The sequence below is a fragment of the Callionymus lyra genome, chromosome 4 (assembly GCF_982586985.1).
Source record: "Callionymus lyra chromosome 4, fCalLyr1.hap1.1, whole genome shotgun sequence".
Lineage (NCBI taxonomy): Eukaryota > Metazoa > Chordata > Actinopteri > Syngnathiformes > Callionymidae > Callionymus > Callionymus lyra.
This window is the reverse complement of record NC_141821.1, coordinates 3,080,776-3,152,864: the sequence shown is the minus strand read 5'-3', so window position 1 is coordinate 3,152,864 and position 72,089 is coordinate 3,080,776. Positions and strand designations below refer to the sequence as shown.

Below are 72,089 nucleotides of genomic sequence, written 5' to 3'. Positions count from 1 at the left end.
CTTAAATCTTTAAATTCCCACAATGCATTTCTCTCAATAAAGAGCCGATTGATCGTGTGAGTAAAAGTCACTTGAAGACGACTAGAGTTTCTTCTCACAGAAGTGAGTCTGAAGTTTGAATGTCACCTCGTCGTGAGGCAGATGGAGTCGGAGCGAGAGGCCAGAAGGTCCTGCAGACCTGAGGAGATGTTGGAATACATTTGGTACGACAGCGACAGCGAGGAGGAGAAACTCGTGAATACTCATTAACCCTTCAACGACCTTCCTGGGGTGACTTTCTAATCCGCTTTAGTGAAGGAAAGTCACCTGCGACATATTTTTCACCGGAAAACTTTGAAGGAAAAGATTCTGTGACGAAGAAACACATTTTAAAACTGTGTAAATACCGTTTAATGACGTCTTTTTGATCAACAGTTGTTGGAGTTCAGAGAAGGATCATCGTACTTTAAGTAAAATATGATAACCATCTCACTTTAAGTCATAAATGTTTATAGCAACTTGTTTTCTTCAATGTCTTGACCAGTTGAACGTCTGGAGAAACTAAACAAGGTTCATTTCTTTACATACATAAGTTCATGATATGTAAAATAACTTAAAGGTTTCATTTAATAACAACAAAAACGGGTTTTTCTTCTCTCTTTTAGACACGTGACGCACACAGAAGCTAGTACTTCATATATAACTAGGGCTGCATGATATTGGAAATAAGTGCAAGATTCAATATTGGTGTCTTGAAGTGCGATATCGAAAATAATGCGATATTTCCCTTTCGTTTATTTCCGCGCTTCAGTGTCAACATGATGGTATTAAAATATCTCTTCTAACGCTCAGTCTCGCGGGACTTGCATCGGTTTCCCATGAAACTGAGTGACATCAGAGAGGAGCCGCCGGCACATCACTAAATCAATAATAAATCCTTGTACACGCACACATAACACTTTATAAATGACGCTAACAACTTAGCTCGTTAGCATACGGTGAAGACGGACAGGTTTACAATCTTATAAGAAAACAACTGAGACGAGATGAAAAGTTCTTACAATATGTTGCTTTAACAAAGGAGGTTGAAAGAGACGAGTGACTGGATCACTAGTGTTTGACTAGATCATAAGTTAGTATTACTTCACTGGATCACTAGTGTTTGACTAGATCAGAAGTTAGTGTTACTTCACTGGATCACTAGTGTTTGACTAGATCATAAGTTAGTATTACTTCACTGGATCACTAGTGTTTGACTAGATCAGAAGTTAGTATTACTTCACTGGATCACTAGTGTTTGACTAGATCATAAGTTAGTATTACTTCACTGGATCACTAGTGTTTGACTAGATCATAAGTTAGTATTACTTCACTGGATCACTAGTGTTTGACTAGATCATAAGTTAGTATTACTTCACTGGATCACTAGTGTTTGACTAGATCATAAGTTAGTATTACTTCACTGGATCACTAGTATTTGACTAGATCATAAGTTAGTATTACTTCACTGGATCACTAGTGTTTGACTAGATCATAAGTTAGTATTACTTCACTGGATCACTAGTGTTTGACTAGATCATAAGTTAGTATTACTTCACTGGATATACTGAGCCAAGATGCGTCGCCATAGCAACCGAGCCCAACAAGCTGCACAGTTCACAGACGGACGGAGACGTAAACAACAACGAGACATAGAAGTACAAATTGACAACTTTACAGAACGTGACACCGATTGGTCGAAGTGAACATTTAAGAAATACTTGATTTATACAATAAAACATTATAAATTATCATGTTTTCGATGTATATCGCACGTGCCAATATATTGATAATTTTACGATATATTGTGCAGCCGAACCATTATGCATATTCTGCACACAGAAGCTAGTACTTCATATACAACCGTTTAAATAACAGCCTAATGACATCATTGATGACAGTGAGACGTACGGATATGTTGTACGTCATGTATGTTTTTCTACACGTGTAACCGTAGAGACGGTGTCTCCACATAAACACCCTATAAAGATAAATCCCTTCCAGTAGTCATCAGACAAAAAATCTGTCGTTGTAGACCCACTTCAAATACTACATTATAGAAAACAACAGATGAATCACTGAACCAAGTTTACCATATTTGCTGCACGATGATGTTAATGTGAGAAAAGTACTGAAAAAAAGTGCGACTAATGGTCTGAAAACACTAAAAAGTTAAACCTGATGGAAATTTAGGCGTTTTCCACGAAGAAGTATTTATCAGGATATTAAGGAAGTCATTTTCAGCAACGCTGGTGTCAGCAGCCGACAGGAAACACAAAGACACAGAGATACACAACAGTAACCCTGATGTCATAGAGTCAGACTCAGAGACACACACACACTCTCACACACACAGAAAAAGACTGAACACACACACAGACACACAGAGAAAAAGACTAAACACACACACAGACGGCCATACAGACACACACACAAAAAGACTGAAAACACACACACAGAAAAAGACTGAACACACACACACACAAACAAAAAGACTTAATACACACACAGACACACACACACGCGCACACACACACGCACGAGTGAACAGAGTTTCAGTTCAGCTGCTTTCATCTTCTTCCTGACAAACTTCACATTCACGACAGAGAGAATGTGGGACTGGAGAAGAACTGCTGCATGCTGGGACATGTTGTGTGTTTGAATCCTTCAGTGTGTGTTTGTGTCGGAGGAACCTCCAGCGAACTGAGCTTCACACAAGTATGACACTTACAGCTGACATTAACATGTCAATGTTCATAGCGTTCCTTCATTTTTGTGTCGCAATTAAACCTCTGGCCTCTAGATGGCAGCAGTCGTTAAGTCCTCTGCAGCTAAAGGAAGAATGATGACTGAGGACGAGAGGATACAGTGAGTCCAGCAGCTTTTAAAGCTGATGTTTGGACATATTTTGGTTTGAAATGAAATGAAAGTAGTTACGACTTTGTCAAGAGTCATGTGGTCTGTAAATACTACAACACCAGAGTCAAGTACTGGACAATACTACACATATATACTTGTTAGTACACTATCACAACACCAGAGTCAAGTACTGGACAATACTACACATATATACTTGTTACTACACTATCACAACACCAGGGTCAAGTACTGGACAATACTACACATATATACTTGTTACTACATTATCACAACACCAGAGTCAAGTACTGGACAATACTACACATATACTGTATACTTGTTACTACATTATCACAACACCAGGGTCAAGTACTGGACAATACTACACATATATACTTGTTAATACAGTATCACAACACCAGAGTCAAGTACTGGACAATACAACCATTTATACTTGTTACTACACTATCACTATATGTGATACTATGTATATCATGATACAGGGGCAACAATATACTATATAACGTAATCAAACAACACAAGATCAGTACAAAGGATGAAACTAACTTTAAATCAGTACTACATAACATTTTGACACAATTTTCTAAAATATTTTCTGTACTGAGTCCAGTGTATCCTCTTGTTCTCAGTCGTCAGAGATCTTCATTCTTCAACTCGGAGGTTTAATCGCAACACAACGATGGAGAAAAATAAACCAATGACATGGACTTTACTGGACAAACGTGACGCGTCATCTTGAGTCCGTGACTGACAGACGCGTCACATGTGACTCAGCGCCGGCTCTGATCCAGAACCACATCAAAGCGTCACATTTGAACAGGAGAGCCTGGGATACCAGTCCTGCCAGACTTCTGACAAAAAAGACACCATCCCAGAAATCGGGCGGTTTGAAGGCCCGGCGGCGCTGGCGTGGGCGAGCGCTGGCACGAGTCCGACCCGGAGCGGTTGCCGGTTCTGGTGAGGATGACACAGAAATTACAGGGGAGTCCGGTGTGACCACAGCTGGAGGGGGAACCGCCCTCGACGCCCTTTCTCACGGAGCCGACTCCCAGGCAGGACCAGAACTTTAGTGACGGCGCTGAACGTAAAACAACATCTTTATGACTGTTGTCGCTTCATCACAGAAGTGGATCTGATACACTTGAAGGATCCTAAAGAACTGGATCTACTGTCAAGAGAGTCTGAAAGTTTGTCGATATTTGGACACAAACCTGACGTTAACAACGTTAACAAGACAAAACAAAACAGAAATGTTAATTTTAAGCTTATGTTTCAGACAATTTGTCCTAAAAACGGAGATAAAACTAAATCTAAAAGGATATTGGGAACTTGATGGGGGAACTGGACAAGCCAGTCTTCATGTGAATAAGTCAATACAAAAGAAGAAAAAAGTATAACCAATATATATGCTAAAGAAGGATCTACTACTACTTCAACTACTTTCCCATTAACGAAAACTATTTATCTATTACTAACTTCAACTGTACAGGAAGTGTAAAGAGATGACGAACGAATAAAGTTTCCAAAATAAAGGATCATTAATCTGAAACAGAGAAATACAAGAGAACGCACAATACTACAATACTTTTCTTTGAAAGTGTACACTGAAGTAAAAAAAATACATTTTCATGCATTTATTTTTTCATTTTGTATTTATATCTGATCTTCTTTATCATGGATTCTTACTTCATTTCTAGAACAAAACCATTTAAAATTAATTCACAATTTAAACATTGAAAACACTGGTTTACAGGTAAATATACTACAATATTTACTTTTTTGCACCGGTATATATAGTAAGATATACAGTAATTCTGTGTATATAAAATAGATAGACACAAGGTGAAGTAGATGTTTCAGGTGTAGTGAATATAAAAGATTGTTGAGAAACATAGGAATTATATTGTATATTAAACTACAAATAAATGTTTAAACATTTGTTTATATTTCAGTTTTTAAATGCAGTTTATTGGCGTTCATCTAAACCTATAATTGAATAGACATAAAATAATGTTTAAATGAATAAAAAACAAGATCATTTACCTTTATTTACACGTTTTTCTCGACAGATACTTAACTTTAATTTATTTTATATTGACTAAGAGAAGTGATGTCAAACCATTTATTCGTCAAACATCCTTGAGCAAGACACGTTGAACCAACATATAGAAATCTCCCAATTCATTAGTAAAATCGCAGAAATACATTTAAAAACGGAAACAATGATATTTTTGATTGAATTTTTTAACGAGAAAATCTGAACAAAACCAGCGAGAAACAGCTGAGGTGCGTTCAAAGACACTGCGTAAAACCCAACTTCTAAGCAGCACTTTGACAAAAGTAGACACACCCTGCGTGTAAACAGCGGGTCCGGGGGTCAAAGGTCGAAGAGGACACTTTTTCAAATGTGTCTCGTCTACAACCAGGCAGAGTTGCGGCCGCTTTCGGTCGCGGGTTCGAATCCCAGTTGAGTTTCTTCCCAGATTTTGTGTCTTGGCGACAAAAGCAAGACGCCGTGCTGCGTTCAGGGACTGACCTGGACATAGTTGTTCTCGCAGTAGTCGGCGACCTTCGTCAGGTTCTGGTAGCTCTCCACCAGCGCCCTCTTCCCGGCCGGGATCTCGTCCTCCAGCAGCATCTGTAGCTCTGCCATCTTACATGTCCGCTCCAGAGCCGCGTCGCTCCGAGTCTGACCCACTTCCTCTCAGCCCGCCGCGCTCGGCCCCTCCTTCCGCTCTGCCTGCCCCTCCTTCCGCTCTTCCAGCTCCTCCCCCCGCTCTTCCCGCCGGCGGTTCCTCCTCCCTCCGCTGCTGCTTCAAGTTAAAGAGAAAGGTTGTATTAGTTTCTTGTTAATAATTTAATTTAAACGTTTAATTTTCTTTTTGACACATAGAATGTTTCATATAAAAATCAAAAATACATTTCCTAAATGCAATATATTTTTTAAATTCGATATAAAAGATTGTAAAAGTAAGTAAGTAAGTAATTAGTATTTATATAGCGCTTTTCCAGACCAGGGTCACAAAGCGCTTAAACAATCAAAACAATACTTAATAAAATATTATATATATAAATATAAATATAAATATAAATATAAATATAAATATAAATATAAATATAAATATAAATATAAATATAAATATAAATAAATAAGGTCACCAGACATTACCAACAGAGCACAGAGCTACTGGATCAAACTCTCACTTTAAAACTTTTTTTTAATGAAAATTTAGTTGTTGTTGTTTTTACAAGCATTTAATTGTTTGTTTTTTATTTTAAATAATATAATTGGAAACTATTTTCTAAATTTACGTTTTTTTTAGACGAGGTTTGATTTTCCAATTATCACGAAACAAAAGGCTTGACTTGACAAAAACTTTGTTGAATAAATAAAACAAGATGAATCTTTTTTATTACAAATTAAATAACGTTTTCACTTGTATTATCGCTCAGGAAGTACACACAGTATTAAATATATTTTCAAGAAAAATAAATTAATGAACAAATAAAATATAGAACTTAAAGATGAAGGTAAATCAATTTTACATTTCAATTATATCTTCTTTGTTTTTCATTTGTAATCATTAATTAACATAACATAACTACCAATTCAATGTTTGATATGATTTGCTTCTGAAAATATAGTCAGAGTGCGCCATCTTCATGTGTCTGTGCGTCATCGCTGAGGCATGATGGGAAATAGAGTTCATTGTTTAAAGAATATTTATATATAAAATTCCATTTTAACATTGGCGTTAACATCAGTAGTAGATTAAAAAACAAAACTGATAAAATTGAAACTATATTCTGATGAAATTCAATGTCAAAATGATCCGCCAGTGCGCATGCGCAGTGAGAAGTTTAGCTGCCCACGATGACTTCAACGTTTAGTTTACTTGTTGACTTGAAAAAAATACACAATCATTACTACATTATTAAACATAATTTGATATTGTATACGTGGGACTTTTCAGGTTTCATTTGGTTTGGAATTCACCATCTTGGATCCACTTTCATCTTCATGCGACTCTTTTATGGAAGAAAGTTAAGTTAGTTTATTGTTCTGGTGATTTAAGAAAGGAGAAAGAAATTTTAAAAGGAAATAATATAATACATAAACCCAATAATAAATACCAAAACGAAATAAACAATAATAAATGACAAATGATGATAAACATAAAAAAAAACAATAGACATTAGTACAAGTATGTATTTCAGTTCACACTGTTTCCAAAAAGTGAAAATGTACAAAACATATCTCACTTTTCACCTTCATTGCTATGTTGCTTAAAAACATACAGAAATAATGTTCATTTGTGTAAAGGACTCAATGTTTGTTTGATAATTTTTTTTAAGGAATATGTAATTATTTGAAAGACTAGTCGAACGAGTACATTCCGGGCTGGACTGAGGTTTGTCAAAACTTCTGTGCCTTATGTTTGTTGTTTCAGCAGTTTTTGCATCGTGTACACTGCTACTTTCTTACTTGCAATACTCAAAACAAAACAAATACACAATGAAATTCAGAAAAATAGGTGAACTATCAAAATCATAAGTATATAGTAGAATAGGAAAAAGTAATTGATTGCAACCAAATAACATTAAATACAAATGAAACAAATACTTTATTATTTTTTCATTGTGCAAAAGGTTTAGATATTTTTTCCCATTCATTGTTGGACGACAGCGAGGACGAGTACAGGAGTCTGATACGTGACTTTGTGGACTGGAGTGAGAGGAACCACTTGCAGCTGAACACCTCAAAGACCAAGGAGCTGGTCTTGGACTTCGGGAGGTCCAGGACGAAGTGTCCATCAGAGGTGACGAGGTGTTGACAGCTATAAGTACCTCGGTGTGTGGCTGGACCTGGTCCTGCAACACAGACCAGGTGTATAAGTTCAGAGTAGACTGTAGTTTCTGAGGAGGATCATTGAACATCTGCAGGTCCATGTTCTACCAGCGTGTGGTGGTTTGATGCTGTGGTGTGTTTTGAATGTGTCAACAGGTGTCAACAGGTGTGACAGTTGCAGAGATCACTGGACAGACTACTGTCCATCATGGCTCATCATCCTCTGAACACTGTCATCAGTGAACAAATGCTCCTCCCATGATGCAACACTAATAGACTCAGGGACTCATTCATTCCTCGTGTTATTAGATTGTTTAATTCTGAGTTTGAAGTGAAAAGATGATATTCTATGTTAATCTTTGTTATTTTTCTATGTTCTTTATCTTTAGACTTAGATTGTGTCATTTTGTTCTTTCTTTTGACTGCCCTTTGCTCTTGTTTTAAAAATCTATCGTCTGTGTTGTTGTTGTCAGCTGGAGAAACTATTTCCCGAGAGAGAGAATCCAGAAGATCAGTATGGACGATCAATCTATTTTATTTTATATTGTAATTCAACAACAACATATACAAAAAAAAAAGATTTGTTCTTTTACAAAAACTGTCAATAAATCTTTTCCGAATCTGACTCTGATTCTTCTGCGTGATCCGCGTCATCCAGTGGAACCGGTCGGGAGAGTCGCGTCGTTGATGACGTCACGGCGCTGCTGTGGTTTGTGTACAGTTGAATGTCGTCTGAGCTCGGAGCAGGTTCTTCTCTGATCCAGGATCTCCACTGTAAGTACCAGACCTCGAACTGCCTTAAAGACGTTTTTAATCATGATCTCGACAGCATTGGTGTTGACAGCGATAGAGTTAGCTTCCTAGCAAGTGTTTAACAGTTAGCTTAGCTTCATAACAAGTGTTTAACAGTTATCTCAGCTTCATAACAAGTGTTAACAGAGTTAGCTTAGCTTCATAACAATTTTAAACAGAGTTAGCTTAGCTTCATAACAAGTGTTTAACAGAGTTAGCTTATTCTCATAACAAGTGTTAACAGTTAGCTTAGCTTCATAACAATTTTAAACAGAGTTAGCTTAGCTTCATAACAATTGTAAACAGAGTTAGCTTAGCTTCAGAAAAACTATTAACAGAGTTAGCTTAGCTTCATAACAAGTGTTTAACAGTTAGTTTAGCTTCATAACAAGTGTTTAACAGAGTTAGCCAAACTTCATAACAAGTGCTTAAAAGAGTTAGCTTAGCTTCATAACAAGTGTTTAACAGAGTTAGCTAAGCTTCATAACAAGTGTTAACAGAGTTAGCTTAGCCTCGTCTGTCTTCTTATTTCTTGTCCAAACTTGCTGTTTCTTGTCTAAATATCTGGTGATTTGTCTAAACATCATGTGTGTTTAGCCTCAGCGTCATCATGGAGGTGGACTCTCTCAGTGCTGAGGACGAGCTTCGTCTGACCCAGAGAAGGTTCGACGCCGCCGTGAAGGTGATCAAGAGTTTACCCCCGGATGGTGAGTGTTGAGCCGGCCTGTCACAGACACTCTGGCCGCTGAACTTTAGCACCACAACCTCCGTCTGTGCTGGATTTAAACTCTCTAATCTGCTTTGCTGTCCGAGCTCTGGAGGGGGAGTAAAGTACCAGACACACCAACACCAACAAAGCTTCTCTGTTCTCGCTTTAATTTAAACACACTGACGTATACAAGTCGTCCTGTCGCTGGTTCCTCTTCTGTGAAATGTGGGTCATGATGGAGGACGGTGTAGAACACCTGCTGTTCCTGAAGGACACTTTCACTGGGAGAGAAGGAGTGATGATTAGAAGAAGAGTGGTTAGCGCAGGACCTGCTGTGTTGACCTATGAAGATATGACACATTTAATCTGGCTCAAGAATGTCTCGGGTTCCTTCATGCGAAGGTGAAAGAACCTGTCATGTAGGCATCGCTGTCTTGCTGCTCATATTTAAGCGATTATTGTTATAATTAGTATTATTATTTCTCATTAGTAACACACACACACACCCGAAGGAGACCTCCTGAGGGATCAATAAAGTTCTACCTACCTACCTACCTAACTACACACACTCTCACTTTACTCAACTTTCTTCAAGATAATTCAAGTTCTTCGTTCGATACCGTGTTTTTTGACCGCTTCCTTCTCTCAGGGCCGTTCCAGCCGTCCAACGACATGATGCTCAAGTTCTACAGCTTCTACAAACAGGCCACGCTGGGCTCCTGCAACATACCCAGACCTGGGTTCTGGGACGCTGTCGGCAAGGCCAAGTGGTAACTACCTACCGTCAGACACATTTAACGCGGTTTATCTTGTTTTTTTGGACCTTTGCTGGTCAGACTGACCTCTGGTTCAGAATTCTGATATTACAACAGCTCTCCTGGTGTACTGGGTTTAAAAGAGCAGAATTATTGTTGACTTTCCCTTGGATTATGTTGAAAATTTTGAATGAATCTGTTTGCTATCCTCCTCCTGTTGATTTGAACCTTCATTACTGTTTGAATGTTTGTTCTAGCAAAGAAATACAAACGCCTGAAAGCAAAGAAACTAGAGCTTGTGCTCATATTACTGTCAATACGGTAGCAACCTGCTCTTCTGCTGACGATATTTATGTCATATATATATATATATATATATATATATATATATATGACAACACTTGTCATAAATCTGCAGGAAACAAACGTTTATAGGTTTGAAGTTCCTGCTTCAGCGAATACGTTCAAGAGACTTTAAGAGATCATTAAATCCAATGATTTAATGCCACGACTAAACTTTCATACGCGTTTATCTGCAAGAAAAAGCAAAAGGAATGTCGAGATGGTTTTTTTTCCCGCTCTGATGTACGTTCACAACAACAGGTTTAGAAAAAACTTGCTGCACAACACACACACACACACACACTGAGTTATTGATGCATTTCTAAAACTACTTCCTGCATCTCACGATATTTAGTGGAAAGACATGATGGGGATCAGTTTGGAAGAAGTTGGTACTTTTCATTCTTCTTCTTCCTGTTGATACTTTATACTGAGTAATAAACAAGGGTACACTTTATACTATGTAATTCAATTCAATTTTATTTAAAGTGTCTTATCATTACAAAGTTATCTAATAAACGAGGGTACACTTTATACTAAGTAATAAACAAGGGTACACTTTATACTAAGTAATAAATGAGGGTGCACTTTATACTAAGTAATAAACAAGGGTACACTTTATACTAAGTAATAAACAAGGGTACACTTTATACTAAGTAATAAACGAGGGTACACTTTATACTAAGTAATAAACAAGGGTACACTTTATACTAAGTAATAAACGAGGTACACTTTTTACTAAGTAATAAACGAGGGTACACTTTATACTAAGTAATAAACGAGGTACACTTTATACTAAGTAATAAATGAGGGTGCACTTTATACTAAGTAATAAACGAGGGTACACTTTATACTAAGTAATAAACAAGGGTACACTTTATACTAAGTAATAAACGAGGGTGCACTTTATACTAAGTAATAAATGAGGGTACACTTTATACTAAGTAATAAACAAGGGTACACTTTATACTAAGTAATAAACGAGGTACACTTTATACTGAGTATGTCGCTCTCATGGATCGTTCTTGTGAATAAATGTCACCAGAAGAGACTTTGAAACCCAGGCGCAGTGAAAACTGTAGACAAAGCAGACATTGATATCACGCCCACTGTTGAGTTTCAAAGTATCAAATTCTTCCAAAAAAAAAACTTCTACGCAGAGTGGAATGTGCAGACAACACACATCTTTAAAGGTTCACAGCACAGTATCTCAAACAATCCAAGTGGGATTAACTGTTAGTTGTAAACAGTCAGGAGCAGGTGAGCCTTCAGTACACAGAACAGGTTTCTTTAAATCATTGACGAGTTATCGTCTGATGATCTTTCTTATCAGTGCAGCTGCAGTGACTTGTTAGTGTGACGATGAAGAGTGTTTGTGGAGCTACAGAGGATCTGAGTTCTTAACGTGACGCTGCATCATGACACCTGGAGTCGGACGTTAAAAAGTCAATTTGATGTTTGTTATGAGTCCAGGAAACATTCTCAACCCCCCCCCCCCCCCCCCCCCCTCCAGCTGAACTTTGCTCTTAATCATACATCAGGCTGTGATCACGCAACAGTATTGTGTTGTTGAAATGAGGTCAGAGCAGGACAAGGGTTTGGATTCCAGCTGCAGGGTAACTTTTTTTTAAACTCAAGGTCCAGGGGCCATGATACAAATATACAATGTATAGTGATAGTGTAGTTACAAGTATATATATGTAGTATTGTGCAGTACTTGACTCTGGTGTTGTGATAGTGTAGTAACAAGTATATATGTGTAGTATTGTCCAGTTCTTGACTCTGGTGTTGCGATAGTGTAGTAACAAGTATATATGTGTAGTATTGTGCAGTACTTGACTCTGGTGTTGTGATAGTGTAGTAACAAGTATAAATGTGTAGTATTGTCCAGTACTTGACTCTGTTGTTGCGATAGTGTAGTAACAAGTATACATTTGTAGTTTTGTCCAGTACTTGACTCTGGGGTTGTGATAGTGTTGTAACAAGTATATATGTGTAGTATTGTCCAGTACTTGACTCTGGTGTTGTGATAGTGTAGTAACAAGGACATATGTGTAGTATTGTCCAGTACTTGACTCTGGTGTTGTGATAGTGTAGTAACAAGTATATATGTGTAGTATTGTCCAGTACTTGACTCTGGTGTTGTGATAGTGTAGTAACAAGTATATATGTGTAGTATTGTCCAGTACTTGACTCTGGTGTTGTGATAGTGTAGTAACAAGTATATATGTGTAGTATTGTCCAGTACTTGACTCTGGTGTTGCGATAGTGTAGTAACAAGTATATATGTGTAGTATTGTCCAGTACTTGACTCTGGTGTTGTGATAGTGTAGTAACAAGTATATATGTGTAGTATTGTCCAGTACTTGACTCTGGTGTTGTGATAGTGTAGTAACAAGAATATATGTGTAGTATTGTCCAGTACTTGACTCTGGTGTTGTGATAGTGTAGTAACAAGTATATATGTGTAGTATTGTCCAGTACTTGACTCTGGTGTTGTGATAGTGTAGTAACAAGTATATATGTGTAGTATTGTCCAGTACTTTACTCTGGTGTTGTGATAGTGTAGTAACAAGTATATATGTGTAGTATTGTCCAGTACTTGACTCTGGTGTTGTGATAGTGTAGTAACAAGTATACATGTGTAGTTTTGTCCAGTACTTGACTCTGGTGTTGTGATAGTGTAGTAACAAGTATATATGTGTAGTATTGTCCAGTACTTGACTCTGGTGTTGTGATAGTGTAGTAACAAGTATATATGTGTAGTTTTGTCCAGTACTTGACTCTGGTGTTGTGATAGTGTAGTAACAAGTATATATGTGTAGTATTGTCCAGTACTTGACTCTGGTGTTGTAGTATTTACAGACCACATGACTCTTGACAAAGTGGTAACTGCTTTCATTTGTTTTCAAACCAAAATATGTCAAAACAACTTCTTTAAAAGCTGCTGGACTCACTGTATCCTCTCATCCTCAGTCCTCGCTGGGATCTCTTTTCATTCCCCCTCTATCTGCAGAGGATGTAATACCTGTTTAATAACTGCCATCTAGTGGCTGGAAGCTTAATTTCTACACAAAAAGATTTTTATTTTAATTATTAATTTAACTTTATTTTATAAACACTGATATATAAACGAAAAGTATAATGGTTAAATATTATTTGAAAGCCAAATATATATTTTGTTTTTAATCGATACTGTGTTGTTGTCGATACGTTCTCTATGAAAATATATTTTGATGTTAAATTGTACTTTCTTTCAGGTCTAGATGTGTTTTGATGTAATAATTACTTAAACCAGCCTCATACTGGAGAATATACAGGTCCTTCTCAAAAAATTAGCATATTGTGATAAAGTTGATTATTTTCCATAATGTAATGATAATAATTGAACGTTCATATATTTTAGATTCATTTACACCAACTGAAATATTTCAGGTCATTTGTTGTTTTAATATTGATGATTTTGGCATACAGCTCAAGAAAACCCCAAATTCTAAAAAAAATAGCATATCATGAAAAGGTACTCTAAACGAGCTCTTAACCTAATCATCTGAATCAACTCATTAACTCTAAACACCTGCAAAAGATTCCTGAGGCTTTTAAAAACTCCCAGCCTGGTTCATGACGCAAACCTGCAATCATGGGTAAGACTGCCGACCTGATGCTGTCCAGAAGGCCATCGTTGACCCTCAAGCAAGAGGGTCAGACACCTGTTCCCAGAGTGCTGGATCACCTCAGTGAAGTCTGTGGGAAGGAAAAAGTGGCAGAAAACGCTGCACAACCAGAAGAGGTGACCGGACCCTGAGGAGGATTGTGGAGAAAGGCCGATTCCAGACCTTGGGGGACCTGAAGCAGTGGACTGAGTCTGGAGGAGAAACATCCAGAGCCACCGTGCACAGGCGTGTGCAGGAAATGGGCTACAGGTGCCGCATTCCCCAAGTCAAGCCACTTTTGAAGCAGAAACAGCGGCAGAAGCGCCTGACCTTCAGAGGAGCAGCACTGGACTGTTGCTCAGTGGTCCAAAGTACTTTTTTCGGATGAAAACAGATTTTGCATGTCATTCGGAAATCAAGGTGCCAGAGTCTGGAGGAAGACTGGGGAGAAGGAAATGCCTAAATGCCTGAAGTCCAGTGTCAAGTACCCACAGTCAGTGATGGTCTGGGGTGCCATGCAGCTAGCTATCAGGAGATGTTGGAGCACTTCATGCTTCCATCTGCTGAAAAGCTTTATGGAGATGAAGATTTCATTGTTCAACAAGACCTGGCACCTGCTCACAGAGCCAAAACCACTAGTAAATGGTTTACTGACCATGGTATTACTGTGCTCTCCTGACCTGAACCCCATAGAGAATGTGTGGGATCTTGTGAAGAGGAAGTTGAGACACCAGACCAACACTGTGGATGAGCTTCAGGCCTATGGAAGCATCCTGGGCTCCAGAACACCTCAGCAGTGCCACCGGCTGATTGATGCCGCATTGAAGCATCATTTCTGCGAAAGGATTCCCGACCAAGTATTGAGTGCATAACTGAACATAATTATTTGAAGTTTAACTTTTTTGTATTAAAAACACTTTTCTTTTATTGGTTGGATGAAATATGCTAATTCTTTGAGATAGGGATTTTTGGTTTTTCTTTACTTTTTTGCCAAAATCATCAATATTAAAACAACAAATGACCTGAAATATTTCAGTTGGTGTGCAATGAATCTAAAATATATGAAAGTTTAATTATTATCATTACATTATGGAAAATAATCAACTTTATCACAATATGCATATATATACAATTTTTTGAGAAGGACCTGTATGTATTAATATACTTGTTCGTAACATTTCCACCTGTGCAGGGACGCGTGGAACTCGCTCGGCCACATGTCCAGAGAAGAAGCCATGGCCGGCTACGTGAACGAGATGAAGCTGGTACGACTCAGGTTGGGACTCTTTAAGGGTCAAAGTTCACGACCTCTCGGCTCCTGTGCTCCAGATCCTGGAGGGGATGCCCATGACGGACGAGGTGGAGGAGCTGCTGCGGGTGCTCGGCCCCTTCTACGAGCTGGTGGACGAGAAGAAGAAGGTCTCGCAGATCTCGGACCTGAGCTCGGGTGAGAAGGCGGATGTTGTTGCTAACGCTGTAGCTTTAACCTTTTCTTTTGGTTTGTCCTTGAACCCGTCGTCAGCTCGTTTGATTCAGTTCGCTAGACAACTGGAAGGCAAGTACAGGACCTGCTGTGTGGTGTGTAGAGGCTTCTATGGTGGTCTAGCATGCTAGCTCCCCGTAGAACAAGAACCTTCTGAGCAGGAAGTCCCTCCATGAACCTTCTATAGACTCACAACGACAGTCAGGATTGTCCTCGTGTGTCATCGGAATATTGAAGGATTGAATCCATCATTTCAAATTCTAAACTTGTTTTTTTTAACCCTTGTGTTGTCTCAGGGTCATTGTGACAACACAAGGGATACCACAAACACATTTGTTTTCAGGCCTTCGGGTCACCTTGACCCTGAGATAACACAAGGGATACCACAAACACATTTGTTTTCAGGCCTTCGGGTCACCTTGACCCTGAGATAACACAAGGGATACCACAAACACATTTGTTTTCGGTGCTTCGGGTCACCTTGACCCAGAGACAACACAATGGATACCACACACACATTTGTTTTCAGGCTTTCGGGTCATCTTGACCCAGAGACAACACAAAGGATACCACAAACACATTTGTTTTCAGGCCTTCGGGTCACCTTGACCCTGAGATAACACAAGGGATACCACAAACACATTTGTTTTCAGGCCTTCGGGTCACCTTGGCCCAGAGATAACACAAGCGTTATGATTTTAATTATTTTTTATGAGAAAATTAAATTGAATAATTTCTTTAATTGAAATTTTGAATTATTTTTTATTGAATGATTCAATTCAGTAGTTTTGATATTTTCTCTAAATGTATGTTTTTTGTATTTTTTTTTACAAATACAAACGTTTGATTTTCTAATTTCAATAATTAAAACATAATTGTTTTACAGAAAATTAAATTTAAATGATTTGGCAAATAATTTGACATTATTCCAATAAAAATAATTATTTTTCTAAATTCAATATGTTTCAATTCATACCTTTTTTAAGTTCAATATATAAATGTTGGTACAATAGAGTCTCCAGACAAAACCAACAGAGCACAGAACGACTGGATCAAAGTTTCAGCCAATCATGAGACGCCCAGACGGTCATGTGACTGATTTATTGGAGGGAAATAAACAAATTCAAACTTTCAATACAGAATGATTTATTTAAATGATTGAAGAAAAAATACAATGCTTGAAAAAATACAAAATATAAAAAATATATATAAATATATAAAATATATATAAATAATATATAATTAATAAATAATATATAAATATATTTTTTTAATAAAAATAAAATGATAAAAAAAATTATAATAAATTATATAAATACAGAATAAGAATAAAAAATATAAAATCAAAAGAAAGTTGAACATTTGAAATGTGAAGATGGATCGATATTCCGATGATATTAACTTCTTCACTGTGATCAGAACATTGACCTGTGACCTGTGACCTGACCTGTGACCTCAGTTCTGGTGCTCGACCCGTGTTTGTCGCGCAGGCTTCGGGACGATGATGAACACGGCTCAGTCCAAAAGTGTCGCCAGGAGCGTCGTCCGGACGATGGAGATGAACGGAACGCTGCAGCCCCGACACGCCGGGACACGGGAGGCCAGAGAAGAGTCGGACCAAGAAGAGGAAGAAGAGGAAGAAGAAGAGGAAGAAGAAGATCTGGAGGACGTGGGGATGAAGGAGAACCTGAAAGGTAAACGACAAGAAAGTACAAGGATTGAGAAATATTATCGTTTATTTCAAATCATGACCAAGAGCTTCATGACTTTTATTTTTGATGTTTCTTGTTACGTTTATTTTACAATTATTACTTTTATAGTCATTTCAGGATTGTTGGTTTTCACATTTATTTTAGGTTCGAACAAACAAAATATTAACTGTTGGATATTAATACACAATCATGAAAAAAATGCAACTTTTAAGTATTTTCTAACACTAGTAATATTGTGTATTTAAAGGGCTAATATGTGGTTTTGAAAAGAGGGTTTCTGGCTCCCCCTAGTGTGGAAATGGTTGAACTGTAATGTTAAAATTGTTTTTGCCGTTGACCTTTGGAAACGTAAAGATTCTTGTCTTGAGTAACTCAATATAAAAGTAATACATCAAAAAAGAACTTGAGAAACCAGTCTATATATATATATATATTTGTGCTTGAAATGCATAAATACAAATTTAACGAATGTATTTGTTTAACAAGGGAAATCATAGTTTTTTATATAAATATATTATGTAGTAATAAGGCTTTTTTTATATGTATGTGTATATATATATATATATATATATATATATACACAGTATATATGTATAATAGATAATAAAACGTGTATTTATTTGGTTTAATCTTTAAAAAATGATCTTAACATGAACAAAGTATTAGTTCAAAAATATCAATGTTATATCAATCAATATATCAATATTTGTTTACTCTTATTACTTATTATTTACTCTAATTTACTTTTTTAAATGTTTATTAAAAAAACATATTTTTATATATATATTAAAATGAATGTTTATTTATTTTTAATACTCTGGTTTCCTCCCACAGTCCAAAAACATACAGAGGTTAATTGATAACTTGGTGAAATTGTGTGTGTGTGTGTGTGAATGGTTGTCTGTCCTTGTGTGTCCTGAGACAGAGTGGCTTCCTGTCCAGGGTGTCCCCTGCCTCTCGCCCTATGTTACTGGGATAGACTCTGGTCTCCCCGCGACCTTCATAAGGGATAAAGCGGTAGAAAAGAATGAAATAGGAAAAACAGAAATACTTTGCAGGGATCAGTAGTAGTTCTCTACGAGGATCTGTAGTATTACTCCGCAACAATCAGTAATATTACCCCATGAGGATGTATGAGTATGCGGGGATCTGTAGTATTACTCCGTGAGGTGGTGTATTACTTAGTGAGGCTCCGTAGTAATACTCTGATCAGTTGAATTACTCAGCGAGGCTTTGTAGTATTGCTCTGCAAGAATCTGTAGTATTACTCTGCAACTTTCAGTAATATTCCCCGGGCAGGATCTGTCGTATCACTATGTGAGGCGCCGTAGTATTACTCGGCAAGTGCCTTACTATTACTCAACAAGGCTTTGTAGTGTTACTCACGAGGCTTTGTAGGAATACTTTGTGAGGATCAGTAGTATTACTCTACGAGGATCTGTGGTATTACTCCATAACGAAAAGTAGTATTACCCTACAATGATCTGTAGTATTAGCATCTGAGGCGACGTATGTATTCCTCAACATAGCGCTGTATATTTACTCTGGGAGGCATGAAGTATTACTAGTAGTAATGCTACGAAGTCGCACAGCCCTTCACGCACCTTATCGTCCAGAGATACTGACAATGAATGAATGGAAACATATGAACAAACACAAACGAAGGTGAAAATAAACGATGTTCTGTCGACTTGTGTTTAAAACATTCAAATATTGTTTGATTTATTGTTTATTTTAGTTATTGTTTATTTTCCTTCTCAGCCGCGCCTCAGTCCACGAGGGGCGGAGCCTCCAGGAGACCCCGGGGGTCCACGTCCAACGGGAAGTTGACCAACGGCGGCGACCACCTGACCAACGGCGAGCACCGCCACGACGAGCCCTTGCTCAACGGTCACCGGGCAGGTGAGGACACGGTGTTGCCGTCACGTGACTCGCTCAGAACCAGGTGATCCGGTTCCGTCTCTCGAACCCGAGTCGCTTCGGACCCGTCGGTCTCGTTCAGTCGCTGGAGAGAGACGACGATCACGAGACGTTTATTGAACTGATGTTGAATTAATTTAACGCTTTAAACGTTGAAACTGTTTTTATTTTGACATTAAGTGTCGCCCCCTGCTGTTGAGTCTCTTAACTGCTGCTCACGGAAGTACATCAGTGGAAACTAGTTCAACTTTTCAAATGTTGAAACATTTATTGACTTTTTATTTGTTTTTTTAAGCAGACATTTTATTTTTAAATATGTTTTAATATTTTTTATATCTTAATGTCTTCATTATTCAAATGTTTTTTATTTAATAACTAAATAAAGAAATATAAATATTTTCAAAACCATTTTTATTAAATTGAATAACATTTTAAATGTTAAAACATTTTTATTTTAATGTTTTTGTGTTTTTTTTTTTAAGCAATTGATTCTTTATTCGAATCATGGGATTCAATTATTTCTATTTTGATGAGATTGATTTCCTTTTTTTTTTTTTTAAATGAGTTGAAATCAAAAACTAGAATGACTTTAAACTTAATGATGATGTTTTTCAAAAGGCGTGTGATTGGCTGAGAGATCCAGTCTCTGTGCTCTGTTGGTTTTGTCTGGAAACACTTTCATACCAACATTTATATATTGAATTAAAATCACAGCAAGTTATTAAATATTCAGTTTTTTTATTATTATAATATCAAACTCTGTGTGAAAAATAAAATCTTTTAATTCAAGTTATCAATAAAAACAAGTTCATCCTTTTAATATAGAAATGATTGAATCCAATGATTAAAAATAGAAGAAAATCCAATGCTTATTTATTTTTGATGTTTTTTGTAACGTTACATTTATTTTACAATTTTTACTTTTATACTCATTTCAGGATTGTTGGTTTTCACATTTATTTTAGGTTTGAACAAACAAAAATATTAGAAATAACTGTTGAATATTTATACAGAATCATGAAAAAACTTTTAAGTATTTTCTAACACTAGTAATATTGTGTCTTTAAAGGGTTAATAAGTTGTTTTGACAATAGGGGTTCTGGCTCCCCCTAGGGTGGAAATGGTTGAACTGTAATGTTAAAATTGTTCATTTTCGCCGTTGACTTTGGAAACGTAAAGATTCTTGTCTTAAGTAACTTAAATTAAAAAAATAAAACATTTTCACCATTTGAAATGTAAAGTTTTGGTGAAAAAGTGAAAATGTTGTCTCAGTTCCCACATGTTTCTTCTTCACTCAGATCCGAGCCCAGAACCTGGTCCGGGACCCGCTCACGCCACCAGTGACTCGGACAGCGAGGTCTACTGCGACTCCGTGGACCAGTTCGGCCAGGACGAGGTGAGTCGCCCGGAGACCGGGACGAGGGCAGCGGCTCAGGGTTCTTCTTCTTCTGGTCCTTCCAGAACTCTGAGCTGAACCGCTCCAGGGAGGACCTGGACGAGGAGGAGCAGGAGGAGGGGCGTCTAGACCAGGAGCAGAACCAGCAGGTGGTCCGTTGCGGAGGCGAAGACGGAGACGCCGCCGGTGGAGCGACCTCCCAGAGGCACCGGCTGAACACGGAGGGTCCTGCTGGCCCGGCGGGTCGAGGAGGACGAGGTGGAGCTCGAGAACCTTCTGAGTCATCGAGCGGAAAAAATCAACTTCCAACTGTTCCAGGCTCCAGGTCCGGCCGGGGCCTCGACGCCGGATCTCTGGTTCCGGTCCATGGGGACAGCGACGGAGACGGGGGGCGCAGGGGTGGAGCCGGTTCTTCTGGGACGAGCCTGAACCAGCAGATTGTGGTGGCGCTGAACAGACTGCAGGAGGACATGCAGAGCGTCCTGGAGAGACTCCACACGCTGGAGGCTCTCACCGCCTCACAGGTCCGACCCTGATCCCCCCCCTTTGAGTCCAGTCTCTGATCCTTCTCTGGTCCTTCTCTGATCCTTCTTTGATCCTTCTCTGGTCCTTCTCTGATCCTTCTCTGGTCCTTCTCTGGTCCTTCTCTGGTCCTTCTCTGATCCTTCTCTGCAGGCACGATCCCTGGCCTTGTCTCCCGTCTACCCTCCGTCCAGAGCCACCAAGAGTCGGGTAAAGCACTGAAATGACTCTTTTACTACAAGTACCTTGTTTTCTTATTAATCCATTGATTTGACCTTTAACTCACGACCTTGAACCGAGTTCATGTTGTACACACTCCTGTCAAAATGTTTCAGTGCGACTATAGTAAGGAAGCCACACTGCGAGGCTCCATAGTAATACTCCGATCTGTAGTATTACTCTCCAACGATCAGTATTATTGTCCCACGAGGATCTGTATCAGTACTATGTGAGGCGCCGTAGTATTACTCCGTAGTATTAGTGCCTTATTTTACTCAACAAGGCTTTGTAGTGTTACTTGGCGAAGCTCTTTAGGAATAATTTGCAAGGCTCAGTAGTATTACTCTACGAGGATATGTAGTATTACTCTGCAACGATCAGTATTATTACTCCATGAGGATCTGTAGTACGAGCACATGGGGCGCTGTATTGTTACTCCCTCAGTTGGTGTATTACTTAGTTAGGCTCCGTAGTAATACTGCAATCCGTAGAATTACAAAGCGAGGCTTTGTAGAAATCCTTTGCGGGGATCGGTAGTATTACTATAAGAGGATCTGTAGTATTACCCTGCAATGATCAGTAATATTACCCCATGAGGATGTATGAGTATATGGGGCACTGTAGTATTACTGAGGTGCTGTATTACTTAGTGAGGCTCCGTAGTAATACTCCGATCCGTTGAATTACTCTGCGAGGCTTTGTAGTATTTCTCTGCAAGAATCTGTAGTATTACTCTGCAACGATCAGTAATATTCCCCGGGCAGGATCTGTCGTATCACTGTTAGGCGCCGTAGTATTACTCCGCGAGTCCCTTACTATTACTCAACAAGGCTTTGTAGGAATACTTTGCGAGGATCAGTAGTATTACTCTACGAGGATCAGTAGTATTACTCTACAAGGATCTGTGGTATTACTCCATAACGTATTACCCTGCAATGATCTGTAGTACAAGCATCTGAGGCGAGGTATGTATTACTCAACATAGCGCTGTATATTTACTCTGGGAGGCATGAAGTATTAATAGTAGTAATACTACGAAGTCGCACAGCCCTTCACACACCTTATAATCCAGAGATACTGACTGATCTTAGATTAATGTTAATGTTTATTTCCTGTTCAGAAGAGAAGTTATTGCTCATAATAATACTCTTAAAAATACCTTTAAAGATGAGTATTTGTTTCAAACGCTAACAAACATCTTCTCCCAGAATCCATCCTGGTGGCCTCTGGACATCTCTCCCTCCAGTCTGGCCTTCGCCGTCATCTGGCCGTTCGTGGTCCAGTGGCTGATCCGCCTCTACCTGAGGAGAAGGTAGAGACACCAGAACCAGAACCAGAACCTTTCTAAACCTCTTCTTCTTCTTCTTCTCAGACGGATCCACTGAAGCTTGACTCGTCCTGTGGAGGTCACGACCTCGTGCGGGTCGAGGTGCACTAAGAGAGACTCACGGGTCTGAATGTAGCGACGGACGGGTTCGTTCTCTTGGAAGTTCTTTTGAAGTCCAGCGGGTTCTGACCCGATGACGTCACGTCCATTAGTGCAGGAACTGTTTCTTTAAAGCAACACTGCTGAGCAGCTGTCGCCCCCTAGTGTTGAGTCTCTTAACTGCTGCTCACGGAAGTAACTATTCAACTTTTCAAATGTTGAAACATTTATTGAAATTGTGTTTGTTTTTTTAAAGCAGTTATTTTTATTTTTAAATAATTTGAATAATGTCTTCATTTTAAAGGTCACAATTGTTACTAAAACAAATTTAAATATTTTACATTTTTACGCATAGATTTTGACATTATTCAAATTCCAATGTTTTCAGTGTAATATTAAATATAAAACATCAAAATGATAGTATAATGTTTCCATCAGACTGTACCAGGAGAGCACAGAGCTACTGGTCACATGATCACATCCGCGTCACATCATTCGCTGAAATGAATTGAAGATTTCAAATGTTGAGACTTGTTTGTTTTTATGAATATTATTTAATATAATTTGATTGAATAATTTCTATATAGAAAGGTTTATTTTATTTTTTTTACCTAAATCAGTCTCATGATCGTCTGTGTGTCTTGGTTTGGCTGGAAGTTTGATCCAGTTCTGTGCTCTGTTGGTATAGTCTGGTCACACTGTTGTACTATTATATATAAATATTATATTCATTTAAATTGAATTTAAGAGTATTCATTTAAACATTCTATTTAGAAAATGTATTTTATTATATTGTTAATTCTATCAAGCTAAATGGCTAGAAAACGGGTTTTAGCTCAATTATTACAAACACAAATTCAACTTTATTTAATTGTTAAAACATAGTAAAGAATATTGTGTTTACACTGATAAACTTCAGATGAATGAAAACCTGATGAACTAGCATTCTTGTGTTAGCGTAGCTTCCAAAGCTAATTTAACTAGAGACTTAGCATCTCTTTTTAAACGCAGAATTATTATCGATCGAGTCCTAAACCCTCGTCAAACAATAGGATGCTAACAAATACATGCTAGCTAATATCACGCTTTGAACGATGTCAAGGAAAGCTAAGCTACTGTTAGCTTCTCAGCTTTGATCATGTGACTTCATAAAAGGAATAGGCGACTTTAAGACTTTAATTCCATAAACATAATTTATCCACTTTCTTGTCTTGTTAGTCAGTTTGTTCATGGTTTCCGCGTGTTAGCTCAGCGCTAACAGGCTGCTATGCTAACGTTTATTTCCTGCGTTGAAAAGATAACTTTTTAACTCGCAAAATGTGGCACAAGCGGATGAAAATTACTCTATCCTTTTTTTTTAGTCAGTAGTCCAGTAGCAACGCAGCTAGTTTAGCATTTTACCTTTTTATTAACTAGACAATTACACACAAAGGTCGTTTATTTACCCGTTTGTCTGGTGTTACGTCACAACTGTACGTTTTTATAAATATTGTCGTCTGATTTGCCCAATAGTGTTGCTTTAACGTCACATGATTAGCTTTAGTCGCCGGGCGCTGCTGCTAAACTAGCTCTAGATGCTAAGTTAAGATCGAGTGTTTTTAATTGACTAATATTTATTGATTTTTGTTCACGACAAAGAGCTGGATCTTCGTTTTCCACGTAGAGTTTAAAGTGCCTCGACGTCGTAGACCTTGAGAGTCGGGAGCGAAACCAGCAAACCTTCTGTGAACCGTCGTCACTGCGATCGCACGATTCTACGTCGTTATCATCGTAATCACATCGTGTGATTCTGACGTTGTGATTACGAATGTTTCCTGTGATTCCGATGTCCTGGGTTTGATTCCGATGTTGACGTTTGATTTCGATATCGACGTTTGATTCCGATGTCGTCGGTTTGATTCCGATGTCGTGTGTTTGATTCCGATGTCGTCGGATTGAATCCCATGTCATGGGTTTGATTCCGATGTCATCGGTTTGATTCTGATGTCATCGGTTTGATTCCGATGTCGTCGGATTGAATCCCATGTCGTGGGTTTGATTCCGATGTCGTCGGTTTGATTCCGATGTCGTCGGATTGAATCCCATGTCGTGTGTTTGATTCCGATGTCGTCGGATTGAATCCCATGTCGTGTGTTTGATTCCGATGTCATCAGTTTGATTCCGATGTCATCGGTTTGATTCCGATGTTGACGTTTGATTTCGATATCGACGTTTGATTCCGATGTCGTCGGTTTGATTTCAATGTCGTCGGTTTGATTCCGATGTCGTCTGATTCAATCCGATGTCATCGGTTTGATTCCGATGTCGTGTGTTTGATTCCGATGTCGTCGGTTTGAATCCCATGTCATGGGTTTGATTCCGATGTCATCGGTTTGATTCCAATGTCGTCGGATTGAATCCCATGTCATGGGTTTGATTCCGATGTCATCGGTTTGATTCTGATGTCATCGGTTTGATTCCGATGTCGTCGGATTGAATCCCATGTCGTGGGTTTGATTCCGATGTCGTCGGTTTGATTCCGATGTCGTCGGATTGAATCCCATGTCGTGTGTTTGATTCCGATGTCGTCGGATTGAATCCCATGTCGTGTGTTTGATTCCGATGTCATCAGTTTGATTCCGATGTCATCGGTTTGATTCCAATGTTGACGTTTGATTTCGATATCGACGTTTGATTCCGATGTCGTCGGTTTGATTCCGATGTCGTCTGATTCAATCCGATGTCATCAGTTTGATTTCAATGTCGTCGGTTTGATTCCGATGTCGTCTGATTCAATCCGATGTCATCGGTTTGATTCCGATGTCGTGTGTTTGATTCCGATGTCGTCGGATTGAATCCCATGTCATGGGTTTGATTCCGATGTCATCGGTTTGATTCCAATGTCGTCGGATTGAATCCCATGTCGTGGGTTTGATTCCGATATCGTCGGATTGAATCCCATGTTGTGGGTTTGATTCCGATGTCGTCGGTTTGAATCTGATGTCGTGGGTTTGATTCCGATGTCATCGGTTTGATTCCAATGTCGTCGGATTGAATCCCATGTCATGGGTTTGATTCCGATGTCATCGGTTTGATTCCAATGTCGTCGGATTGAATCCCATGTTGTGGGTTTGATTCCGATGTCGTCGGTTTGAATCTGATGTCGTGGGTTTGATTCCGATGTCGTCGGTTTGAATCCGATGACTGTGTCTGTGACGAGCTTGTAACATAATAGTTGTACAGTGTAAATGATTAACGATGCAATATTTTAATTGCATCTCATATTGAAGAGACATATTTGCTGCTGCAGACACTTTTAAAAAGACCTTGAGTTGAAACTTTCTACTGACGTGTGTTTGTGTGAAGCTTCTGCTGATGATCCAGAGCCTGCATGTGATCATCTGAGCTACCAATAAAGACATGAAAGTCCTCCTGCTGCTGTTTTTTTTTATCTCCCACACTAACGTGCTTTCTTATCAGAAAATAAAAATAAGATCCTTGAACTCCACTGAGAAAATCCCAGCAGGATCTTTGAGGCTCAGAGAAAAACTTGTTTTTAAGTGTCTAAACACTACTTCTCTTAGTATACTAGAAGTTAGTATGCATCAGGATAGTGTACGTACTAACTAGTAACTAATCCTCCACAGATAGTATGTCTCAAACATACTTCTCTTAGTATACTAGAAGTTAGTATCATCAGGATAGTGTACATACTAACTAGTAACTAATCCTCCACAGATAGTATGTCTCAAACATACTTCTCTTAGTATACTAGAAGTTAGTATCATCAGGATAGTGTACGTACTAACTAGTAACTAATCCTCCACAGATAGTATGTCTCAAACATACTTCTCTTAGTATACTAGAAGTTAGTATCATCAGGATAGTGTACGTACTAACTAGTAACTAATCCTCCACAGATAGTATGTCTCAAATCACATACTTCTCTTAGTATACTAGAAGTTAGTATCATCAGGATAGTGTACGTACTAACTAGTAACTAATCCTCCACGGATAGTATGTCTCAAACATACTTCTCTTAGTGTACTAGAAGTTAGTATCATCAGGATAGTGTACGTACTAACTAGTAACTAATCCTCCACGGATAGTATGTCTCAAACATACTTCTCTTAGTATACTAGAAGTTAGTCTCATCAGGATAGTGTACGTACTAACTAGTAACTAATCCTCCACAGATAGTATGTCTCAAATCAAACTCTGCTGCTACACACTAACAGGAAATGACGCGACAGCTTCTTCTTCTACTTCTATTTAATGATGATTTCAACCAGCTGTAGGAACACTATCACCACCTGCTGGCAGCATGTTTTACAACTTTGGAAGAAGAAATAAAGAAAAAATAGGAACACTATCGCCGACAAAAAATATTAGAATCGTAATATTCGCGAGATATTTAAGCCGGTATCAGCAGTGAAGACGTGTCATCCTCACACTGCTGCTGAAAATACACCTGTAAGTATATGAATATATATATATATATATATATATATATATAAATATATATATATATATATATATATATCGTAACTTCCGTTTCCAACGTCACTAAGATGGAGTCGTTTAGTGTAGAAAGTGTCCATCGATCCATACTCAGTTTTGTGGGTGTTTTAGTGACAATTTAGTGTGTATGAAGCACTACAATTACATACTAAGAATTGAGACGCACTTATGCACTAAAAATACTAACTTTGAGTACACAAGTATGAGATTTGAGACACAGCACTACAGTCTGCGCTGGCTAGCATGGGGGTCTGGCTCCCTCCTGCGGTTCCTGACGTCGCTTGCAGTCCAAGAGGCCAGAGCTGTTCATTTCAGCGAAGCCATCAGGGGTCTTAGACCCTGTCGAGCACAACCAGAGCCTCCTCTGCAGCATTTCCCGCCGTCAGGTTTGTAACTTACGGTTTTTTACAGCCCCTGTAGTGGTCTTCGCTGCCTGGGGGTCCGTGGGCTCTTTGGTACCTGAGCCTCAACAACACATCAAGAGGTCAATTAGAGGTTTTTCTCCCCATAGATGCCTTTTGTCACGTCAACGTCTCTTATACTAACACCAGAGACTGGTCTCTCGTCAGCAGATCCTACTGGTCCATCTTGGACTTGAGGAGGATTCAGAGATGGTTCCGGTCGCCTTGGACTGGACCCGGTCTACACAACGTCCTTCTTTTTCCAACCCCAGAGCCACCTCAGGCGACCTCTGACCCTGAGCTGTGAACGATTCCGATGTCGTCGGTGTGATTCCGATGTCGTGGGTTTGATTCCGATGTCGTCAGTGTGATTCCGATGTCGTGGGTTTGATTCCGATGTCGTCGGTGTGATTCCGATGTCGTCGGTGTGATTCCGATGTCGTCGGTGTGATTCCGATGTCGTCGGTGTGATTCCGATGTCGTGGGTTTGATTCCGATGTCGTCGGATTGATTCCGATGTCGTCGGATTTATTCCAATGTCGTGGGTTTGATTCCGATGTCGTCGGTGTGATTCCGATGTCACAAACTACAGTCATCTCGTCGTTTCTCACGCAACACTTCTGTCGTATCACGGTTCCTGTAGAAATGAGTCTCAACCGCCTTTTCCAAACCTTTTTCTGGGCATGAATGCATGTCTGTCTCACCACCTGTCTCACCACCTGTCTCACCACCTGTCTCACCACCTGCTGACTGCAGATGCATTCCAATGCTTTGCCTCTTTCACAGGCGCAGGCTGGTGTAACCTGTAGTGACGGCCTGTAGAGGCTGTAGCATGAATTCGTAGAACCAAGGTTATATATATATATATATATATATATATATATATATATATATAACCTAGAGTGTATTTCAGTGTCTTCTAAAAAAAATAACAATAAAAACTCCACAAACGACATGTTACAGATTTTATTAGTGTTTTTTCTTTTTTTTCCTCAGAACAACATTAAAACTTTTCTAAAAGAAGAGGAAGAAATAAAAGACACGAGAAGTAAAACGGGAAACATTTAAAACAGTATATATTAGCTTCATTTGATTAGCAGCAGGAAGTGCGAACGTTGACCTTTGACCCTCGACCTACAGACTGAACCCCGACACGGAGATGTGCTCGGCCTTGTTGCGGGCGTCGAAGTACGACGTGTCCGTCTCGTCCTCGGGTTGAGGGATGAACGGCATGGTCTGGTTCTGCAGGTCGTCCCAGTCCAGGCCCCGGAACAGCGGGTGGGTCTTCAGCTCTGAGGGGGGACACGCCAGACCCTCAGACCCTCAGTTCAGGCCCTCGCACACATGACCCCGGACTCACCTCTGAGCCCCGCCCTCTTGCTCTTGTCCATGTGCAGCAGGATCTCGATGGTGGTCCTGGAGTCCTCCGACAGCTCCTCGTCCCCCTCTGGCCAGGGAATGTCTGACGGCGCAGAGAGTTTTTTTTAGATTTTTACACCTTTTGAGGGTCAGAGGTCGCGACTCACCTCGGTTCAGGATGTTCTGGAAGACGAGCTGCGGCGTCTCGTCGTTGAACGGCGGGACTCCGGTCAGGAACTCGAAGAGACAGACGCCGAGAGCCCACCAGTCCACCCTGCAGTCTGTGGAGAGGGTCAGAGGTCATCGTCACGGCGACCACACCGGTTGTCTCTTCGACCGTCATCCTGTGACGACGCCTTTTGTGCCGTTTCAAGACCAGAACATGAAAGTGTCGAAACGTATTGAGATGCGTTTAAAGTGTTTAAAGTGTGTAAAGTGTGTAAAGTGTGTAAAGTGTGTAAAGTGTGTAAAGTGTTTTAAAGTGTTTTAAAGTGTTTTAAAGTGTTTTAAAGTGTGTAAAGTGTGTAAAGTGTGTAAAGTGTGTAAAGTGTGTAAAGTGTTTTAAAGTGTGTAAAGTGTTTTAAAGTGTTTTAAAGTGTTTTAAGTGTGTAAAGTGTGTAAAGTGTGTAAAGTGTGTAAAGTGTTTTAAAGTGTGTAAAGTGTTTTAAAGTGTTTTAAAGTGTTTTAAAGTGTTTTAAAGTGTGTAAAGTGTGTAAAGTGTTTTAAAGTGTGTAAAGTGTTTTAAAGTGTTTTAAAGTGTTTTAAAGTGTGTAAAGTGTGTAAAGTGTGTAAAGTGTTTTAAAGTGTTTTAAAGTGTTTTAAAGTGTTTTAAAGTGTGTAAAGTGTGTAAAGTGTGTAAAGTGTTTTAAAGTGTGTAAAGTGTTTTAAAGTGTTTTAAAGTGTGTAAAGTGTGTAAAGTGTGTAAAGTGTTTTAAGTGTGTAAAGTGTGTAAAGTGTGTAAAGTGTGTAAAGTGTTTTAAAGTGTGTAAAGTGTTTTAAAGTGTTTTAAAGTGTTTTAAAGTGTTTTAAAGTGTTTTAAAGTGTGTAAAGTGTGTAAAGTGTTTTAAAGTGTGTAAAGTGTTTTAAAGTGTTTTAAAGTGTTTTAAAGTGTGTAAAGTGTGTAAAGTGTGTAAAGTGTTTTAAAGTGTTTTAAAGTGTTTTAAAGTGTGTAAAGTGTGTAAAGTGTGTAAAGTGTGTAAAGTGTTTTAAAGTGTTTTAAAGTGTTTTAAAGTGTGTAAAGTGTGTAAAGTGTTTTAAAGTGTGTAAAGTGTTTTAAAGTGTTTTAAAGTGTGTAAAGTGTTTTAAAGTGTTTTAAAGTGTGTAAAGTGTGTAAAGTGTTTTAAAGTTTTAAAGTGTTTAAAGTGTTTAAAGTGTTTAAAGTGTTTAAAGTGTTTTAAAGTGTTTAAAGTGTTTAAAGTGTTTAAAGTATTTAAAGTGTTTAAAGTGTTTTAAAGTGTTTAAAGTGTTTAAAGTGTTTTAAAGTATTTAAAGTGTTTAAAAAGTGTTTTAAAGTTTGAGTCGTTTCTCGAAACATTTTTCAATTTTAATGTTATTTCAATTAAATTCAAAGTTAATTTTCGTGTATAAAACGACACATTTATCTGCTCCTGCAAGTGAGTGACATCACAGAGCAGATGACGTCACTCAAACCCTTGCAGGAGCCGAGGTCACGAGCACGTTAAGATTCAAGTCTAAGATTCACGCACAGACTGACTTTCACCACCAGGGGGCAGCAGCGGATGATTGAGCCTTTGAGCCAAACACAGAATCAGCCCAAACCAGCAGAAATCAACTGTTAGAAGCTCAGGTTCACCACATGTTAGAGGTCAGAGGTCAGCAGTAATGAATCAGCTCTAACCAGCAGGTGTTGAACATGCGGCGGGTTAACTAACCTAACTTACCGCTGTGACTCACACCTGAAACTCAAAAGAGAAGCGTCGTCACCGAAAACATCCTGGAGTTAATGTGACAGTTGATGGTTCAATTCTCAGAGTCAGAGTAGAAGTTTATTTAGAAGTGTGTATTTGTGTAGAACACATACGTATCACCATATATAGTGATAGTGTAGTAACAAGTATATACGTGTAGTATTGTCCAGTACTTGACTCTGGTGTTGTGATAGTGTAGTAACAAGTATATATGTGTAGTATTGTCCAGTACTTGACTCTGGTGTTGTGATAGTGTAGTAACAAGTATATATGTGTAGTATTGTCCAGTACTTGACTCTGGTGTTGTGATAGTGTAGTAACAAGTATATATGTGTATTATTGTCCAGTACTTGACTCTGGTGTTGTGATAGTGTAGTAACAAGTATATATGTGTAGTATTGTCCAGTACTTGACTCTGGTGTTGTGATAGTGTAGTAACAAGTATATATGTGTATTATTGTCCAGTACTTGACTCTGGTGTTGTGATAGTGTAATAACAAGTATATATGTGTATTATTGTCCAGTACTTGACTCTGGTGTTGTGATAGTGTAGTAACAAGTATATATGTGTATTATTGTCCAGTACTTGACTCTGGTGTTGTGATAGTGTAATAACAAGTATATATGTGTAGTATTGTCCAGTACTTGACTCTGGTGTTGTGATAGTGTAGTAACAAGTATATATGTGTAGTATTGTCCAGTACTTGACTCTGGTGTTGTGATAGTGTAATAACAAGTATATATGTATAGTATTGTCCAGTACTTGACTCTGGTGTTGTGATAGTGTAGTAACAAGTATATATGTGTAGTATTGTCCAGTACTTGACTCTGGTGTTGTGATAGTGTAGTAACAAGTATATATGTGTAGTATTGTCCAGTACTTGACTCTGGTGTTGTGATAGTGTAGTAACAAGTATATATGTGTAGTATTGTCCAGTACTTGACTCTGGTGTTGTGATAGTGTACTAACAAGTATATATGTGTAGTATTGTCCAGTACTTGACTCTGGTGTTGTAGTATTTACAGACCACATGACTCTTGATGAAGTCGTAACTACTTTCATTTGTTTACAAACCAAAATATGTCCAAACATCAGCTTTAAAAGCTGCTGGACTCACTGTATCCTCTCGTCCTCAGTCAGGAGAATCAAAGGATAGTCACATGACGTCAGCAGCTCTTCTTACCGTGAGGTTTCCCCAGCAGCAGCTCCGGGGCCAGGTAGTCGGGGGTCCCTAGGATGGGGACTCCCTCCACAGGCAGGGGCCCTCGTCGGACACTCTTGGGGGTCCTGAAGGGGGTGTTGGACGTGGACATGGCCTGAGGCGTCTGGAGACACAATCATGTTGACATGTGATCAGAGTTTGATTGACACATGTCAGGATACACATCAGAATAATGAACACGTTTAACATTCTAACACTTTTCATTGAAATGTTGTTTCAAGAATTTAATTATTTGTTTAATTTAATCATTTCTACGTTGAAAGGTTGATTTTTTAGATTCGATATAAAAAAAAAATATTTAATTTAGAAAATGTTTCTTTTAAAATGCATTTTCTAAATTAAATACACAAAATCTCTTAATTAAATGTTTCCCCAAAAAAGTATTCAATGCTGAAAAAAAAGGAAAATTTTAATTAAAAATGTTAAATTAGTAAAATATTCTGATGATTTACTAAAATACTTGAAACTAAAGGTTTTCTCTTCAATGTCAACAGTTTTTTATCTTTAAGTGTAATTTTACTGCGTCAAACTGTGACGATTAATGATAAATAAATGGTAAATAAATGAGAAATTATTGGTAAATAAATGAGAAATTAATGATAAATAAACGGTAAATAAATGATAAATAAACTGTAAATAAACGGTAAATAAATGATAAATTAATGATAAATTATTGATAAATAAATGATAAATAAACGGTAAATAAATGATAAATTAATGATAAATTATTGATAAATAAATGGTAAATAAATGATAAACGGTAAATAAATGATAAATAAATGATAAATTAATGATAAATAAATGGTAAATAAATGGTAAATAAATTATAAATAAATGATAAATAAATGATAAATAAACGGTAAATTAATGATAAATAAACGGTAAATAAATGGTAAATAAATGATAAATAAATGATAAATGAATGATAAATAAATGATAAATGAATGATAAATAAATGATAAATTAATGATAAATTAATGATAAATAAATGGTGAATAAATGATAAGTTAATGGTAAATAAATGATAAATTAATGATAAATAAATGGTAAATAAATGATAAATAAATGGTGAATAAATGGTAAATAAATGATAAATAAATGATAAATAAATGGTAAATAAATGATAAATAAATGATAAATAAATGGTGAATAAATGGTAAATAAATGATAAATAAATGGTGAATAAATGGTAAATAAATGATAAATAAATGATAAATAAATGGTGAATAAATGATAAATAAATGATAAATAAATGATAAATAAATGGTAAATAAATGATAAATAAATGATAAATAAATGGTGAATAAATGATAAATAAATGATAAATGAATGATAAATAAATGATAAATAAATGGTAAATAAATGATAAATGAATGATAAATGATAAAATATGCTGCAGCAGACGTTAAACTCCTCACGAGGTGCAGAAACATCTCAAGTGATGAAGACAAAAGTCATATTTCATGTTATCATCTCAGATTATTCTCGTCACTGAGGTGCAGTACCGGCTGTACCTGGAAGAGGGAGCTGTTGGAGCTGGCCCTCCTCTGCACGGGCGTGGCCGTCATGGACTGGTTGGACGCCATGGACTGGTTGGACGCCGACGTCTCCATGTTGTCCACGGAGGCGACGCTGAAGCGAGACGCGCCCGACATGTTGGACCTGTTGATGGAGCTGCAGTAGCTGCGGAACGCCACCACGTTCCTGGGCCTGAGGAACGACGGGGAGGCGGCGCCGCCCGCCACGTCCGGGAGTCGCTCCAGGAAGGAGGCCTTGGAGGGTAGAGTGGCGCCGGTCCGGTCCTGGGTGAGGGAGGTGTCGTGCAGGGACGAGTCCGAGTCCAGGCTCAGGCTGCGACAGACGTCTCCGGACGACGTGAAGCTGGCGAGCGACAGGTCTCGGTCGGCCAGCTCACAGGCGCCCTCTGCTGGCTCCTCCAGCTCGGCCAGGAGACTCTTGGCCACCACGATGGGACTGGAGCGCTTGGACGGGTCCTGGACCGACACGTCCTCGATGTCGATGGCGGAGAAGACGCCGGTCAGACCCGAGCGGAACCGGTCCGGATCCTCCGGGACCTGGAAGCAGCGCTGGTACTCGCTGGTGTTCTTCTTGGACTGGACCGGCTCGGGGCTGGTCTGGACGTCGGAGAAGGTTCTTTTCAAGGACTTTCCTGCGACCTCTGACCCCGGCTCCTCACACGAGCGTCCGAACTTGTCGTTGGTTTCCTGGTCGTTGATGTTTTCCTTCTGTGAACAAACGTTCTTTTTTGAAACTTCAAAACGACATTTTTGACTCTTTTACAGGATTTTATTAAATCAGAATCAATAGAATATTCAATTAATTTAACATTTCAAACTGTTGAAACTTTACATTCTTTTAAAATGTTGTTCTTTAGCATCAATTAAAAGTAATTGAATTCCAGCATGTCTATATATATATATATATATATATATATTACATTTAAAAAATGAAATTATAATTATTATTATAATTCTCACATACATTTTAAACTTCTTTTTTGTTTGTAGACTTTAAAATCCAAAATATAAATGAGAAACACAACAATTGTTGTCTTGTAAACACACAGTAGTGTTACTTTGCTGAATACACAAGTACACAATAAAATAATTAAAATAAATATCAATGAAATAAAATGAACACGATTACATTAAAAATATTACAAGTGTTTTTGTACTTTGTTTCCATTCTGTCACATGATCGTCTGAGACTTCAGCAGCTCTGTGCTCCGTTGATGATGTCTGTGGATGATGTCTGTGGATGATGTCTGTGGATGATGTCTGTGGATGATGTCTGTGGATGATGTCTGTGGATGATGTCTGTGGATGAGGTCTGTGGATGAGGTCTGTGGATGAGGTCTGTGGATGAGGTCTGTGGATGAGGTCTGTGGATGAGGTCTGTGGATGAGGTCTGTGGATGATGTCTGTGGATGAGGTCTGTGGATGAGGTCTGTGGATGAGGTCTGTGGATGAGGTCTGTGGATGAGGTCTGTGGATGATGTCTGTGGATGATGTCTGTTGATGATGTCTGTGGATGATGTCTGTTGATGATGTCTGTTGATGATGTCTGTGGATGATGTCTGTTGATGATGTCTGTTGATGATGTCTGTTGATGATGTCTGTTGATGATGTCTGTGGATGATGTCTGTTGATGATGTCTGTTGATGATGTCTGTTGATGATGTCTATTGATAATGTCTGTTGATGATGTCTGTTGATGATGTCTGTTGATGATGTCTGTTGATGATGTCTGTTGATGATGTCTGTTGATGATGTCTATTGATAATGTCTGTTGATAATGTCTGTTGATAATGTCTGTTGATAATGTCTGTTGATGATGTCTGTTGATAATGTCTGTTGATAATGTCTGTTGATAATGTCTGTTCAATCTATTAAACCAACATTAAATATAAATTCTTAAATATTTGTTTAGTCGCTTGTTTGCAGAATTATTAGAAAATCAAACTCAACGTGAGAAAAAATGTATTTAATTTAAAAATGTCATTATTAACAAAAAACAATTTTAATATAAAAATGACTGATTCTTTAAAGGATTAAATTGAAGTTTTAAATCAATGAATTCAATCGACTGAAATGTTAACTTCAAGCATTAATACTCAACACAGTCAACACGACTCACCTCCTCACACTCCCAGGGAGGACTCACACTTCCCTCCGTGTCGCTGGTACTTCCTGCGCTCGCCGTCGCCAGACGCTTCCTGGTCTTCAGCAGACATGGCGTGAGGTTCTTGGCCAGGTTTGAACTCAACGACCCTGAGATGAGAAGATCTGAGTGAGACTTCAGTGATCGTCAGAGATGATCAGAGATGATCAGAGATGATCAGAGATCGTCAGAGATCATCAACGATCATCAGAGATCGTCAGAGATCATCAACGATCATCAGAGATCGTCAGAGATCATCAGAGATCATCAACGATCATCAGAGATCGTCAGAGATCGTCAGAGATCGTCAGAGATCATCAGAGATCATCAGTGATCATCAGTGATCATCAGTGATCATCAGAGATCATCAACGATCATCAGAGATCGTCAGAGATCATCAGAGATCATCAACGATCATCAGAGATCGTCAGAGATCGTCAGAGATCATCAGTGATCATCAGAGATCATCAACGATCATCAGAGATCGTCAGAGATCATCAGAGATCATCAACGATCATCAGAGATCGTCAGAGATCGTCAGAGATCGTCAGAGATCATCAGTGATCATCAGAGATCATCAACGATCGTCAGAGATCGTCAGAGATCGTCAGAGATTATCAGTGATCATCAGAGATCATCAGAGATCGTCAGAGATCATCAGTGATCGTCAGAGATCGTCAGAGATCGTCAGAGATCGTCAGAGATCATCAAAGATCATTAGAGATCATCAGAGATCATCAAAGATCATCAAAGATCATCAGAGATCATCAGAGATCATCAAAGATCATCAGAGATCATCAACGATGGTCAGAGATCATCAGAGATCATCAAAGATCATCAGAGATCATCAAAGATCACCAACGATGGTCAGAGATCATCAGAGATCATCAGAGATCATCAAAGATCATCAAAGATCATCAAAGATCATCAGAGATCATCAACGATGGTCAGAGATCATCAAAGATCATCAGAGATCATCAAAGATCATCAGAGATCATCAGAGATCATCAACGATGGTCAGAGATCATCAAAGATCATCAGAGATCATCAAAGATCATCAAAGATCATCAAAGAGCATCAAAGATCATCAAAGATCATCAAAGATCATCAGAGATCATCAGAGATCATCAACGATGGTCAGAGATCATCAAAGATCATCAGAGATCATCAAAGATCATCAAAGATCATCAAAGATCATCAGAGATCATCAAAGATCATCAAATATCATCAAAGATCATCAAAGATCATCAGAGATCATCAACGATGGTCAGAGATCATCAAAGATCATCAGAGATCATCAAAGATCATCAAAGATCATCAAAGATCATCAAAGATCATCAACGATGGTCAGAGATCATCAGAGATCATCAGAGATCATCAAAGATCATCAAAGATCATCAAAGATCATCAGAGATCATCAACGATGGTCAGAGATCATCAAAGATCATCAGAGATCATCAAAGATCATCAGAGATCATCAGAGATCATCAACGATGGTCAGAGATCATCAAAGATCATCAGAGATCATCAAAGATCATCAAAGAGCATCAAAGATCATCAAAGATCATCAGAGATCATCAGAGATCATCAACGATGGTCAGAGATCATCAAAGATCATCAGAGATCATCAAAGATCATCAAAGATCATCAGAGATCATCAGAGATCATCAAAGATCATCAAAGATCATCAAAGATCATCAAAGATCATCAGAGATCATCAACGATGGTCAGAGATCATCAAAGATCATCAGAGATCATCAAAGATCATCAGAGATCATCAGAGATCATCAACGATGGTCAGAGATCATCAAAGATCATCAGAGATCATCAAAGATCATCAAAGATCATCAAAGATCATCAGAGATCATCAGAGATCATCAACGATGGTCAGAGATCATCAAAGATCATCAAAGATCATCAGAGATCATCAAAGATCATCAAAGATCATCAAAGATCATCAGAGATCATCAGAGATCATCAAAGATCATCAAAGATCATCAAAGATCATCAGAGATCATCAACGATCATCAGAGATCATCAAAGATTATCAACAACACCGACCTAGAGTCCAGGGCAGCTGAGCAGGAGACAGCGGGTCCTTCTTCATTGGAGATCCCAGAGAACTGTTCTTGGGCCTGAACTTGCTGCAGGACACGGGGCTGGAGGCGGCAGACGCGCTGCAGTGACGCCTCCCTGCTCCTGCCGGAGTGTTCTGTCCAACAGAGTCAAGGTCAGTCGCCGCTCCAAGACCGCAGAAGAAGAACTTACAAAACCGATGGAGCTGATGAGGGACAGGATCTGACCCGGGGTGCGAGAGTAGTCCTTGGGGGGCTTGAGGACGGAGGGCGTGGTCAGGATGTCCATCAGACTCAGCTCTGACGGGGGGAGATGCAGGTTTTTCAAATGGTTTTCAAGGTCTAATGTTGTCCAGACTCACCTCGATCCAGTTTGACCTTGGACAGACCGAAGTCCGTCAACTTGATGTGACCTCTGTTGGACACCAGCATGTTGTCGGGCTTCAGGTCCCTGGAACACAACGTCTGTCAATCAATCAAATGCACTTGATGTTCTCAGAAGATCTTCTATGTGTCGCGACCTTGAGGGTCAAGTGTTGACGTTTGTCGTTACTTTAAAATCAATAAATAACAGAAGAAGATCAAATATAGTCGTGAGAATATTGTATTATTTCATTACATTTATTACTTATAAGTTATTATTAGTTTAAATAAATGTTTAAATAAATGTTTACATTTAAAAAAGTCATATTTTATTGAACATTGTCTATATTTTCTTTCTATGAATATCCATCGAATATACAGTATATATATATATATATATATATATATATATAGTATAAATGTGGGCACTATCTAATAAAAGTAAAACAATGTCAATTAAATGTAAGAGTTTTGATATAATCAATAAATGTGGAAAAAAAACTTCTACACAAATAAATAGATCACAATGAAAATTAATAAATTGCATATTTTCTTTTAGTACATGTTGCTAAAACAAAAACATAAAACTTGATAAGTTCCGTTTAAAAGTGTTTCAATGAAATAACAGAAAAGTTTTACAGTGATCTCACGTGTTCTGCCCACAATTAATATTATCAAACATCTTGACTTTGTTTTCATTGCGTGCTCCACAGCTGGAGGAAGAATGATGACTGAGGACGAGAGGATACATTCCAGTAGCTTTTAAAGCTGATGTTTGGATATATTTTGGTTTGAAAACAAATGAAAGCAGTTACAACTTTGTCAAGAGTCATGTGGTCTGTAAATACTACAACACCAGAGTCAAGTACTGGACAATACTACACATATGTACTTGTTACTACACTATCACAACACCAGAGTCAAGTACTGGACAATACTACACATATATACTTGTTACTACACTATCACAACACCAGAGTCAAGTACTGGACAATACTACACATATATACTTGTTACTACACTATCACAACACCAGAGTCAAGTACTGGACAATACTACACATATATACTTGTTACTACACTATCATAACACCAGAGTCAAGTACTGGACAATACTACACATATATACTTGTTACTACACTATCACAACACCAGAGTCAAGTACTGGACAATACTACACATATATACTTGTTACTAAACTATCACAAAACCAGAGTCAAGTACTGGACAATACTACACATATGTACTTGTTACTACACTATCACAACACCAGAGTCAAGTACTGGACAATACTACACATATGTACTTGTTACTACACTATCGCAACACCAGAGTCAAGTACTGGACAATACTACACATATATACTTGTTACTACACTATCACAACACCAGAGTCAAGTACTGGACAATACTACACATATATACTTGTTACTAAACTATCACAAAACCAGAGTCAAGTACTGGACAATACTACACATATGTACTTGTTACTACACTATCACAACACCAGAGTCAAGTACTGGACAATACTACACATATGTACTTGTTACTACACTATCGCAACACCAGAGTCAAGTACTGGACAATACTACACATATATACTTGTTACTACACTATCACAACACCAGAGTCAAGTACTGGACAATACTACACATATATACTTGTTACTAAACTATCACAACACCAGAGTCAAGTACTGGACAATACTACACATATATACTTGTTACTACACTATCACAACACCAGAGTCAAGTACTGGACAATACTACACATATATACTTGTTACTACACTATCACAACACCAGAGTCAAGTACTGGACAATACTACACATATGTACTTGTTACTACACTATCGCAACACCAGAGTCAAGTACTGGACAATACTACACATATATACTTGTTACTACACTATCACAACACCAGAGTCAAGTACTGGACAATACTACACATATATACTTGTTACTAAACTATCACAACACCAGAGTCAAGTACTGGACAATACTACACATATATACTTGTTACTACACTATCACAACACCAGAGTCAAGTACTGGACAATACTACACATATATACTTGTTACTACACTATCACAACACCAGAGTCAAGTACTGGACAATACTACACATATATACGTGTTACTACACTATCACAACACCAGAGTCAAGTACTGGACAATACTACACATATATACTTGTTACTACACTATCACAACACCAGAGTCAAGTACTGGACAATACTACACATATATACTTGTTACTACACTATCACAACACCAGAGTCAAGTACTGGACAATACTACACATATATACTTGTTACTACACTATCATAACACCAGAGTCAAGTACTGGACAATACTACACATATATACTTGTTACTACACTATCACAACACCAGAGTCAAGTACTGGACAATACTACACATATATACTTGTTACTACACTATCATAACACCAGAGTCAAGTACTGGACAATACTACACATATATACTTGTTACTAAACTATCACAAAACCAGAGTCAAGTACTGGACAATACTACACATATATACTTGTTACTACACTATCATAACACCAGAGTCAAGTACTGGACAATACTACACATATATACTTGTTACTAAACTATCACAAAACCAGAGTCAAGTACTGGACAATACTACACATATATACTTGTTACTACACTATCATAACACCAGAGTCAAGTACTGGACAATACTACACATATATACTTGTTACTAAACTATCACAAAACCAGAGTCAAGTACTGGACAATACTACACATATATACTTGTTACTACACTATCACAACACCAGAGTCAAGTACTGGACAATACTACACATATATACTTGTTACTACACTATCATAACACCAGAGTCAAGTACTGGACAATACTACACATATATACTTGTTACTACACTATCACAACACCAGAGTCAAGTACTGGACAATACTACACATATATACTTGTTACTAAACTATCACAAAACCAGAGTCAAGTACTGGACAATACTACACATATGTACTTGTTACTACACTATCACAACACCAGAGTCAAGTACTGGACAATACTACACATATGTACTTGTTACTACACTATCGCAACACCAGAGTCAAGTACTGGACAATACTACACATATATACTTGTTACTACACTATCACAACACCAGAGTCAAGTACTGGACAATACTACACATATATACTTGTTACTAAACTATCACAACACCAGAGTCAAGTACTGGACAATACTACACATATATACTTGTTACTACACTATCACAACACCAGAGTCAAGTACTGGACAATACTACACATATATACTTGTTACTACACTATCACAACACCAGAGTCAAGTACTGGACAATACTACACATATATACGTGTTACTACACTATCACAACACCAGAGTCAAGTACTGGACAATACTACACATATATACTTGTTACTACACTATCACAACACCAGAGTCAAGTACTGGACAATACTACACATATATACTTGTTACTACACTATCACAACACCAGAGTCAAGTACTGGACAATACTACACATATATACTTGTTACTACACTATCATAACACCAGAGTCAAGTACTGGACAATACTACACATATATACTTGTTACTACACTATCACAACACCAGAGTCAAGTACTGGACAATACTACACATATATACTTGTTACTACACTATCATAACACCAGAGTCAAGTACTGGACAATACTACACATATATACTTGTTACTAAACTATCACAAAACCAGAGTCAAGTACTGGACAATACTACACATATATACTTGTTACTACACTATCATAACACCAGAGTCAAGTACTGGACAATACTACACATATATACTTGTTACTAAACTATCACAAAACCAGAGTCAAGTACTGGACAATACTACACATATATACTTGTTACTACACTATCATAACACCAGAGTCAAGTACTGGACAATACTACACATATATACTTGTTACTAAACTATCACAAAACCAGAGTCAAGTACTGGACAATACTACACATATGTACTTGTTACTACACTATCACAACACCAGAGTCAAGTACTGGACAATACTACACATATGTACTTGTTACTACACTATCGCAACACCAGAGTCAAGTACTGGACAATACTACACATATATACTTGTTACTACACTATCACAACACTAGAGTCAAGTACTGGACAATACTACACATATATACTTGTTACTACACTATCACAACACCAGAGTCAAGTACTGGACAATACTACACATATATACTTGTTACTAGAGTATCACAACAGTACCTGTGGATGATGCCGTGGTGGTGAAGGTAGTCCAGAGCCAGAGCCACCTCTGAGATGTACTTGACAGACATGTCTTGATCAAAGTATCCAAAGATGTGCAGGAGAGACTTGACGTCTCCGCCGATCAAATATTCCATCACCTGTTGAACACAAATCAGTGAAGGTGATCAAATCATCAGGAAACATTCTCTGGATCTTGTTGTGTAGTGTGTGTTGTGTCACAGAACATAACAAGTGACAGTTTCTTCTTATGTCGTTTTTTTTTCCTTTTTCTTTTCAAATACAAATGATCAACTTTTCTGAAGTTTTCCAGTTCTTCACCATCAGAGACTCGTGACTCAACACAACATTCCTTCGCTGCTCCACCCTGAGCCGTTACAGTCTTGGCTCGAGTACGACAAATATTTGACATTAAACACAACTGGACTAGTTTCTATGACTTTAGTTTTATAACTTTTTACTTTAGTAACTGTTCAGAAAGATTTACACTAAAGTGTGTGTTTTTGTGTGTGTGTGTTAGAGTGTGTACGTTTGTAAGTATTAAAGTGTGTACGGTAGTGCGTGTTAAATTGTGTATGTGCGTGTGTGTTAGAGTGTGTACGTTTGTAAGTATTAAAGTGTGTACGGTAGTGCGTGTTAAATTGTGTATGTGCGTGTGTGTTCAAGTGTGTATGTATGTGTTTTAAAGTGTGTATGTGTTAAAGTGTGTACTTGTGTGTTAAAGTGTGTACATGTGTGTGTGTTAAAGTGTGTATGCGTGTTAAAGTTTGTATGTGCATCAGTGTGTGTGTGTTGTTATTGTGATGTGTGACTCTATTGTATCATCACTGTGTGTGTTGTTGTTATGTGTGACTCTATTGTATCATCAGTGTGTGTGTGTTGTTGTGATTTGTGACTCTATTGTATCATCACTGTGTGTGTGTTGTTGTGATTTGTGGCTCTATTGTATCATCAGTGTGTGTGTTGTTGTGATGTGTGACTCTATTGTATCATCAGTGTGTGTGTTGTTGTGATGTGTGACTCTATTGTATCATCAGTGTGTGTTGTTGTGATGTGTGACTCTATTGTATCATCAGTGTGTGTGTGTGTTGTTGTGATGTGTGTCTCTATTGTACCATTAGTGTGTGTGTTGTAGTTGTGATGTGTGACTCTATTGTATCATCAGTGTGTGTGTTGTTGTGATGTGTGACTCTATTGTATCATCAGTGTGTGTGTGTGTTGTTGTGATGTGTGACTCTATTGTATCATCAGTGTGTGTGCGTGTTGTTGTGATGTGTGACTCTATTGTATCATCAGTGTGTGTGTGTGTGTTGTTGTGATGTGTGTCTCTATTGTACCATTAGTGTGTGTGTGTTGTTGTTGTGATGTGTGACTCTATTGTATCATCAGTGTGTGTGTTGTTGTGATGTGTGACTCTATTGTATCATCAGTGTGTGTGTGTGTTGTTGTGATGTGTGACTCTATTGTATCATCAGTGTGTGTTTGTACAAAACTCTCTTTTCATTGAAATATTGACATTAGAAAATGATGTTAAGCTCCGCCCACTGAAAACACTGTTCTGGAGATGAAATCTTGTTGACCATAACCACAACCACACTGCTGTGATTGGTCAAGCATGGAGGTTTGTCACCATGCGTCATTAACAGTTTCCACGTCCAAGGGACTCGTTGTATAAACAAAGCGTGATTACAGCTGGAGGAGGAGCGAAGCCATTATTACATCATAATGGACTCTCGTAACCTCTCGTTCGCCCAGATTTCAGAGCAACTTTATAAAGTAATAAAGTGTAAAACATTTCACACCTTTATAAACCCTTAACCTTGAACCTTCCACGGGATTCTGTGGCGAGTCGTCACACACAGTCGTTACTGTTACTCGAGTACGAACAATACTGGACACAGGCTCATAAGAAAAGGTAAAAGTCATCAAACCATGACAACATGACGCACCAGGTAGATCTTGGCGTCGGTCTGCAGCGAGTAGAACAGGTGAACCACGAACGGACTCTTGCTCAGAGCCAGCGCGTCTCTCTCCGCCTTCATCTGCGCCGTCATGTTCTTGTCCACCATGTCCGCCTTCTTCATGGCCTGCGAACAAACACGTTTGAAACCGAGTCACCGGGACCCGAGTCACCGGGACCCGGTCCACACCGGCTCACCTTGATGGCGTACAGGCGAGGGTTGGACTTCTTCCTCGCCAGGTAAACCTTCCCGAAGGCGCCTCGGCTGATGGGCTTCAGGACCAGGAAGTCCTCGATGGACGGAGCTCTGAGAGAATCCGAGGATCTGTTGCTGCTTCGACGCGTTTCTTCCGCGTCCATCTTGTCTAAGGTTTAAAAACGACGAGTCTGCGTCAGAGTCTCAGGCCGACATGTTGACACCAGAGCCGCGGGTTTGTTTTGAATTTTTGAATTCCGCTCCGTTGAGACGGGGTCCTCGTGATCGCATTTAGGTAGTTGAGTCACTGCCTGCTTAGAAAAAACACGGGAATTCTTTTATAATTGATATTGGAGTTTTATGATTAGAACAGAAGGTTCACAAAACATGGTTTATTCATAGATAATATTTAATTGTTGTGTTTAAAAACAGTACTTTTACGTTTGTTTATTTCTTATCAGGCGTGGTTACATACGCTACAATACAAACTGATTGATAGAGATACAATATTTAAAAATAAATAAAGTACTATACTTTTTATTTTGTACTCAGTGATTCCATTTTAATGAAGTCTTATATTTAAATTCGTATTCTGGATATTACTATATGTGAAATGACGTGATTGAAACAGCCAAAGTGATTCAACACAAACAATGACATTCAATTTAATTCAATAAAACGAAAAATATATGCATTATTTTAGGAATCTCCTTTTGTATTTGTACATTTATTTGATGTCTTTATGGGTTTTATTATCTTGTTTTCTCCATCATTTTTCACAATCCCTGTTAAATCGTCTATTTTTTTTAAAAATAGTTCACGTTTATTTGTTAACAAGTCAAAAAGGTAATAGCACCGTGCACATGTATAATAATCAATAATTAAATACTTATAATTTAAAGAAATAATCTTTCATAATAGCGCTGCACTAGCTTCCGCTATTGCAACTCCGGAAGTGCGTCATTTGTAGTCCATTTGACCTCCGAAGAAGCCGCAGAAGCTGTTAGCTAAGAGCTAACTTGGAAGTTGTGTAACGAAAAGACACACAAGGATACGACACCGGTGACGACTCGACAACTGTGATCTGACACAGGATCCAGTCCCACACCTCGAGTCCATCTGCAGGTGTTTCAACAACATACCATAATGTTTTCACTTTCAACGTCGTTTCAACCACAACAGGTAAGCTAGCGCGTGTCTTTGAGACGCACACAGCCGGTGTTTACGTCGTTACGTCCTAACTTTTGCTCGTGATTGTCAAATATTTACAGTTAGTCTGGAAGACATTATGATTCAGATCCGTGTTTGTGAAGGTTTGACTGCAGATGTGGATGACGGGTAACTTCTCGGCTAATGTTAGCATCTGATGTGTCTCAGAATGATGTCCTTCTGACACGTCTGTTTATTTCCGCCACCGACCGTTTCATAAGAGTCTAATAATAGTAATATAAACAATTATAGAAGAATAATAACAGTCTTCAAACGCTCCAGTAAAAGGCCAGACTAAGAGCTGCAGTTGAATAACCTCACGGATGTGACGTCATTGTTGTTGTTTGCGTCTGTGGTCTGACTGAAGAAGACAGACCGAAGACATGATTGTTAGAAATGATAATAATATATTTTGTTTAAAAGGGACTTTCTTTATACTCAAGGTCACTTAACAAGTACTAAAGGTAAACAATAAAACCACATAATGGTTACACACACAGTCACGAAGCTCAGGTGGTAAAAGAGTTCCAGATCTAACTAAGATTCATTAAAAAAAAAGATTATTTTGATATAATTTGTGTCCAATTGCTGTATTTCGATTCTTGATTTATGTTTGCTGTCCCGCCAGATGGTCGTGCCCCTGAACCAGCTCATCAACGTGTTCCACTCCCTGAAGAACTCGGCCACGGCGGCCGTCCAGACCCTCAACAAAGACTGCACTTCAGAGAACAGTCCTTCTCTCAGAGAGGTACGAGTGAGACCCCGACGTATCTGATTCAATCGCTGATGGTCTTCGAGTGTCGTCGCAAAACATGTCGCCATGACAACCGTTTCCACCTCTGAGCTGTGTTGATGGGCTCATGTTGACGGATGTTAAAAATATTGATTGATATAGTATATATAGTCTATATATAGTATTGACGTACTATTTGTCGCACATTGGGGACATTTTTGTAATCGCAGTAAATTAAACATAAATACAAATGTTATGAAGACATACAGACCACTTTAACGATGACAAACACAACAATGAAATAGAAAATAACAATAATAAATACAAATATAAATAAAAATGTATGGGGTGGTGTTCCTAATTAGACATGAGTTGTATTTGTTTTGTTTTTAAAATAATTAGTCTGACTGCAGTGGTCAAAAACGAACAGCAGAATCTCTCCTTTCTACAACATGTGTAAACAAGTCATATATCTTTACATTGGTAAATAAAATAACAACAGGATCTTCTGGTCAAACTTGATTCTTGCCAAAAAAAGTCAACATGTTGTTTGTGTAGAAAATATACAACTGTTATAAAACCACTCATTTATAGAATAAAGTTTGTTGTGTTGTAATCTTCTCCACCCTTAAACGATCACAAGTTGATTTCAAATGTCAGGTTAGAGGGAAATATTTACATTTGAAGATAAAAAAACCCTGTTATTGTTGATTTAAAGAAACAATATTTATGTAGCTACATTTGATTAAAATTATTGTTAACGTTTATCTATATATATATATATTATTTATTATTGTTTTTATTTTATATTTGATTTATTATTATTATCAATTGTTTTCGTTTTATATATAATTCTATATATTTTTTGACATATTTTTAATATGTTTCTTAATATAATGTGTTTGTATGATAAATGTTTTTCCTGTAAACTGGTCTGACAAACTTAATTTCCCCAATTTGGGAAGAACAAAGGAACATTATCTTTGTGTTTGTGTGTCGTACAGAGAAGAGGTGTAGCTAATAAGAATAGTTTGATGTAATTCAATCGACCTCCGTGGACGTGTCACCAGCTCCTTGAAACATGTTCAGTGAAGAGACGTAGACTTTAATAAGTAATAGTAAAAGCTGTGGATTTGAACAATCAATTAGGTTAAACTAATGTAGATAAAGGCGTTACTCGATTGTGGCTGTAGGAAATCAAATTTCACTTCACATGTGTTTCCTCCTTTACAGCCATGTGTGATCCTGAGAGAGCTCGGCCTGTCGGAGGTCGGAGCAGGTCAGCTGGAGGAGCTGGTGAACAAGTTACTGCCTTCGCCCGGACTACAGGAACTCCCCACCTCGACTTCAGCATGGAGGACGAGTCACGTTTCTTCGCAGAGTTTCTTCCAGAACAAAAATGGTGAAGATACATGTTCACTTTTCCACATCTCTGGAAGTTGATTGATTTGATTGATTGATTGATTTTTGTCTGCTTGCAGGTTTTTCACAGAGCGGGCTGGGCGGTTTCGGGTCACCAATATTCCACAGACGATCCCGAAGCCCTTTAAATAACTTTTGCTCACAACTTCACACGCTTCCTGGTAAGAGATTGAATTTTAGCTCTAATTAAAAAATGAATAAGTGAAATCCTTGGACGCTGCTGTGATTGAACGAGATAAATAATCCAGTGTCCTGTGTTGTATAATTAATGCATAATCATTAGCTCCAAAATATTTGTATTTTACTCTGAAAATAAGATGTTTTGACACTAAAATACAGTATAAAATCAGTAAAGGGCACTTGACTTATTTACTCAACAACACTGTCTCCCATGTTTTGCCAGTTCCTCTGCAGTAGAAAGTTTGTTTTAGGAAATCTCATGGAATCTGGTCTAGAGAGAGATTTTCAGAGCAAATGGCTGAAAATCACGATTGTTGTTTGACTCGTCTGAACTCAGCTGTCCAAACCCTCCCACACTTCCACCCCAAAATAATACTTGCAGAGGTTAACACTGAGAGATTGTGTTGCCGTGCACAAAGTGTATTTATTATTTAGTTTTACAAAAACGTTTAAAGCAAAATTGAACGTTGTGTAAATCTTGCAAAATATGTTGTTTTCAAAAGGAAAGGCCATGTATTTTAGGGATCTTGTCTATTTTAGGGACCTTTGATGATTTATAATAATAGTTTTGTCTTGCTGTTGTTGCTCCAGTGTGGAACCAGAGTCGAGGATTCAGGACGCTCGGAAAGAGCAGGAGGCTTGAGTATCAGGGGGTTGCAGAGCAAGAGTCCTACATGCAGTCCTTCTTGAAGGTTTGTGTTCATGTTACTGATGTTCAACTTTATTCAAAGTGTCTTATCATAACAAAGTTATCTCAAGACACGTTACAGTTTAACTAAGACTATATTGGAGGAAAGAAAAACAGTTACAGCAACAATGAGTGAATCACTGCGCATCACACGAGTATTTTTCTTATTTTTATTTTAAATAAGATTCTGTAATTATATTTTAACCATATATTTATTATATATTTAACATTTTTCTGATGTTTTGGATACATAATACAATAAAATGAACTAAATATATCAAAATAAATCATCAACAAGCTGGTTTTGATTTCTAGTGACGTGTCGGTGAAGCTTCATGAAACAGTGTCATGTTGTTCAGAGGTCAGTAGGTGGCGCCATCAGTTTAAAAATAAATGTTTAATTAGAAAACTTGTTCAAAACAAAATAGTGCAAAGACGCCATCTAGTGGACTCTGAAGATAATGACACTGTTTCATGACGCTTCATCAACACATCACTACCATCTAGTGGACTCTGAAGATAACGACGCTGTTTCATGAAGCTTCATCAACACATCACTACCATCTAGTGGACTCTGAAGATAATGACACTGTTTCATGAAGCTTCATCAACACATCACTAACATCTAGTGGACTCTGAAGATAATGACACTGTTTCATGAATCTTCATCAACACATCACTACCATCTAGTGGACTCTGAAGATAATGACACTGTTTCATGAAGCTTCATCAACACATCACTACCATCTAGTGGACTCTGAAGATAACGACACTGTTTCATGAAGCTTCATCAACACATCACTACCATCTAGTGGACTCTGAAGATAATGACACTGTTTCATGAAGCTTCATCAACACATCACTACCATCTAGTGGACTCTGAAGATAATGACACTGTTTCATGAAGCTTCATCAACACATCACTACCATCTAGTGGACTCTGAAGATAATGACACTGTTTCATGAAGCTTCATCAACACATCACTACCATCTAGTGGACTCTGAAGATAACGACACTGTTTCATGAAGCTTCATCAACACATAACTACCATCTAGTGGACTCTGAAGATAATGACACTGTTTCATGAAGCTTCATCAACACAACACTACCATCTAGTGGACTCTGAAGATAATGACACTGTTTCATGAATCTTCATCAACACATCACTACCATCTAGTGGACTCTGAAGATAACGACACTGTTTCATGAAGCTTCATCAACACATCACTACCATCTAGTGGACTCTGAAGATAACGACACTGTTTCATGAAGCTTCATCAACACATCACTACCATCTAGTGGACTCTGAAGATAATGACACTGTTTCATGAAGCTTCATCAACACATCACTACCATCTAGTGGACTCTGAAGATAATGACACTGTTTCATGAAGCTTCATCAACACATCACTACCATCTAGTGGACTCTGAAGATAATGACACTGTTTCATGAAGCTTCATCAACACATCACTACCATCTAGTGGACTCTGAAGATAATGACACTGTTTCATGAAGCTTCATCAACACATCACTACCATCTAGTGGACTCTGAAGATAATGACACTGTTTCATGAAGCTTCATCAACACATCACTACCATCTAGTGGACTCTGAAGATAACAACACTGTTTCATGAAGCTTCATCAACACATCACTACCATCTAGTGGACTCTGAAGATAATGACGATGAAAACTAATCTAAAATCTTCCCATGATTCTCATCAGGGTCTGCAGGGGAAGGAAACAGAAAGGCCTCAGTCGTTGGACCAACTGGTGAAGCAGAAGAACCTCGCTGAGAACCAGCAGGAGGCCTTCAAGACGGGTTTTGCTGAAGGGTTCATGATGTCTCGCGCCGACTGGAAGCAGAATCGATGTCAGGAAGATCACTCGCTCTCTCCCTCCTTCAGAGACTCACTCTCTCACTCTCTGTGTTCACAGACATGATTTGGCGGAGAAGGTTGATCACTTTGGTCGTCATACTCATTGTCTTTAGTGTGGCCAAAAACCCGATTCTCTCCGGTAAAGGCTCATTTTCTGACGCTGGTTTGTGTTTGCTTTTCTCTCTTCCCACCACACCAGGGGTCTCAAACTCGCAGGTCCGTGGGTCATATAGGGTCCGTGACATGATGGTCTGTGGCCCTCTGAGTTGTATGAGTGCAGGCAGAGCGAGTGACTCGTGGTCTCATCCAATGTTAGAGCTTTGATTATCAACCGTAATCTTTGGAAGGGCTAACGGCCACCAGGGGGCGCTCTCTAGCAGTAGAGCCAAAAGCGAGACAGACGTCGGGAAAGATGATGCGCTGAAGAAGACACTAGTTTTAATTTTGAGCGGTAATTTTGCGCAACATACACACACACACTCATCACGAGAACACAAATGCATATGCTGCGGCTTATATTCAAGTGCGGCTTATAGTCTGAAATGTACGGTAGTTAAGTTTTAACAGATCTATAAAATGAAATGAGACGTACAATTAAAATACTATAATGTTCAGTGAAAACATATCAATATCATTTGGATCAAAGAAGTTTAGGAAAACTGCTGAAAGACCCCCCCCCCACAAATGCAACGGCCCAGTCTCGACAAGAATTGACCTCTCTGACCCCCGACCCGTTGAGTTTGAGACCCCTGCACATTAGTCATAACTGCGGTTCTGTGAAGGGTCGAACCTTCTTTCTCGGACACTTAACCTGACAAACGTAATGAGCTTCGGGCCGTAAACACGAATATTGAGCCGTTTGTTCGGTAACATTCTTTGAGGACTTCCTGTCGAAGGAACTCAAATGATGTTGTGTATCACAGTATCATGTTTAACGCTCCGGTGACACAAGAACCAGGAACGAACATATGAAGTCTATGTGAAGTGAACCACAACCTTTCAGACTCCAGTTTTACGAATGATAAACATTCAACTGTGATTTCTGTTCTTCAGACGTGATTCACCGTCTCGCAGTTTTTAACGCACATTACTAAAGATGAGAAGCTTCTTATCTTTTGTTCAATCCGTTCTAAGCAGCAGCTAAACTTCAACAACCACAGAACATGGTGTCGGACACTAATGACCACACACACCTTACTTATGGTGCCAACGAAACACTGACCTTCCATGATGCCCGTCTACACACTCGTCTACTTAGTGACGTCTGATTGGTCGATACCAATCGATGTTGCTTTGTCAAAAGGGGTCGACTGGGCGGCAAAGCCTAACGGGAGGTTTAGGTCACCGTTAATGGAAGGGTTGTTGAGCGGGAGGACACGTTTGTTCTTTAAACGACATCTGAACTTCAAACATCTCGATTGTTCAAAGATAATAGATGGACAGAACTTTATCGATCATCTGCAGATGTTTACGAAGTTTTGACTCCCACAGTGGGTTTCCGCACCTCGTCCGGACTGACCACCGCCGTGGACCCGATGGAGATGAAGAACGTGACGTTCGATCACGTCAAAGGAGTGGAGGAGGCCAAGAACGAGCTCCTGGACGTGGTGGAGTTCCTGAAGAACCCTCAGAAGTTCACGGTTCTGGGCGGGAAACTCCCCAAAGGTGATCTCAGGCGTCGGTTTGCATGTCGTTGTTCACGCTTCTCTGAGACTGACCGTGTTGGTCTCCGTCAGGGATCATTCTGGTCGGACCCTCCGGGACGGGGAAGACCCTGTTGGCTCGAGCTCTGGCCGGGGAGGCCGGCGTGCCCTTCTACTACGCGTCGGGGTCGGAGTTCGACGAGATGTTCGTGGGCGTCGGCGCGAGTCGCATCAGGAATCTCTTCAGTGAGTCACGGTTGGGAAACGAATGTTTTTTCTCGGGATCCACTGATCGCCGTCTGCTCACCGCAGAGGCGGCCAAAGCCAACGCGCCCTGCGTGATCTTCATCGACGAGCTGGACAGCGTGGGCGGGAAGAGGATCGAGTCGTCCATGCATCCGTACTCCAGGCAGACCATCAACCAGCTGCTGGCGGAGATGGACGGGTCGGTGCTTCTTCACCAGTTTTTCCGTTCGATCGCAACTTCAACTCTTTCGTGATCCTCAGGTTCAAACCCAACGAGGGAGTCATCGTCGTCGGCGCCACAAACTTCGCTGAATCTCTGGACAAGTACGTCTTCGTTCTTCCCGATTCACCGAGAAACGTTCAAATGTTCTTCTCAGTCGGGAAGTTTTGATCGACACGTCAGTGTCCGTTGTCTTGAAACAATTTTAACCCAACATTCCACTGGTCTTTACAATTGTGTGTTTAAACCTTTAGATAATTTGCAGCATCGAGGTTTGTCAGGTTCTACTCGAGGTTTCTGCCTCTTAGAAGGAAGTTTTTCCTCCACCGTTGCCTCTCGTCTTTGGCTGTTTCTCTCTAAGTGTTATTTAAACTTCAATTCTCTAGCGATGACTCTGTTATGGTTCGACACTTGTTGTTGTGACATTTCATTACCTTCATTTTTAGTGTCTTTGGCTTTATTCATTTTATACTTGCATTGTTTTCTGCTAAATGTGTACGACTTTAAGAAGTAGGATTATTTAAACCACAAATAATTGAATATCTTGAGAATAATCCCTCGATAGAAAATGACTTGTGGACGTGAGTCGCTGTAGAAAAAACCATCCACTGGCACAAAAAGGTCAAATATCACAGAAGTACGATTAGGAATATTTTGATGCGTTTCAATCGCATTAATAAGATAAATCGTATGTTTTTAATTAAGTGATTAAAAATGACATTTAATTCGACAACTTTATCTTGTTTTCTATTCCCTATGTGTCACGACAGAACCTCTAGAAAATGAAAGAATATTTCCACGTGTAGCATCGACAGGTAATAATGGTGTCGTCTTCCTTCTCAGCGCTCTGGTGCGACCAGGACGCTTCGACATGAAGGTGACCGTCCCGGTGCCGGACATCAGAGGTCGCATCGAGATCCTCGACCTGTACCTGTCCAAGATCAAGAAGGACTCGTGTGAGTGGACACTCGTTGACACGTGTGAAGTCGTACACTCGTTGACACGTGTTTAGTCGTACACTTGTTGACACTCGTTGACACGTGTGAAGTCGTACACTTGTTGACACTTGTTTAGTCGTACACTTGTTGACACTTGTTGACACGTGTGTAGTCGTACACTTGTTGACACTTGTTGACATGTGTGAAGTCGTACACTTGTTGACACTCGTTGACACTTGTGTAGTCGTACACTTGTTGACGCTTGTTGACACGTGTTTAGTCGTACACTTGTTGACACTTGTTGACACGTGTGTAGTCGTACACTTGTTGACACTTGTTGACACTCGTTGACACTTGTGTAGTCGTACACTTGTTGACACTTGTTGACACTCGTTGACACTTGTGAAGTCGTACACTTGTTGACACTCGTTGACACTTGTGTAGTCGTACACTTGTTGACGCTTGTTGACACGTGTTTAGTCGTACACTTGTTGACACGTGTGTAGTCGTACACTTGTTGACACTTGTTGACACTTGTTGACACGTGTGTAGTCGTACACTTGTTGACACTTGTGTAGTCGTACACTTGTTGACACGTGTTTAGTCGTACACTTGTTGACACTTGTTGACACGTGTGTAGTCGTACACTTGTTGACACTTGTTGACACTCGTTGACACTTGTGTAGTCGTACACTTGTTGACACTTGTTGACACTCGTTGACACGTGTTTAGTCGTACACTTGTTGACACTTGTTGACACGTGTGTAGTCGTACACTTGTTGACACTTGTTGACACTCGTTGACACGTGTGTAGTCGTACACTTGTTGACACTTGTTGACACGTGTGTAGTCGTACACTAGTTGACACTTGACACTCGTTGACACGTGTTTAGTCGTACACTTGTTGACACTCGTTGACACGTGTGTAGTCGTACACTTGTTGACACTTGTTGACACTTGTTGACACTTGTTGACACTTGTTGACACTTGTTGACACTCGTTGACACGTGTGTAGTCGTACACTTGTTGACACGTCTGTAGTCGTACACTCGTTGACACGTGTGTAGTCGTACACTTGTTGACACTCGTTGACACGTGTGTAGTCGTACACTTGTTGACACTCGTTGACACGTGTGTAGTCGTACACTTGTTGACACTTGTTGACACGTGTGTAGTCGTACACTTGTTGACACTTGTTGACATGTGTGTAGTCGTACACTTGTTGACACTCGTTGACACGTGTGTAGTCGTACACTTGTTGACACTCGTTGACACGTGTGGTGGTCGTACACTTGTTGACATGTGTGTAGTCGTACACTTGTTGACACTTGTTGACACGTGTGTAGTCGTACAATTGTTGACACTCGTTGACACGTGTGTAGTCGTACAATTGTTGACACTCGTTGACACGTGTGTAGTCGTACAATTGTTGACACTCGTTGACACGTGTGTAGTCGTACACTTGTTGACACTTGTTGACACGTGTGTAGTCGTACACTTGTTGACACTCGTTGACACGAGATCCAGTAGCTCGGTGCTCGTCTAGTAATGTCTGGTGACTCTATTATACCAACATACAAACATATTATTTATATAAAGCATTTTTGAATTATTGGAGCTAGAATATCAATGTGTTAATAAATAACTATTTAATTAACTTGTTCCCAAAAGACAATTCAATGTTGTCTCAACACAAGGGATACCACAAATACATTTGTTTTGGGGCCTTCGGGTCACCTTGACCCAGAGATAACACAATGGTTAAAAAACATTTCAATAAAAATAAAAGTTTCAACATTAAAAGTGTTAAATTCCCTCAACTTTTCGGTGCCACTGATCCGAACCCTCTCAAGTGGTCCTGATCCGAACCCTCTCAAGTGGTCCTGATCCGAACCCTCTCAAGTGGTCCTGATCCGAACCCTCTCAAGTGGTCCTGATCCGAACCCTCTCAAGTGGTCCTGATCCGAACCCTCTCAAGTGGTCCTTATCCGAAACCCTCTCCCGTCGTCCTGATCTGAACCCTCTCCAGTGGTCCTTATCCGAACCCTCTCCAGTGGTCCTTATCCGAACCCTCTCCAGTGGTCCTGATCCGAACCCTCTCAAGTGGTCCTGATCCGAACCCTCTCAAGTGGTCCTGATCTGAACCCTCTCAAGTGGTCCTTATCCGAACCCTCTGAAGTGGTCCTGATCTGAACCCTCTCCAGTGGTCCTTATCCGAACCCTCTCCATTGGTCCTTATCCGAACCCTCTCCAGTGGTCCTTATCCGAACCCTCTCCAGTGGTCCTGATCCGAACCCTCTCCAGTGGTCCTGATCCGAACCCTCTCCAGTGGTCCTGATCCGAACCCTCTCCACTGGTCTCTCCCGCGCGTCTGCATGAATGAACCTTAATTCCATTGTTTCCTCCGCAGCTGTCGACTCCGAGATCCTCGCCCGAGGCACCGTGGGCTTCTCGGGAGCCGAGCTGGAGAACCTGGTGAACCAGGCGGCCCTGAAGGCAGCAGTGGACGGGAAAGCCTTCGTGACCATGAGGGAGCTGGAGTTCGCCAAGGACAAGCTGCACATGGGTGAGTGGAGACTGATGGTCTCAGTGATTTAGTGTCACTTAATGGTTTTTACACAAATGTTGTTCTCAAGCATTTCATCATTATTGTGCGTGTGACTCTATTGTATTCAATTCAATTTTATTTAAAGTGTCTTATCATAACAAAGTTATCTCAAGACACTTTAAAGTTGAAGTAAGACTATAGTTGATTAAGGAAAAATGGATCCCAGCAATTCAACAATGAGTGAAACACTGTGCAGTGAGCTATGGCGAGGAAAAACATCCTTTTAGAAGAAACCTCGAGCAGAACCAGACTCATTGTTGACGGCCTTCTGCTTTGACCGGCTTGGAGGAAGGATTGGGGGGTAGACAAGGAGTGAGAAAAAAGAGCAGAGTGTAGGAGAGTCCATGGAGGTGCTGGAGAGAACTCTGGATCTGATGACGTGGTGAAGATCCTGGATCAGCAGCAGCTCTGGAGGTGGAGCCCTGGGGCTGTTTAAACTGCACAGGTGATGAATGTAATGCAGAAAATAAGGATATACAGAGCTCTGTGTCTAAAACTAGGGGCTTGAAAACTGAAGGCCCTGGCTCCAAATCTACATTTAGAGATTTGTGGTATAACTAATAGGTCCGAGTTTAAGGATCAGAAGGTCCTAGGGGGTTGGTAAGTTTGGATTAGATCTTTAATGCATGTTGGTGCTAGACCATGTAAGGCTTTACAGGTTAGGAGAAGGATTTTAAATTGTATCTAAATTCTACAGGAAGTCAATGTAGTGAAGACAGTACAGGTGTGTTCGCGCCTCTTAGTCTTAGTCAGGACACGAGCTGCAGATGAATGAGCTGAAGATTTCTGAGAGACTTTTTAGAACATCCTGACAGAAGAGAGTTACAATAGTCCAGCCTGGAGGTTACAAAAGCATGGATGAGCTTCTCAGCATCTAAAGGAAGGAAGTGCCTGATTTTTGAAATGTTACGAAGGTGGAAGTAAGCAGTCCGTGAGATTTGTTTTATGTGTGAGTTAAATGATCCTCGTCAAAGCAGACACTGATTCTTTACAGTGGTGCTCGTAGCAGGAGCAAGTTATGGAAAGATCATTAGTTAAAGATTGTCTGAGATGTTGCGGACCAACTAGTAAAACCTCAGTCTTTTCCGAGTTCATTAGGAGGAAGTTCTTGGTCATCCAGGACTTGATATCTGTGATACAGGACTGTAGTTGTTTTAGCTGATTTCATTCATCTGGCTTCATGGACAAGTAGAGTTGGGTGTCATCAGCATACTCCGCCCACTGAAAACACGTTTTTCTTCTGGAGATTAAATCTTGTTGACCATAACCACACCCACTCTGCTGTGATTGGTCAAGCATGGGGGTTTGTCACCGCACGTCATCAATAGTCTCCACCTCTAAGGGACTCGTTGTATAAACAAAGTGTGTTTACACCCTGGAGGAGTGAAGCCATTATTACGTCATAATGGACTCTCGTAACCTCTCGTTCGTCCAGATTTCAGAGCAACTTTATAAAGTAATACGTTTAAAACATGGTCTTGATGAGAAGTTACTGCGTCTTGAAGAACATTCACTACATGACACCAGAGTTGATACTAGTTGATGATTAATGACACCCGAGTTGATACTAGTTGATGTTTAATGACACCAGAGTTGATACTAGTTGATGTTTAATGACACCAGAGTTGATACTAGTTGATGTTTATTGACACCAGAGTTGATACTAGTTGATGTTTAATGACACCAGAGTTGATACTAGTTGATGTTTAATGACACCAGAGTTGATACTAGTTGATGTTTAATGACACCAGAGTTGATACTAGTTGATGTTTAATGACACCAGAGTTGATACTAGTTGATGTTTAATGACACCAGAGTTGATACTAGTTGATGTTTAATGACACCAGAGTTGATACTAGTTGATGTTTATTGACACCAGAGTCGATACTAGTTGATGTTTATTGACACCAGAGTCGATACTAGTTGATGTTTAATGACACCAGAGTTGATACTAGTTAATGTTTAATGACACCAGAGTCGATACTAGTTGATGTTTAATGACACCAGAGTTGATACTAGTTAATGTTTAATGACACCAGAGGCGATACTAGTTGATGTTTAAGGACACCAGAGTTGATACTAGTTAATGTTTAATGACACCAGAGTCGATACTAGTTGATGTTTAATGACACCAGAGTTGATACTAGTTATGTTTAATGACACCAGAGTCGATACTAGTTGATGTTTAATGACAACAGAGTCGATACTAGTTGATGTTTATTGACACCAGAGTTGATACTAGTTGATGTTTAATGACACCAGAGTTGATACTAGTTGATGTTTAATGACACCAGAGTTGATACTAGTTATGTTTAATGACACCAGAGTCGATACTAGTTGATGTTTAATGACAACAGAGTCGATACTAGTTGATTTTTATTGACACCAGAGTTGATACTAGGTGATGTTTAATGACACCAGAGTTGATACTAGTTATGTTTAATGACACCAGAGTCGATACTAGTTGATGTTTAATGACAACAAAGTCGATACTAGTTAATTTTTAATGACACCAGAGTCGATACTAGTTGATGTTTAATGACACCAGAGTTGATACTAGTTGATGTTTAATGACACCAGAGTTGATACTAGTTGATGTATAATGACACCAGAGTTGATACTAGTTGATGTTTATTGACACCAGAGTCGATACTAGTTGATGTTTATTGACACCAGAGTCGATACTAGTTGATGTTTAATGACACCAGAGTTGATACTAGTTAATGTTTAATGACACCAGAGTCGATACTAGTTGATGTTTAATGACACCAGAGTTGATACTAGTTAATGTTTAATGACACCAGAGGCGATACTAGTTGATGTTTAAGGACACCAGAGTTGATACTAGTTAATGTTTAATGACACCAGAGTCGATACTAGTTGATGTTTAATGACACCAGAGTTGATACTAGTTATGTTTAATGACACCAGAGTCGATACTAGTTGATGTTTAATGACACCAGAGTCGATACTAGTTGATGTTTATTGACACCAGAGTTGATACTAGTTGATGTTTAATGACACCAGAGTCGATACTAGTTGATGTTTAATGACACCAGAGTTGATACTAGTTATGTTTAATGACACCAGAGTCGATACTAGTTGATGTTTAATGACAACAGAGTCGATACTAGTTGATTTTTATTGACACCAGAGTTGATACTAGGTGATGTTTAATGACACCAGAGTTGATACTAGTTATGTTTAATGACACCAGAGTCGATACTAGTTGATGTTTAATGACAACAGAGTCGATACTAGTTGATGTTTATTGATACCAGAGTTGATACTAGTTGATGTTTAATGACACCAGAGTTGATACTAGTTGATGTTTAATGACACCAGAGTTGATACTAGTTATGTTTAATGACACCAGAGTCGATACTAGTTGATGTTTAATGACAACAGAGTCGATACTAGTTGATTTTTATTGACACCAGAGTTGAAACTAGGTGATGTTTAATGACACCAGAGTTGATACTAGTTATGTTTAATGACACCAGAGTCGATACTAGTTGATGTTTAATGACAACAAAGTCGATACTAGTTAATTTTTAATGACACCAGAGTCGATACTAGTTGATGTTTAATGACACCAGAGTTGATACTAGTTGATGTTTAATGACACCAGAGTTGATACTAGTTGATGTTTAATGACACCAGAGTTGATACTAGTTGATGTTTATTGACACCAGAGTCGATACTAGTTGATGTTTATTGACACCAGAGTCGATACTAGTTGATGTTTAATGACACCAGAGTTGATACTAGTTAATGTTTAATGACACCAGAGTCGATACTAGTTGATGTTTAATGACACCAGAGTTGATACTAGTTAATGTTTAATGACACCAGAGGCGATACTAGTTGATGTTTAAGGACACCAGAGTTGATACTAGTTAATGTTTAATGACACCAGAGTCGATACTAGTTGATGTTTAATGACACCAGAGTTGGTACTAGTTATGTTTAATGACACCAGAGTCGATACTAGTTGATGTTTAATGACAACAGAGTCGATACTAGTTGATGTTTATTGACACCAGAGTTGATACTAGTTGATGTTTAATGACACCAGAGTCGATACTAGTTGATGTTTAATGACACCAGAGTTGATACTAGTTATGTTTAATGACACCAGAGTCGATACTAGTTGATGTTTAATGACAACAGAGTCGATACTAGTTGATTTTTATTGACACCAGAGTTGATACTAGGTGATGTTTAATGACACCAGAGTTGATACTAGTTATGTTTAATGACACCAGAGTCGATACTAGTTGATGTTTAATGACAACAAAGTCGATACTAGTTAATTTTTAATGACACCAGAGTCGATACTAGTTGATGTTTAATGACACCAGAGTTGATACTAGTTGATGTTTAATGACACCACAGTTGATACTAGTTGATGTTTAATGACACCAGAGTCGATACTAGTTGATGTTTAATGACAACAGAGTCGATACTTGTTAATTTTTAATGACACCAGAGTTGATACTAGTTGATGTTTAATGACACCAGAGTTGATACTAGTTGATGTTTAATGACACCACAGTTGATACTAGTTGATGTTTAATGACACCAGAGTCGATACTAGTTGATGTTTAATGACACCAGAGTCGATACTAGTTGATGTTTATTGACACCAGAGTCGATACTAGTTGATATCTAATGACACCAGAGTCGATACTAGTTGATGTTTATTGACACCAGAGTCGATACTAGTTGATGTTTATTGACACCAGAGTCGATACTAGTTGATGTTTAATGACGCCAGAGTCGATACTAGTTGATGTTTAATGACGCCAGAGTCGATACTAGTTGATGTTTAATGACGCCAGAGTCGATACTAGTTGATGTTTAATGACACCAGAGTCGATACTAGTTGATGTTTAATGACGCCAGAGTCGATACTAGTTGATGTTTAATGACGCCAGAGTCGATACTAGTTGATGTTTAATGACGCCAGAGTCGATACTAGTTGATGTTTAATGACGCCAGAGTCGATACTAGTTGATGTTTAATGACGCCAGAGTCGATACTAGTTGATGTTTAATGACGCCAGAGTCGATACTAGTTGATGTTTAATGACGCCAGAGTCGATACTAGTTGATGTTTAATGACACCAGAGTTGATACTAGTTATGTTTAATGACACCAGAGTCGATACTAGTTGATGTTTAATGACAACAGAGTCGATACTAGTTGATGTTTATTGACACCAGAGTTGATACTAGTTGATGTTTAATGACACCAGAGTCGATACTAGTTGATGTTTAATGACACCAGAGTTGATACTAGTTATGTTTAATGACACCAGAGTCGATACTAGTTGATGTTTAATGACACCAGAGTCGATACTAGTTGATGTTTAATGACACCAGAGTTGATACTAGTTGATGTTTAATGACGCCAGAGTTGATACTAGTTGATGTTTAATGACACCAGAGTTGATACTAGTTGATGTTTAATGACACCAGAGTTGATACTAGTTGATGTTTAATGACGCCAGAGTTGATACTAGTTGATGTTTAATGACGCCAGAGTTGATACTAGTTGATGTTTAATGACACCAGAGTTGATACTAGTTGATGTTTAATGACGCCAGAGTTGATACTAGTTGATGTTTAATGACACCAGAGTTGATACTAGTTGATGTTTAATGACACCAGAGTTGATACTAGTTGATGTTTAATGTCACCAGAGTTGATACTAGTTGATGTTTAATGACACCAGAGTTGATACTAGTTGATGTTTAATGTCACCAGAGTTGATACTAGTTGATGTTTAATGACACCAGAGTTGATACTAGTTGATGTTTAATGACACCAGAGTCGATACTAGTTGATGTTTAATGACACCAGAGTTGATCAGCAGAACAAAAGTTTGTAAAAGTTTAAATGGACTTGTGGTCTTCAGGCCCGGAGAGGAAGAGTATGGTCATCGACCTGAAGAACAAAACCATCACAGCGTATCACGAGTCGGGTCACGCCATCGTGGCCTACTACACCAAAGGAGCCATGCCTATCAACAAAGCCACCATCATGCCTCGAGGAAGCGCCCTGGGTTTGGTGAGTGCGGCGAGTTGTTGATGTGTCCTGGACTCACCTGGACTCACCTGGACTCACCTGCAGGTGTCGATGCTCCCAGAGAAGGACCTCTGGCACGAGACCCGAGGTCAGCTGCTCGCCAACATGGACGTCCTGATGGGAGGACGAGTGGCAGAGGAGCTGATCTTTGGAGAGAACGACATCACCACAGGTGAGTGTGTGTCTCACCTGTGCTGAACACACCTGAACCTGTGTGTGTGTGTCACCTGTGCTGAACACACCTGTGTGTGGGTGTGGGTGGGTGTGTGTGTGTGTGTGTGTGTGTGGGTGTGGGTGTGTGTCACCTGTGCTGAACACACCTGAACCCGTGTGTCACAGGAGCGTCGTCTGACTTCGATAAAGCCACGAGGATCGCGAAGATGATGGTGATGAGGTTCGGCATGAGCGACAAGGTAACGTGTGGAGACTCCAGTGTTTCATGTTTCAAACCAGACCAGAGACACAGTCGTTACACAATTCGAAACTTCTCTCTGTGCGTTTCTTTTTCTCTGTGTGCGTTTCCTTCTGTCTGTGTGCGTTTTTTTTCTGTGTGTGTGTGTGTGTGTTTCCTTCTCTCTGTGTGTGTTTCCTTCTCTGTGTGTGTTTCTTTTTCTCTGTGTGTGTTTCCTTCTCTCTTTCTGTGTTTCCTTCTGTGTGTGTGTTTCTTTTTCTCTCTGTGTGTTTCCTTCTCTCTGTGTGTGTGTTTCCTTCTCTCTCTCTGTTTGTTTCTCTCTCTGTGTGTGTTTCTCTCTCTGTGTGTGTGTTTCCTTCTCTCTCTGTGTGTGTTTCCTTCTCTCTCTGTGTGTGTTTCCTTCTCTCTCTGTGTGTGTGTTTCCTTCTCTCTCTGTGTGTGTGTTTCCTTCTCTCTCTCTGTGTTTGTTTCCTTCTCTCTCTGTGTGTGTTTCCTTCTCTCTCTGTGTGTGTGTTTCCTTCTCTCTGTGTGTGTGTGTTTCCTTCTCTCTCTGTGTGTGTTTCCTTCTCTCTCTCTGTGTGTGTTTCCTTCTCTCTCTGTGTGTGTTTCCTTCTCTCTCTGTGTGTGTTTCCTTCTCTCTCTGTGTTTGTTTCCTTCTCTCTCTCTGTGTGTGTTTCCTTCTCTCTCTGTGTGTTTCCTTCTCTCTCTCTGTGTTTGTTTCCTTCTCTCTCTGTGTGTGTGTTTCCTTCTCTCTGTGTTTGCTTCCTTCTCTCTCTCTGTGTGTGTTTCCTTCTCTCTCTGTGTGTTTCCTTCTCTCTCTCTGTGTTTGTTTCCTTCTCTCTCTGTGTGTGTTTCCTTCTCTCTGTGTGTGTGTTTCCTTCTCTCTGTGTTTGTTTCCTTCTCTCTGTGTTTGTTTCCTTCTCTCTCTGTGTGTGTTTCCTTCTCTCTCTGTGTGTGTGTTTCCTTCTCTCTCTGTGTGTGTGTTTCCTTCTCTCTCTGTGTGTGTGTTTCCTTCTCTCTCTGTGTGTGTTTCCTTCTCTCTCTCTGTGTGTGTGTTTCCTTTTCTCTCTCTGTGTGTGTTTCCTTCTCTCTCTGTGTGTGTTTCCTTCTCTCTCTGTGTGTGTTTCCTTTTCTCTCTCTGTGTGTGTTTCCTTCTCTCTCTGTGTGTTTCCTTTTCTCTCTCTGTGTGTGTTTCCTTCTCTCTCTGTGTGTGTTTCCTTCTCTCTCTCTGTGTGTGTGTTTCCTTTTCTCTCTGTGTGTGTGTTTCCTTTTCTCTCTCTGTGTGTGTTTCCTTCTCTCTCTGTGTGTGTTTCCTTCTCTCTCTCTGTGTGTGTGTTTCCTTTTCTCTCTCTGTGTGTGTTTCCTTCTCTCTCTGTGTGTGTTTCCTTCTCTCTCTGTGTGTGTTTCCTTTTCTCTCTCTGTGTGTGTTTCCTTCTCTCTCTCTGTGTGTGTGTTTCCTTCTCTCTCTCTGTGTGTGTGTGTTTCCTTCTCTCTCTCTGTGTGTGTTTCCTTCTCTCTCTGTGTGTGTTTCCTTCTCTCTCTGTGTGTGTTTCCTTCTCTCTCTGTGTGTGTTTCCTTCTCTCTCTATGTGTGTGTTTCCTTCTCTCTCTCTGTGTGTGTTTCCTTCTCTCTCTGTGTGTGTTTCCTTCTCTCTCTGTGTGTGTTTCCTTCTCTCTCTCTGTGTGTGTTTCCTTCTCTCTCTGTGTGTGTTTCCTTCTCTCTCTGTGTATGTTTCCTTCTCTCTCTGTGTGTGTTTCCTTCTCTCTCTGTGTATATTTCCTTCTGTGTGTGTCTAAGTCTCTAGGGTTGTTGGTTTAAATCTAGGGTTGTTGGTTTAAATCTAGGGTTGTTGGTTGAATTCCTCTGTGTCTCCTCAGCTCGGCGTCATGACGTACCAAGACATCACAAAACAAAGTCCAGAGACACAAGCAGCCATAGAGCAGGAGGTCAGAACATTGTTGAAGGTCAGTCAGTCGTGAAGATCCTCCTCCCTTCTCACCCTCTTCACCCTCATCACCCTCTTCTTCATCCTCATCACCCTCTTCTTCATCCTCATCACCCTCACCCTCATCACCCTCTTCATCACCCTCATCACCCTCTTCTTCATCCTCATCACCCTCATTTTTCACCCTCTTCTTCATCCTCATCACGCTCTTCATCACCCTCATCACCCTCTTCTTCACCCTCTTCTTCATCCTCATCACCCTCTTCTTCATCCTCATCACCCCCTTCTCACCCTCATCACCCTCTTCTTCATCCTCATCACCCTCTTCTTCATCCTCATCACCCTCTTCTTCATCCTCATCACCCCCTTCTCACCCTCATCACCCTCTTCTTCATCCTCATCACCCTCTTCATCACCCTCTTCTTCATCCTCATCACCCTCTTCATCACCCTCATCACCTTCTTCTTCACCCTCTTCATCACCCTCTTCTTCACCCTCATCACCCTCTTCTTCATCCTCATCACCCTCTTCATCACCCTCATCACCCTCTTCTTCATCCTCATCACCCTCTTCTTCATCCTCATCACCCTCTTCATCACCCTCTTCATCACCCTCTTCATCACCCTCTTCTTCATCCTCATCACCCTCTTCATCACCCTCTTCTTCATCCTCATCACCCTCTTCATCACCCTCTTCTTCATCCTCATCACCCTCTTCTTCATCCTCATCACCCTCTTCTTCACCCTCTTCTTCATCCTCATCACCCTCCTCTTCACCCTCATCACCCTCTTCTTCATCCTCATCACTCTCATCACCCTCTTCTTCACCCTCATCTTCATCCTCATCACCCTCTTCTTCATCCTCATCACCCTCATCCTCATCACCCTCTTCTTCCTCACCCTCTTCTTCATCCTCATCACCCTCTTCTTCATCCTCATCACCCTCTTCATCACCCTCTTCTTCATCCTCATCACCCTCTTCATCACCCTCATCACCCTCTTCTTCACCCTCTTCATCACCCTCTTCTTCACCCTCATCACCCTCTTCTTCATCCTCATCACCCTCTTCATCACCCTCTTCTTCATCCTCATCACCCTCTTCTTCATCCTCATCACCCTCTTCATCACCCTCATCACCCTCTTCTTCATCCTCATCACCCTCTTCATCACCCTCATCACCTTCTTCTTCATCCTCATCACCCTCTTCATCACCCTCATCACCCTCTTCTTCATCTTCATCATCCTCTTCTTCACCCTCTTCTTCATCCTCATCACCCTCTTCATCACCCTCTTCTTCATCCTCATCACCCTCTTCTTCATCCTCATCACCCTCTTCTTCACCCTCTTCTTCATCCTCATCACCCTCCTCTTCACCCTCATCTTCATCCTCATCACTCTCATCACCCTCTTCTTCACCCTCATCTTCATCCTCATCACCCTCATCACCCTCTTCTTCATCACCCTCCTCATCACCCTCATCACCCTCACCCTCATCACCCTCTTCTTCATCCTCATCACCCTCTTCATCCTCATCCTCATCACCCTCTTCTTCACCCTCATCACCCTCTTCTTCATCCTCATCACCCTCTTCTTCATCCTCATCACCCTCACCCTCATCACCCTCATCTTCATCCTCATCACCCTCTTCTTCATCCTCATCACCCTCATCCTCCCTCTTCACTCTCACCCTCATCCTAACCCTCTCCTCCTCTCACCCTCTCCTCCTCTCACCCTCTCCTCCTCTCACTCTCTCCTCCTCTCCTCCTCTCCTCCTCTCACCTTCTCCTCCTCTCTGCAGGACTCGTACGAGCGAGCTAAGACCCTCCTGAAGACCCACAACAAAGAGCACAAGTCTCTGGCGAACGCGCTGCTGACCCACGAGACTCTTGACTTCAAGGAGATCCAGTTGGTCCTGGAGGGCAAGACTGTGGAGAACTAGTGCGAGCAGAGCTTCATGTTCTGAGGCTTCGTGAGGCTTCATGAGGCTTCATGAGGCTTCGTCTCCTCGTGTCTCGTTTCTTAACTTTTAAAGAATCATGAATTTAGTTCAGTCTCTTTATTTTTTTATTTATTCAAGAATGTTCGCTGAGAATGAAAGTCTGTTCTTCAATAAACATCAAGATCTTCATCCTCCGTCTCTTGTTCTTCAATAAACATCAAGATCTTCATCCTCCGTCTCTTGTTCTTCAATAAACATCAAGATCTTCATGCTCCGTCTCTTGTTCTTCAATAAACATCAAGATCTTCATGCTCCGTCTCTTGTTCTTCAATAAACATCAAGATCTTCATCCTCCGTCTCTTGTTCTTCAATAAACATCAAGATCTTCATGCTCCGTCTCTTGTTCTTCAATAAACATCAAGATCTTCATCCTCCGTCTCTTGTTCTTCAATAAACATCAAGATCTTCATCCTCCGTCTCTTGTTCTTCCATAAACATCAAGATCTTCATGCTCCGTCTCTTGTTCTTCATAAACATCAAGATCTTCATCCTCCGTCTCTTGTTCTTCATAAACATGAAGATCTTCATCCTCCGTCTCTTGTTCTTCCATAAACATCAAGATCTTCATCCTCCGTCTCTTGTTCTTCATAAACATCAAGATCTTCATCCTCCGTCTCTTGTTCTTCCATAAACATCAAGATCTTCATGCTCCGTCTCTTGTTCTTCATAAACATGAAGATCTTCATCCTCCGTCTCTTGTTCTTCCATAAACATCAAGATCTTCATCCTCCGTCTCTTGTTCTTCATAAACATCAAGATCTTCATCCTCCGTCTCTTGTTCTTCCATAAACATCAAGATCTTCATCCTCCGTCTCTTGTTCTTCATAAACATCAAGATCTTCATCCTCCATCTCTTGTTCTTCCATAAACATCAAGATCTTCATCCTCCGTCTCTGGTTCTTCAATAAACATCAAGATCTTCATCCTCCGTCTCTTGTTCTTCCATAACCATCAAGATCTTCATGCTCCGTCTCTTGTTCTTCATAAACATGAAGATCTTCATCCTCCGTCTCTTGTTCTTCCATAAACATCAAGATCTTCATCCTCCGTCTCTTGTTCTTCCATAAACATCAAGATCTTCATCCTCCGTCTCTTGTTCTTCATAAACATCAAGATCTTCATCCTCCATCTCTTGTTCTTCCATAAACATCAAGATCTTCATCCTCCATCTCTTGTTCTTCCATAAACATCAAGATCTTCATCCTCCGTCTCTGGTTCTTCAATAAACATCAAGATCTTCATCCTCCGTCTCTTGTTCTTCCATAACCATCAAGATCTTCATGCTCCGTCTCTTGTTCTTCATAAACATCAAGATCTTCATCCTCCGTCTCTTGTTCTTCCATAAACATCAAGATCTTCATCCTCCGTCTCTTGTTCTTCCATAAACATCAAGATCTTCATCCTCCGTCTCTTGTTCTTCATAAACATCAAGATCTTCATCCTCCATCTCTTGTTCTTCCATAAACATCAAGATCTTAATCCTCCGTCTCTTGTTCTTCCATAAACATCAAGATCTTCATCCTCCGTCTCTTGTTCTTCATAAACATCAAGATCTTCATCCTCCATCTCTTGTTCTTCCATAAACATCAAGATCTTCATCCTCCGTCTCTTGTTCCTCATAAACATCAAGATCTTCATCCTCCGTCTCTTGTTCTTCCATACACATCAAGATCTTCATCCTCCGTCTCTTGTTCCTCATAAACATCAAGATCTTCATCCTCCGTCTCTTGTTCTTCAATAAACATCAAGATCTTCATCCTCCGTCTCTTCTTCTTCAATAAACATCAAGATCTTCATCCTCCATCTCTTGTTCTTCCATAAACATCAAGATCTTCATCCTCCGTCTCTGGTTCTTCAATAAACATCAAGATCTTCATCCTCCGTCTCTTGTTCTTCCATAACCATCAAGATCTTCATCCTCCGTCTCTTGTTCTTCCATAAACATCAAGATCTTCATCCTCCGTCTCTTGTTCTTCATAAACATCAAGATCTTCATCCTCCGTCTCTGGTTCTTCATAAACATCAAGATCTTCATCCTCCGTCTCTTGTTCTTCATAAACATCAAGATCTTCATCCTCCGTCTCTTGTTCTTCATAAACATCAAGATCTTCATCCTCCGTCTCTTGTTCTTCCATAAACATCAAGATCTTCATCCTCCGTCTCTGGTTCTTCAATAAACATCAAGATCTTCATCCTCCGTCTCTTGTTCTTCCATAACCATCAAGATCTTCATCCTCCGTCTCTTGTTCTTCCATAAACATCAAGATCTTCATCCTCCGTCCCTTGTTCTTCCATAAACATCAAGATCTTCATCCTCCGTCTCTTGTTCTTCATAAACATCAAGATCTTCATCCTCCGTCTCTGGTTCTTCATAAACATCAAGATCTTCATCCTCCGTCTCTTGTTCTTTATAAACATCAAGATCTTCATCCTCCGTCTCTTGTTCTTCATAAACATCAAGATCTTCATCCTCCGTCTCTTGTTCTTCCATAAACATCAAGATCTTCATCCTCCGTCTCTGGTTCTTCAATAAACATCAAGATCTTCATCCTCTGTCTCTTGTTCTTCCATAAACATCAAGATCTTCATCCTCCGTCTCTTGTTCTTCCATAAACATCAAGATCTTCATCCTCCGTCTCTTGTTCTTCCATAAACATCAAGATCTTCATCCTCCATCTCTTGTTCTTCAATAAACATCAAGATCTTCATCCTCCGTCTCTTGTTCTTCCATAAACATCAAGATCTTCATCCTCCGTCTCTTGTTCTTCCATAAACATCAAGATCTTCATCCTCCGTCTCTGGTTCTTCAATAAACATCAAGATCTTCATCCTCCGTCTCTTGTTCTTCCATAAACATCAAGATCTTCATCCTCCGTCTCTTGTTCTTCCATAAACATCAAGATCTTCATCCTCCGTCTCTTGTTCTTCCATAAACATCAAGATCTTCATCCTCCGTCTCTGGTTCTTCCATAAACATCAAGATCTTCATCCTCCGTCTCTGGTTCTTCAATAAACATCAAGATCTTCATCCTCTGTCTCTTGTTCTTCCATAAACATCAAGATCTTCATCCTCCGTCTCTTGTTCTTCCATAAACATCAAGATCTTCATCCTCCGTCTCTTGTTCTTCCATAAACATCAAGATCTTCATCCTCCATCTCTTGTTCTTCAATAAACATCAAGATCTTCATCCTCCGTCTCTTGTTCTTCCATAAACATCAAGATCTTCATCCTCCGTCTCTTGTTCTTCCATAAACATCAAGATCTTCATCCTCCGTCTCTGGTTCTTCAATAAACATCAAGATCTTCATCCTCCGTCTCTTGTTCTTCCATAAACATCAAGATCTTCATCCTCCGTCTCTTGTTCTTCCATAAACATCAAGATCTTCATCCTCCGTCTCTTGTTCTTCCATAAACATCAAGATCTTCATCCTCCGTCTCTTGTTCTTCCATAAACATCAAGATCTTCATCCTCCATCTCTTGTTCTTCAATAAACATCAAGATCTTCATCCTCCGTCTCTTGTTCTTCCATAAACATCAAGATCTTCATCCTCCGTCTCTTGTTCTTCCATAAACATCAAGATCTTCATCCTCCGTCTCTGGTTCTTCAATAAACATCAAGATCTTCATCCTCCGTCTCTTGTTCTTCCATAAACATCAAGATCTTCATCCTCCGTCTCTTGTTCTTCCATAAACATCAAGATCTTCATCCTCCGTCTCTTGTTCTTCCATAAACATCAAGATCTTCATCCTCCGTCTCTTGTTCTTCAATAAACATCAAGATCTTCATCCTCCGTCTCTTGTTCTTCCATAAACATCAAGATCTTCATCCTCCGTCTCTTGTTCTTCATAAACATCAAGATCTTCATCCTCCGTCTCTTGTTCTTCATAAACATCAAGATCTTCATCCTCCGTCTCTTGTTCTTCCATAAACATCAAGATCTTCATCCTCCGTCTCTTGTTCTTCAATAAACATCAAGATCTTCATCCTCCGTCTCTTGTTCTTCCATAAACATCAAGATCTTCATCCTCCGTCTCTTGTTCTTCATAAACATCAAGATCTTCATCCTCCGTCTCTTGTTCTTCATAAACATCAAGATCTTCATCCTCCGTCTCTTGTTCTTCATAAACATCAAGATCTTCATCCTCCGTCTCCTGTTCTTCCATAAACATCAAGATCTTCATCCTCCGTCTCTGGTTCTTCATAAACATCAAGATCTTCATCCTCCGTCTCTTGTTCTTCAATAAACATCAAGATCTTCATCCTCCGTCTCTTGTTCTTCAATAAACATCAAGATCTTCATCCTCCGTCTCTTGTTCTTCATAAACATCAAGATCTTCATCCTCCGTCTCTTGTTCTTCCATAAACATCAAGATCTTCATCCTCCGTCTCTTGTTCTTCATAAACATCAAGATCTTCATCCTCCGTCTCTTGTTCTTCATAAACATCAAGATCTTCATCCTCCGTCTCTTGTTCTTCATAAACATCAAGATCTTCATCCTCCGTCTCTTGTTCTTCATAAACATCAAGATCTTCATCCTCCGTCTCTTGTTCTTCATAAACATCAAGATCTTCATCCTCCGTCTCTTGTTCTTCATAAACATCAAGATCTTCATCCTCTGAGTTGGTCCCTCCTGGACTCGATGACACAGAATAAAGTTCTCTTTGTGATTCTATTCTTGTATTTCTCTGTCATTTGTTTGATTCAATGATTTGTATTTAAATGAACTTTAAGATAAAGTTTATTTCCTCTGATTTTCTGACAAATTGTTTTTGTTTTCATCGTATTTAATGATTTTTAAATACATTTAAAAACAACTGAATTCCAATAATTAAAAAATATATATTTGTATCATTTAAATTCTAAACTAAAATGTTGACAATACAGTTTCAAAATGTTTAATCTTTAACTATTGAAATAAATACTTTGAATTATTCTGATGTAACTGATGAAGTTCTATAGTAACTTGTAGTATTAATTTATTTTATTTATTTATAATAATTTAAAACTATTTCATTCACATTTTCTTCATTTATTTAATACTTTTCAAACAAATTAAAGTTATTACAAAAAGAAAACAATAATGACAATATTTTTAGATTAGATCAACTTTATTAGTCCGTCTGGAGAAACTGCATTATGACCATAGTTTCATCAAAAGGAGAAAATATTTATATAAAAATATAAAGAACTTCCTGTTTGACCCACGGGAAGTTTTTTGATCTTCAGTGA

General features: G+C 39.4%; 4 protein-coding genes across 14 annotated transcripts in view; 2 read left to right on the top strand and 2 right to left on the bottom strand.

The window, feature by feature from the left end:
* The window catches only part of abi1a (abl interactor 1a), a 68,807-nt gene extending 63,188 nt beyond the window's left edge, over nucleotides 1-5,619 (bottom strand). For 4 of the 8 annotated variants that reach the window (XM_087788454.1, XM_087788451.1, XM_087788453.1 and 1 more), the window contains exon 1: nucleotides 5,435-5,618. In XM_087788454.1, coding sequence (XP_087644580.1) covers nucleotides 5,435-5,551 — 117 coding nt within the window. In that variant the 5' untranslated portion in view covers nucleotides 5,552-5,618. Of the gene's footprint in view, nucleotides 1-5,434 lie in introns of all 8 variants that reach the window. The other 4 variants (XM_087788448.1, XM_087788450.1, XM_087788449.1 and 1 more) reach the window with 2 other exon arrangements.
* Nucleotides 5,620-8,436: 2,817 nt separating this feature from the next.
* On the top strand, nucleotides 8,437-26,087 carry acbd5a (acyl-CoA binding domain containing 5a). 2 transcript variants are annotated; one of them, XM_087788447.1, is made up of 13 exons: nucleotides 8,437-8,521; nucleotides 9,137-9,246; nucleotides 9,898-10,018; nucleotides 15,191-15,263; nucleotides 15,328-15,445; nucleotides 16,972-17,175; nucleotides 18,955-19,095; nucleotides 20,412-20,509; nucleotides 20,575-20,767; nucleotides 20,828-21,033; nucleotides 21,185-21,241; nucleotides 22,459-22,562; nucleotides 22,623-26,087. In XM_087788447.1, exons 2-13 carry the CDS (start codon nucleotides 9,150-9,152, stop codon nucleotides 22,633-22,635), a joined length of 1,425 nt encoding a protein of 474 aa, XP_087644573.1. In that variant the 5' UTR covers nucleotides 8,437-8,521; nucleotides 9,137-9,149; the 3' UTR covers nucleotides 22,636-26,087. The 2 variants fall into 2 exon arrangements, with proteins under 2 accessions (XP_087644573.1, XP_087644572.1); XM_087788446.1 differs by having other exon boundaries at nucleotides 20,575-21,033.
* Nucleotides 26,088-28,528: 2,441 nt separating this feature from the next.
* Nucleotides 28,529-44,980, bottom strand: mastl (microtubule associated serine/threonine kinase-like). Of its 2 annotated transcripts, none has more exons than XM_087790269.1 (12): nucleotides 44,645-44,980; nucleotides 44,436-44,573; nucleotides 42,487-42,626; nucleotides 38,205-38,293; nucleotides 38,036-38,142; nucleotides 37,829-37,979; nucleotides 35,744-35,877; nucleotides 33,602-34,333; nucleotides 32,049-32,190; nucleotides 29,104-29,217; nucleotides 28,938-29,039; nucleotides 28,529-28,869 (listed from the first exon to the last, which is right to left on the bottom strand). In XM_087790269.1, exons 1-12 carry the CDS (start codon nucleotides 44,804-44,806, stop codon nucleotides 28,712-28,714), a joined length of 2,169 nt encoding a protein of 722 aa, XP_087646395.1. In that variant the 5' UTR covers nucleotides 44,807-44,980; the 3' UTR covers nucleotides 28,529-28,711. The 2 variants fall into 2 exon arrangements, with proteins under 2 accessions (XP_087646395.1, XP_087646396.1); XM_087790270.1 differs by having other exon boundaries at nucleotides 33,602-34,330.
* Nucleotides 44,981-45,617: 637 nt separating this feature from the next.
* yme1l1a (YME1-like 1a) lies at nucleotides 45,618-66,985 on the top strand. Of its 2 annotated transcripts, none has more exons than XM_087788443.1 (18): nucleotides 45,618-45,824; nucleotides 46,480-46,599; nucleotides 47,818-47,986; nucleotides 48,066-48,167; nucleotides 48,778-48,878; nucleotides 50,601-50,748; nucleotides 50,814-50,894; nucleotides 52,247-52,420; nucleotides 52,492-52,644; nucleotides 52,711-52,843; nucleotides 52,906-52,968; nucleotides 53,708-53,820; nucleotides 56,213-56,368; nucleotides 62,332-62,483; nucleotides 62,547-62,673; nucleotides 62,841-62,914; nucleotides 64,791-64,877; nucleotides 66,656-66,985. In XM_087788443.1, exons 1-18 carry the CDS (start codon nucleotides 45,789-45,791, stop codon nucleotides 66,794-66,796), a joined length of 2,130 nt encoding a protein of 709 aa, XP_087644569.1. In that variant the 5' UTR covers nucleotides 45,618-45,788; the 3' UTR covers nucleotides 66,797-66,985. The 2 variants fall into 2 exon arrangements, with proteins under 2 accessions (XP_087644569.1, XP_087644568.1); XM_087788442.1 differs by having other exon boundaries at nucleotides 50,814-50,918.
* Nucleotides 66,986-72,089: the final 5,104 nt, after the last annotated feature.

What these genes read in the sequence shown, in the direction of transcription:
- acbd5a (XM_087788446.1), top strand. Translation starts at nt 9,150, where the DNA reads ATGGAGGTGGACTCTCTCAGTGCTGAGGACGAGCTTCGTCTGACCCAG. An exon ending in GCTGTCGGCAAGGCCAAGTG is followed by an intron (nt 10,019 to 15,190) that starts GTAACTACCTAC and finishes CCACCTGTGCAG; the next exon opens with GGACGCGTGGAACTCGCTCG. An exon ending in GATCTCGGACCTGAGCTCGG is followed by an intron (nt 15,446 to 16,971) that starts GTGAGAAGGCGG and finishes TTTGTCGCGCAG; the next exon opens with GCTTCGGGACGATGATGAAC.
- mastl (XM_087790269.1), bottom strand. Translation starts at nt 44,806, where the DNA reads ATGGACGCGGAAGAAACGCGTCGAAGCAGCAACAGATCCTCGGATTCT. An exon ending in CTCGCCTGTACGCCATCAAG is followed by an intron (nt 44,574 to 44,644) that starts GTGAGCCGGTGT and finishes GTTTGTTCGCAG; the next exon opens with GCCATGAAGAAGGCGGACAT. An exon ending in CACCACGGCATCATCCACAG is followed by an intron (nt 38,294 to 42,486) that starts GTACTGTTGTGA and finishes GTTGTGTTCCAG; the next exon opens with GGACCTGAAGCCCGACAACA.
- yme1l1a (XM_087788442.1), top strand. Translation starts at nt 45,789, where the DNA reads ATGTTTTCACTTTCAACGTCGTTTCAACCACAACAG. An exon ending in ACAGTCCTTCTCTCAGAGAG is followed by an intron (nt 46,600 to 47,817) that starts GTACGAGTGAGA and finishes CCTCCTTTACAG; the next exon opens with CCATGTGTGATCCTGAGAGA. An exon ending in TTCGCTGAATCTCTGGACAA is followed by an intron (nt 52,969 to 53,707) that starts GTACGTCTTCGT and finishes CTTCCTTCTCAG; the next exon opens with CGCTCTGGTGCGACCAGGAC.